Source organism: Motacilla alba, chromosome 3, assembly GCF_015832195.1.
Source record: "Motacilla alba alba isolate MOTALB_02 chromosome 3, Motacilla_alba_V1.0_pri, whole genome shotgun sequence".
Taxonomy (NCBI): domain Eukaryota; kingdom Metazoa; phylum Chordata; class Aves; order Passeriformes; family Motacillidae; genus Motacilla; species Motacilla alba.
The window spans coordinates 58039774-58095939 of NC_052018.1; the positions used below are offsets into that span (position 1 = coordinate 58039774).

At 42.1% G+C, this 56166-nt stretch overlaps 4 protein-coding genes across 7 annotated transcripts; 1 reads left to right on the plus strand and 3 right to left on the minus strand.

The window, feature by feature from the left end:
• Nucleotides 1–3436: 3436 nt before the first annotated feature.
• Nucleotides 3437–14028, minus strand: ZBTB2 (zinc finger and BTB domain containing 2). Of its 2 annotated transcripts, XM_038131315.1 has the most exons (3): nucleotides 13598–14028; nucleotides 9671–9854; nucleotides 3437–7704 (listed from the first exon to the last, which is right to left on the minus strand). In XM_038131315.1, exons 2-3 carry the CDS (start codon nucleotides 9841–9843, stop codon nucleotides 6342–6344), a joined length of 1536 nt encoding a protein of 511 aa, XP_037987243.1. In that variant the 5' UTR covers nucleotides 9844–9854; nucleotides 13598–14028; the 3' UTR covers nucleotides 3437–6341. The 2 variants fall into 2 exon arrangements, with proteins under 2 accessions (XP_037987243.1, XP_037987242.1); XM_038131314.1 differs by lacking the exon at nucleotides 13598–14028 and having other exon boundaries at nucleotides 9671–9874.
• On the minus strand, nucleotides 12440–13024 carry LOC119699112 (translation initiation factor IF-2-like). Its single transcript, XM_038132157.1, has one exon. The coding sequence runs from the start codon at nucleotides 13022–13024 to the stop codon at nucleotides 12440–12442; it is 585 nt and encodes a 194-aa protein (XP_037988085.1).
• Nucleotides 14029–20845: 6817 nt separating the features above from the next.
• RMND1 (required for meiotic nuclear division 1 homolog) lies at nucleotides 20846–41869 on the minus strand. Of its 3 annotated transcripts, XM_038131317.1 has the most exons (13): nucleotides 41808–41869; nucleotides 39309–39435; nucleotides 38610–39124; nucleotides 34377–34485; nucleotides 31419–31494; nucleotides 31032–31071; nucleotides 27885–27985; nucleotides 26558–26664; nucleotides 24451–24515; nucleotides 23482–23558; nucleotides 22256–22376; nucleotides 21434–21550; nucleotides 20846–21195 (listed from the first exon to the last, which is right to left on the minus strand). In XM_038131317.1, exons 3-13 carry the CDS (start codon nucleotides 39108–39110, stop codon nucleotides 21163–21165), a joined length of 1347 nt encoding a protein of 448 aa, XP_037987245.1. In that variant the 5' UTR covers nucleotides 39111–39124; nucleotides 39309–39435; nucleotides 41808–41869; the 3' UTR covers nucleotides 20846–21162. The 3 variants fall into 3 exon arrangements, with proteins under 3 accessions (XP_037987245.1, XP_037987244.1, XP_037987246.1); XM_038131316.1 differs by lacking the exon at nucleotides 20846–21195 and having other exon boundaries at nucleotides 21216–21550; XM_038131318.1 differs by lacking the exons at nucleotides 20846–21195; nucleotides 21434–21550 and having other exon boundaries at nucleotides 22305–22411.
• Nucleotides 41870–41975: 106 nt separating this feature from the next.
• On the plus strand, nucleotides 41976–47888 carry ARMT1 (acidic residue methyltransferase 1). The gene is made up of 5 exons (XM_038131319.1): nucleotides 41976–42076; nucleotides 43426–43531; nucleotides 44069–44310; nucleotides 45766–45931; nucleotides 46932–47888. Exons 1-5 carry the CDS (start codon nucleotides 42027–42029, stop codon nucleotides 47697–47699), a joined length of 1332 nt encoding a protein of 443 aa, XP_037987247.1. The 5' UTR covers nucleotides 41976–42026; the 3' UTR covers nucleotides 47700–47888.
• Nucleotides 47889–56166: the final 8278 nt, after the last annotated feature.

A 56166-nucleotide genomic window follows, 5' to 3' on the forward strand; every position in this document is an offset into this window, starting at 1 on the left:
AGTTTTTGTATACAAATCAGGACTTGTTCTGGGTCCCATTCTGTTATCAGTTTTACAAAGGTGCCTCAAAATGAGATTAAAAAAATTTAATTCTGCGTAAGAATGCAATCATATCAAAGAACAAGATTATTATTATTGAACAATTATTACTCCATATTCTATGTACATGTCTATCTGTGTGCCATCATCTGGAGTGGTGCTGGTTTGGTGATGGGGCATCCCTTCCTTTCCTCAGCAGCTGCCAGTCACATGCTTTGAGTGACTATTTCGCTTCACATCCTTTGAGCACCGCTGTTGGGGTGGAAGGATGTGAGCTTCCACATTTTCCAGACTTTCCCCTTTTATAGGACACTCAGGAGAGGCCCACTCCTGCTGGGTTGGGAAGTTCATGCTGGCAGTGTAACACCAACAGAGAGGCTGTGGCCAGTGTCCATATTCAGGGCTGCCAAAAGCCTGTGCTTTTGTTAATTGTGTTAACTTTTGTTAATTTAAAACTTTTGTTAATTGTGTTAACTTCTCATTATCCAGAGCTGCGTTTGCAGCACAGTTCCAGATCGCTGCTGTATTTGGTGCCAGAGTGGCTCAAGTTAGGAAATGAGAGGGCAGCAGCAGAAACAGAGCCCGGATCCACAGCAGCTCTGGCTTGGCTCCTGCTCGGTGCTGCCCGAGGTGCAGCCCCTGCCGGCCCAGCCTGGCTGGCAGGAGTGCCTGTGGCTGCAGAACAGCGGCACCCGCGCCTGCAGCCTGGCACAAGGGACTGCTTGGAGCGTCTGATCAGCCTGGAAATCTTCACAGTGAGCTGCAAGCCACAGGAAAGGTGTAGACCAGGCCTCCGAGCTGGGAGGCAGGGATACACCAGCTTATCCCAAAAGCCTCTGGCAGCAGATCCAGCAGAAATTGGGCTGCTGAGGCTCTCCTGCTTCCTGGGGTGATGGAGGGGACACCTGCAGTGTGAGGAAAAGGAAGGATGAGCACCCTCACCCTCAGCCAGGCTCATAAGCATGTGCTTCAGTCAGTTCCTGAGTTAAATGAACATGTGAATTGTTGAAGCAACACAATGAAAGATCAAACTAATTTGTCAAAAGTGGATTGAAGCCTGGTTTGACTTTACATAATAAGCTCATGAAATAAATCTTGATTGGCAGTGTACATTGCTCTATACATTGGAGAGACTCAAATAAACAATGGACATATATAAAATAATTCACTGCTGAAACTGGAATTGCACAATACAGTACCAACAAAATAGAAAGTGTTTTAGCTATATGGTCGAGAGATTAAAGATAGAAGGAAACAATGGATTGATCAGGAAGCTCCCTTAGAAAGTGTATGAGCTGCTTCAAAATGAGTCCTGACACCGTCGGCAGATTGGATACAGGCTGTGGATCTGTGCTGAGGCATGCTGGAGTGCTGGGTACCTCCTCCACACTCCTCAGAACAGTACAGTAAGTGAAGATTTGTGTTACCTTTCATTTTGTGGCTCTGCCTCTCTCCTCCCGGAGCAGATTTCATAAGGTTCCAGGAAGGCTTCAGCTTTGGCCAAGGCAATAGGCATGGACTGAATATGAGGAAGTCCTGCTGGCTGCTCCTTTGGCACTGAAACACTGGCACCTCAAGGAATGACAGCTGCTCCAAAGCCATGCTGAGCTCTTGCATCTGGGCACACGCGATCTGTTCAGAAGCGTGGATGCACCAACATCACAGCACCAGGGCTGTATTGCAGAGGAAATGTGTTATGGGGTTTCGGACAAATTTCATCTAAATATGTCCTTCTTTATGGCAGACTTGATAGAAGCCCATACTTAAGGACAGTGAATTTCTCTTATTTCTAGAGATGATCACAGATAATTTGGCAAATACACATTAATGGCGCTGCAAAAGATTTCTTGCTTCTTTCTGTTTTGTTCTACTTGTGGTATGAGTGGGATTTCATTATCCAGTGACAACGGGCATTTTTACAAACAAAAATAAGTGAACAAAACAAGAGCGGTAGAAATGGAAACATTTTGTCTCAGAGTAACAGCTGGACTATTTGAACAGCCAGCCTCCATCACCACCAGTAGTCTGTCGCCTAGATTTCATTAACCAAAGTATGCTGCTGTAATTAACAGTGTAACATTTACAGTGTTGAAGTAGGAATCTAATTGGTTTTAATTTTTTTTTTTAAGTAAACCTATTACTCCTTATCATTCATAACTATGAAGTATCTTAAAACACATGTTGACTTTTGGGAAGCAATAAATAAGAGAATCAATGACAGAACTCCAAAATTAACTTCCCTTAGATGTGTTTACTTTTCAAGATTAAAAGGTGTGGAAATACAATCAAGAAAAATTACTTGAACTTGGTTAAGAATTAATCAGTTTCATCTTTAAGTGCTTGGGACAAGGATATCTAAAGAATTGTATTACTCTCCAAAAAGGCAAAATACCCAAACAAGGTAATACTCCAGTTAAGCAGATTGGGAAAAAAAGCATTGAGAGACTGTGGTGCCAGCAGGTACCATAGCACCTGCTCGAGTATAACCAGGTCTCCTTTAAAAAAAGATGTAAAAGATGTTGCAATGCCAAAGAAATTATTTAAAGTAAACAGAATGAAATCAGTTTCTTTTTTTTTTCCTCTCTTGCAACTGACTTTTTGTGACTGAGGCCGTTATTTTATGGGATTTGGAGCTGAAGAGCCAGTCAGACTTTCTAAACATCCAGACAGCAGCTGAAGGCTCTGCAGTGTAAACAGGAGCACAATTTTAAGTATTCAGTGTTTGTAACACAAGCGTCTTCTGATGAATTCTCTCCCTGCTGAAGCAGAATGATTATCAGACCAGTGATGGAGAAGATACTTGATGGAAAAATATTGACTGCAATGGACTGCAAACTTCACTTTCAGAAGTGATAATCCTCTGTTGGAGCAGAGAGACTTGTAGGTGTTTGGTACTTTTGAAGTCAAGGCAGAGATGTCAAGTGACACGCCTAGGAAATTACTTTTGAAGATACTCCTTTGGAAAAACAGGGAGCTGAAGTTCCAGCCCACGGCCTTGAATAGTGGCAGATTTCAACCAACTTCTCAGCAGTTCCTGCTAAGATGTCTGCTTTTATTTGGTAGAAAATTCTCAACTTCAGCAGGTGAGCAGACTGAATGAGCAATGAGCAACTCAGTCACAAATCTCCAAGCCAAACTGAAAACTAAACCCTGGAGTTATCTCTAACTGTAATAATAATTCAGAGGGTTTAGAAGAAGAAGCTTGAGGAAAACCGCATTTGTGCTGCAATTTCCCAAATTCTTGATGCAGCTGTTAATAACCAGACTATACTGTTTCTAATTTGTTGTAAAGGAACAAAACTGCTCATGTAGTTGAAAGGCAATGACTTAAATATCCCAATGGAGCATCAGACAATAAAAAGGTATTTAAAAGAAACCATTATCATAGCTCAACACATATTAAAACAGTCTCTTTATTGTGGCTTTTTTTTCTCTTTACCTGACAGTGTTATTTCATAAGAATAAATATTAACAGGTGAAAGTATCTCTGCTGAGCCTGCAATTTCACATTCCTTGTAGCTGCAGGACCATCATAACCAGCTCCTTCCACGGCTGCTTCTTTCCCTGCCCTCCCCTGCTCCTTCCTGCTGAGCAGCACAGCAGCCTGCAAGGCCACACTGCCCTCCGGAGGAGCTACCTGCCCAAGTGGGAGCCACCACTTCCCATCTTCTACATCCCGGGTGTTGCCAGCAGCAACGCTGGCTTCAGTAAGGCTCTTCCCAGCTCATCTCTGTCGCTGCACAATCTGTGAATTGTTCAAAACCTTCTGCAGAGCTAAAATAAGGAACGGGTTGGACAGAAAAATAGTTTCTTTTAAGACTGGTTGTTTTTTGCTTGAGTCCATTCGACATGTAACCTAGCAAACATCATGAAGTCCAAACAGTGGAGATGTGAGAGCAGAAATAATGTCTCACAATAAATGCTGTGGCCACGTGCACCCTTACACAACCAGCCATCTGGGGAGTTGAGCTGAACTGCTGTACTTTGCCCCACAGCAGAACTGGAGCACTGGATTAAAAAAAAAAAAAAAAAAGCATCTAAGCAGTAACTAACAGCTGAGGTGGTAGCACCTTTAGCAGCTTCAGTCATTTTGGAAATGAATTTGTGACTATCCCCTAAACCACAGATACCTCAAAAGCTGACGTTACCCTGAACTAGGAAAGGTTTATTCTTTTGTTTTTCTATTCTCAGAGCATTTTGGACTAAGGAAGATGAAATAAAACCCACATTTAAGGAAATTATACTGGTAGATGAAGATCCTGAGGTTTTAAAATGGGCACCACTAAAATAATTCTGTAAGATGTTATTTTTTTACCTCAAAAGACTTCTGTACTTTGAAGTAAATTAATTTTAAACCTATTACTCTAATAAAAGAGAGATAATAAAATCAGTATCACTTACAATAAACTTCACAATAATGATCACATTATAAGAAGGTGGGAAAAAATCGAGTATGTAGAGACTTTTTGTGCTAAATCCACCTCCAGTTTTAGTAAGCTCATTGTTCACCTGTGTGATAGAGGTTTTAGTCTGATAAACAGAATACATTGCTTGGCTTTTAAACTTATTCAGCAAGAGCTCATCCAGGAAGACCGAACATCAACAACCTTTCACCTTCAACTCAATAAATCATATCCCATTTAATTCAGTTTTTATTCAATGAAATGGTGTATAAAAACTTACAAATCTGAGAACTTAACTATACACAAAAAGATGATATTCAGTTTAAACGTATACACAGAGAAGAGCTGTGGTTTGTGACTTGCCCTCTCCCACCCCTCCCCCCAAACACACACTGTCTCCATTTATGATGGGGCACTTTTTCTGTCCACTTAGACCTTCTGTTGGCCCAGTAATTGCTCAGTGGGCTTCACTGCTGCTGTCAGTTTAGGTTTTTAGGCTACCAGCAAAAAATCTGGGCATCTATATAAAATAATAAAAATCAACAACTTGATTTTTAACACAAAGATGCAGTACTACCATCAGCAGTAACTAAAACTACAGAATTCACCCTTTCAGTTTTTGCAGGCTTTGTCTTGGCTTTCAAAATAACAGGACTCTCACAGAGCAGAATTTCCCAGCCAGCACTACAGATTCATTTTAAAACAACCATGATCACCTGTTGCTAGAACACCGCTTTTCCTTCCTCTTAACTCATGCCATTAGAAAAATGAAATCATGGACATTCCTGGCCCGAGTAAGGGAATAAAGCTTTTTTCTCTCCTTTCATCCAGAATGACTCAAAGCTCTATATAGCTAACAACACACGCATGTGCTGCACTAGTGATGGTGCAGTGCTCACCAGTATGCCACTTCTCTAGTTTCCTTGGTAGCTTGGGTGACAACACTTACCTACTGGCTTCTCTTCAACAGGTCAATAAAAATGCACACAGCTCAGGACGTTTCAAATTTGGCTAAAAGCAACCTGTGCAATGACTAGCTTTGTCAAACAACTAAAAGACATTCCAGGCTGAATCTGAGAGCAGACGGCCAGTTACTTAAAAAGGATGTGTGCATTTATTTACCTGTACCAAATATACACACAGACACTTTATATATATATAAATCTTTATACATATACAGTATTTATATATATATATATATAAAGATTGCCATCACATTACTATTACAGCTACTTTAGTCAGATTTTGACTAAGTATCGACTTTGCTTGACTCTGAAACAGATACCCAAAGGCATACTTGAAGGAAAACATACAGCTAAAAGAAAACCAACACCCTCAGCTCTTTTTAACTCAATGTACAGAGATTTCTGCATTCCTTGAGGAAAAGTTCTGAGGGCTTAGGTTATAACCTTAATCAACTTGCATGCGGACTTGTAAAGAGCACGGTGTTTAATCTGCCAGATCTCAAAATGCCTTCTACCAGGGAAACTAAAATACATATATCCTTTGCTTACCAAACTGATACTCTGTTTCTCATTACACTCATCATTGTATCTAAATACACTTTTAAGCAATCTAAATTTTGTTTAAAATCTAATAAATTTGGAATAACTACTACTATCAACATAGTTAGCTGGATTGTTTTTTCACATGTTCCTTTGTATTAAAATCAATTTTGTTGTGGTTTGATGCAAGAGCTTTTTGTTTGTTTTGGTGGGAGAGGCAAAGTCCAATTTCTTAATGTGCCAGTACAGTTCTGGTTGCTGAAGACAAAAGGGTGGGAAGGGGGTTGCTGGAAAAGATGGTAGGGGTAAGTGAGGTAAGAGGTAGGGGGAGGAAAAAATTGATTTAATAAAAAATGAGTAAAGAAACTTTAAAAAATTGATATAGGTTTCACATTCAGTCTAACAACACTGCTTCCTGCTCCTTTTTGATGGAGGCTAACACTGCGTTATCAGTCTCTGTGGCTTCTGTGTCCCCACCACCTAACAGAATGGAGCGATCTTCTTCTAGCGTAAAGACAGAGTTTTGATTTTGGCACGAATGTTTGACTACTTCATTGGGAGTTGAAAAAGTTTTGTCACACAAGTTACATTTGTAGGGCTTGTTGGTCTGTACTAGCATGTTGTCCATTTGACTGCCTTCCTCAAAAGTACAGAGCTCCAGAGTCTGTTTATCCACCATCGTGTACGTGTCCATGCTCTGGTTTAGGCACACGTGTCTGGCAGCCTGGTTAGCCCTACAAAAGCTTTTGTCACAAGTGCTGCACTTGAAGGGCTTGCCCGTGTGTATGTACATGTGCTCCCTCCAGTGGCTTTTCTGAATAAATTTGCGACCACAGATGGAACATTCGTATTTCCGTCTCTTTACCTCCCTCTCTTGATCTGCCTGCTCCAGGTTGTCAATATCTGCGATATCAGAGGGGGGAGGTGTCTCTGACTGCTGCTGCCCATCAATTATTGGGGAGTCTGAGATCTGCTGCAGCTCGCTGTCACTAATCATCCCCGCTTCAGGCACTTCCATGGCATCTTTATCAGCTGTGTTGTTACAGAGAGACAAAGAAATATTACTTTCTCCCTGCTGGCTAGATGTGAAGGGAACTCCCGTGTGGATCTGCAGGTGCTCCCGCAAGCTGCTGCGCAGGTTGAACCGGCGACCACAGAGGTGACAGGCATAGTATTTTGGGAAGCTTCCGTTCCTTTTCATAATGCTTGGCTTGACATGTGCTATTGTGAGAGAGGCAGGCTGTTCATCTGAAGAAGATGCTTCCATATTGCCCTCTTCTCCCGAAGGTGAATTATTACCAGCAGCAGATACCAATTCCGGAGATAGAGAAGACGGCAATGGGTCAGAAGCAGACATATTTGTCCGGGTCACTTGTGGCAGATTTGCACCCAACTGCGAGAGCTGTGAGCCTTCAGAAGCCTGCTCTTGGTTCATTCGGGATGTCTGAGGCCGTGGTTCTCGCCCAAGTTTGTCAGTCGCTGACGTAACCTTAGTGGGATGCCTTATCTGGTGATCTGCAATCTGAATGCCATATAATGAAGATGCTAATGGAAAGACTTGATCCGGGTGAGAAAAAGTTCCCTGACTTGCAAGGCTGGCCTCTTGAATTAGTGGATATGCATGCAGAAACTTTATTCCCTGTTCTAGTCGAACTGGGTCAATGAGTTGTGGTGCCATCTTCCCAGTGTACATCAAATGCAAGAGATAACTGAAGATATCTGGCTGTATGTCGGTCGCTTTCAAACGGACACATTCACTGAAAGGTGAAACAAAATTATAAATAAGACATAAGGAAAATATTTTTTCCCAGTTCTAGGTTATGCAAGCCTTGATAAAAATAGGTTTCTACTTAAATTCAAAAGACAGAATCTGCAGTAAATATTAAGGGAAATGCTTTACTGTGAAAGAGCTAATCTTAGGAGCTACTTGAAAGATGACTTCTTTCCTCAGTGAAGTAACTGGCTTGAAAGAAAAGTTGTCCCACTGGGACCTATACCATTTGAAACTGCTCTTATGTTGTAAATGTGTTGTCACATTTAATATATTTTGTAAACTGCAAAGACATTTTCCCCCTTTTCTTGGCTGAATTCAAACACACCTGTAGCTAAATTACAACCTGCTAGCACCGGACTCTAAATTCACAGTCCAATAAACTTTTCTCAGCATTTAGCCCTGAAAACACCTAATTCATCTGGCACTTGCCTGCTGGGCTTCTATGTCCTACTAGGGTTTACAGCTACAGTTCTGCAAATGTGCGGTATTGCATTGTCCCAAGTGCATTATGATCCAGAAACCATGCAGGACAGGGTGTGAATTTACCCGAGGATCTGATGCTACAGGTGTAACCCCTGGAATCCAGGTTTCTTACACAGCAGAACAGCAGATTTTTTTCCTTGAATAGGGAGGGAGAAACAGCAGCACCAATGGACTGCCTGCTCAGCCTAGCAGTCCCTTGATTAGAGCACTCAAAGGGAGATGCTTTGGCTGTGATGCGCTCTTCAGCCCAACAGGACTGAAACCAACACCACCTTCCAGCTCAGAGAGTGTCCTATGCATCAACCCTTAGGATGCTCTGCACTGAGACAGCTACCACTGCTCCAGCTAAGGCTGTATCTCTGTGCAGAAAGTAAGGTTCAAAGAAGAAAGAAAAAAAACAGGGAACATCGTTGTGAGGTCAGTTAGCTAACAGGAGAGGAACTGGGATTCTAATTATTTTTCATAAGTATTTGTAGCTCCTCTGTTAAAAACAAACATAAATAAACCACAGAAATTCAGAAATGGACATGATTGCATGCTGTGGGCTGAATGTTCTAACTACAGTTAGCTACCAAGCTGAGGAGGAAATTATAGCCAATTCTTCCTTTTCTTAAGGTGCTCCCTTCTTGAGCTCTCTCTGTGACCGCTTCTGAATTCAGATATATGACTCAAAAGCAAACTCGCAATGCTGTCTTTTAAAGATGACTGTGTGCTCTTGAAGGAGCATCAAGACTGTGATAACATCTGCCTGCAGTCCTGTTTCAGAAGTGCAAATGCACTTCTGTCCTAGCAGTTCACTCCTGGCTAAGAACTCTTAGCCAAAGAGTTAAGTGTGAATCATTTAACATAAACTTTTTGAGTTAGTTCAGGTATTTTGGAAAAAGACCAAAAAAATCTTTAAAGTGGTCTCACACTCTGGTGATCTTTTCAATCTCCTCAATGTAAGCCTGTGGTACAGAAACAATCAAAAAATAAACACTGAAAGAAAAGTACCACAATTCCCTTTATTTTCCACCATTACATCATATTCCATTATTTAATTGACAATAAACTGCAGAGAAATTAAACACATATACCTCTTTTGTAAGTTTATTTCTCAAAACCTCCGAGCAAGTACTTATTGGATTGTATGTAACATTGCACAAATGTCAAGAACAGTGTCAAGACAGAGTAGAAGACAGGGAGTGGGGGAAGGAAAGTGCAGGAGAGAAGACAGGATCCTTGAAGTATTCAATTGTAGAAATTAAATTTTCTTTGCTTTTTTAAGGATAGAGAACTTGTGCTAAAGTATAAAATTAGTGTTAATGAATCACAGTTCAACTTTACTAGGTTTGAAAGTGAGGTTCTAGTTTGCAGTTAAGACGCTCTTTATGTCACAACAAGAAGCAAAAAGAACATTTTGTTGCTAGATTTCCTTAGCTTAGTTAACTGAACAACATTTAAATGGTGAACCTTTTTAGAGTTACCTGGTTTGATGAACAAACAACATCTTGAAGTAGTTGGAGAAAGAAGCGAGGACAGATTTGTGTGCCTTGAAGTAGACATCCCCAATGGCAACTGTGCAGTCACACAGGAAACCGAACTCTCTCTGAGCATTTAGCTGCTGCAGCAGAATAAGTCCATGGTTGGCCAAATCCATTTTTTTACACTCTGAAAAGCAAATGACTTGCATGTAAAACTTTACAGTAGATGCACAGATGCAACAGTAGCTGTGTCTTAACAGATATTTTCTCCAATATCCAGATGCCATACTTTAGTAACACATCTTAATCCCAAGTTACTGTATAAAAGATACCTTACACATAGGCAAGGATTTCTCTTTCATGATGGGAAATGTGATTCATAAAGGTGTGAATGATTTGCCAAGGCTTAAAGAGCAAAAGAGAACCAGGACCAAAATGCTATGGAAAGGCATGGTGTGGGTACTTGGATACAGAAATATAAATAGCTAAGGAAGAGGAAGATATATTAACAAGTAGTAAAAACACCTATACAGAGTGGGAAAAAGAAAGTGTTTTGGTTGCCACTTGTCTGCTCAAATAGGAAAACTGATTTTCCTTTCTGATGTCAGTCACTCTCACCCACACAAGTGGGAGTGACACAACCCAATAAAAGACAAGTTAGATACTTTTAACCTGGAATTGCAGCGCCTCTGTATATCTTTTACCTAAAAGTTATGAGTCCATCCAGCTGAATCCAAGCCCAGCATTAAATAACTGAACACTTGTGATGGTTATGCCCACTCCTGGGAAATACCAGATACATACCTGAATTTTTCCAGGCTCAAACAGAGAATTCATTCTAGGTATTGGCAAGCCATCTGGACTATCAATACAGGAGGGGCCAACCTTTTCACCTAATAACTATCGATCTATTTATTGACACCAGCCACAACAGCATTTCTAAGAAGTCTGCATGCCTCATGCCTGCCTAGAAAACCAAGAAATTCAAAGGGTGGGAGGTGCAGTTCTGTTCATGGCTGGCTACTGGCCACCCACCAGGTAGGATAATCAACGGTAAAATGTGGCACTGACCGAGCACCCGAGCACCCCCAGGCCAGGCTTCCACTGCCCCTCACCTTCCTGGGCACCTCCTTGTACCAGATGCTGGAGGCTGCCCACAAAGAACTACCTAAGAGCTTTAAACTTTTTCTAAAGGATTCAAGGGGCAGCCTTGGAAGCAAAAATTGGTAACTTTGGGGGAAAAAAAATACACAGGAAAACACATCAGGACAATTACCCATGGCTGGATGGATGGATGAATATAGGGCTAGTAAGATCAGTCAGTCAAAACAAACTTAATCAAAGCAAACAGAGCTTTGGGCAAAAGTGAAAGTATGAAGCAATGTAAATCTGTACACAAACATATAAAACAGCAAGAGAAGCAACAAAATTCCTGGCCATGTTAATGCCCAGAACAGAAGGAGAACAGAACAGAAAGACAAGGTGAAACTAGAAGAAGATCAAAAAGTTTATAAAAAGTCTTGGGTGTTTTCCCCTCTAAACTGAACAGCAAGTTATCAGAATTTAAGTCAGGTTCAAGCAGCTAGTTTCTTTTATACAGTAAGAGCATGGCTTTTTGGGAAAGAGAACAGAAATGTATTTCACATATGCCAGTATGTTTAGTCACTGGAGAAGCAAGTATTTCTACTTGCTGGACATGGAAGAACTCCCTCATATTTAAAGGAATAACCAGGCTGACCAAATGCATTCCCTTGCATTCACATCAGATCAGAACTCACTGGAGACAAGGATGTAAAGACAAAGAAAGAAATACAGTGTAAGATACAGCTGATTATTTTCCTACAGTTAATAAGAGAAAAATAAGTTAGGTTTCAGCTCTCTTTAGGTACATATTCTCCTCCCTAAACAAATGTTTGGATAATTATGTTTGTACATACAATATGCTAAGATTCTCTCTCTCTCTCCACAAGAGGGAATACTTGGTAGCAGGAACAAAAATCATGTTTGGTGTTATTTAATCCTGCAAGATGTCCCATTGTGGGTGATGTTACAGAAAACACGCTAGATTTTTTTTTCACCTTTAATTTTTATTATTAATGTGTTCTACATATTTTAAATTCAGTCAGTCTGGTTTGCACTTGGACAACAAAACTTGCCAAGCAGAGCAAACCACTGATGTGAAGGCACTCCAAGCCAGACAAGCATTCTTTCTAGTTATTACCGTCCTAAGTGTGTTTAGTTTGGAGCTTCACTCTTACCCCGAACAGAAAGCCCTTCCTTAAAGACCTGGATTGAACTTTTAAAAAAATGATACATGTGCACGACACGGTGTTTTGCATGTATCTGGATGATATCTAAATGCTCTAGCTGAAAGCACTGCAGTAATTACACTCTAAGGAAATGACAGGGCAGATGAAAGGAGCGAGGAAAGCACTTTGCACATTATAGGTATGTGCGTGCTCAGGAATTTTACCCTTAGCTAAATGAAGCGGCGATTAACACCGGCAAGGCCGTATTTCAGTGCTGACCGATCCAACAAGTGTGTGAAATACTTCTTGTGCCCCGAACCCCCGTGGGGATAGCGCCTCCCCGGCCCGGCCCCGCTGCGCCGCGGCTTTGGAAGCTACCGAATGCGTTCAGCGCTGGCTGAGAACCACGCGGGGCCGACCCGTTCGGGCAGGCTGCTTGCTCCGGAGAGCCCGCCGGGAAAAGGGGGCGGCACAAGCCCGGGATAACACCGGCGAAGCACCGGTACCGCCGGGTACGGGCAGCCTACCGGGCTGGCAGGGAGCACCTCGGGCGCGGCGCTTCCCGCTCTGCCCTGGCACCCCGGGCAGCGAACCTCGACAGCACCGAGCCCGCGGCGCTGCTCCCGCTCCGGCGGCACAGGGCACCGGCGCGGCCCCGGCCGCTCACGGACGCGCCGCACCTCCCGGCGCCCTCTCGGCCGTCGCCCTCAGCGCGGGCGGGATCCGTGATGGGCTTTCCGCGCCTCCCGCCCCCCCGGGGCGCTCCCGCCGCGCCCGGGCCGGGGGCGTGTCCGGCCGCGCGCCCGCTCCATGCCCGGCGCACGCTCGGCCCCAGTGCGGGAGCGGACGGCGCCCTCCCATTGGCCGCCGGGGCGGAAGGCCGGGCGGCCCGCGCGCCGCTCTCACTGGCTGCGCCCCGCCCCTCCCTCCTCCCGCTGGCCACGCCCACCACCCCCCCCCCCCCCCCCCCCCCCCCCCCCCCGCGCACGCCACGCGCGCACGGACGGGACGGAGACGGCGCGCGAGACGCAGCGCGAGCGGAGCCGCCAGGGCGCGCGAGACGGGAAGAGCCGCCGCCGCCGCCGCCGCCAGGGCCGGCCCAACCCATCCCAACCCGCCGGGGGGGGGCGGGGGACAGGCGGGGCCGCTCCGCCCCGCCCCGCGCGCGCCGGATCCCGCTGCTGCTGCTGCTGCCCGCCGCTGCCACCCCGCCGCCGAAGGGGGCGGGAGGGAGGCAGCGCGGGCCTCAACCGGCCGAGCCGAGCCCCGCGCCGGGCGGCACCGGCCCCCCCCCACCCCTTCCTCTCTCTCCGCGACCCACCCACTCCCCTCCGGCTCGACCCAGCCCTCCCCGCACCCATCCCCCCCCCCCCCCCGCCCCATACCGTGTCCCGGATGGAGCCGCCTGGCCCGGCCCGGTCCGGCCCGGTCCGGCGGGGGATTCACCGGGCAGTTCCACCTCCCGCCCCGCAAGCCCCTCGGCCCGCTCGGACCCGGCGGGGCCCGGGGAGCCCCTCACACACAATGCGGAGGTAGGGCCGAGCAGGCCCCCGCCGCGCCCCCGCCGCCGCCGCCGCCTCAGCCCGGGCCGCGGCCGGCGCGACGGGGCCGGGCGCACGTGCGGGCGGCGGGGCCGGGCTGCCCCCGCGGGGCGGGCGCGGCGCGGCCGGTGCTCGCTCACCTGGGGGGCGTGGGGGCCGCCGGGTGCCGCCGCGCGGGGGCCGCCGCCGTCTCCGCGCCCGGCAGCAGCAACAACGGAGTCAGCGCGGCGGCGGCGGCGGCGGCTTTTCCTGTCCGGTTACGTTCGGGTCACATGACCGGGAGCGGAGCACAGAGGCTGCGGCGAGGAGCCCCCGCCGTGGGGGAGGGGAGGCGGCGAGCGCTGTGGCGGCAGCGGGAGACACCCAGCCCCCGCCCCTCCCTCCGCGCCCGCCCCACCGCCGGCACCGGGAACGGGAGCGGCCCTCCCGCCTTCCGGGCATCCCCGGGGCCGAGCCGCTGCTCCCGTCCTAGCGAGGCGCGCTGCCCCTTTAAAACTCCCGGGCGGCGGAGGCCGGTGTAGCCCCCCTGCACTCCCCTCCGCCTCCAGCGCTGCGGGATAACGGGGATCGTGGCGGCGTGCGGGGATGGGATGGGATGGGACGGGATGGGGCGGTGCGGTGCGTTGCTGTGCCGTGCCGTGCCGTGCCGCACCCGCCGCCGCCTTCCCGGCGCCCGTCCGGCCTCGCCGTGGCGGCAGAGGCTGCTCGGTGCCGCCGCCGGGGGGCCCCGAGCGGCTCCGGCCGGGCAGTGCTTGGCGGCGGGTGTGGGATGGAGGGATGGATGCCGCCGGGTGTGCCCTCGCGCTCGCTGCCGGGGAGGAGTGACGGGCGCAGGTGCGTCCCGGCGCTTCCCGCGGAGTCGCCGGCGATGTGGGAGACGGGGACGGGCCGGCAGCGGCGGGACGCGGTGTCCCGGGCCTATCGGGCACGAAGTCTGAGAGCCGGTGCCCTCCTCCGCGTCACCCTGGCTGCTCTCCAGGTGTCATTTATAGCAAGTCTCGCTCCGGTGCGTCGGGAAGAGGTGGCGTGGGACCGGTCTCTGTGAAACTGACCTGGGCACGCCGTGGCTGAGCTGTCAGATGGGAGGTTAGAAGTTCAGTTGTCAAAAAGAGTGATTGAGAGTACAAACGTGGAAAGGTTGGGTCTGCTTGCGGTCTGTTGAGCTGGACGCGGGTTATTTGAAGCGGGTATTCTTAACTTGCCTTTTTAAGGGATGATACAGCTGCTGTCTGTAAAAATCACATCTGCAACTTCCCACAGTGGCAGATCTGTGGTTGTGGTGGAGTGCTGAGGGAAGGTGGCTGTAGGAAGGCCTCATTTTATCCAAATCCAAGGCATGCTGTAGAATAATACATGAATGCTTATAAAACTGTGTAAAGAAATACACCAACAGATGTACCTGGAAAAAAATTGTCGATCTTGCAGAAGTTACTAAGTCAGAGCTGTTAGCATGGAGCAGGGATGCCGTCTTCTGCAAGAGGCCTGGAGGCCCTTGGATGTGATTTCTCCAGGCAGGGAATCAGTCCAGGGACAGCCCGCATACATCTGCTAAGCAGAGCAGTGGCATGGACAGAACCATTTTCAGAGAGAAACTTTGTTGTTGAAGACTTGTAGGAAGATGTTTAGCCAGCAATAGGTAAAGGGGGTTTCTTTGCACCCCGTGCCCTGGAGCCCTGCTCCTGCTGTCCTGCAGTGTGCTTTTTGATGTTCATGGGGAACAGCATATGCTGCAATGCCAACTGTCTGAATTAGGACCAGATGATTATTACCCTTTTTAGGGTACTTGTTTAAGCAAGCATTTGGGTGCCTAGCTGTACCTGGGATGTTGTTTCCATGGTAATGAAATAAGATATACTTTGGAAAAAAAGGCCCAAACTTTGAACTTTGCATCTTGACAGCAGGTGTGCTGATGGGGAGGAAGAGTCTTGTATCTTGTCTGGTTTGTAGATCCAGGGATGATTGCAGCCATCCCAGACTGTTGTTACTTCTACAGGATCTAAATTGATAAAGGATTAGACCAGTTTTATGTGAGCCTGTCTGACTAAGCCATCTCCCACTGAAATTAATGGATCTCTTGATAGGCACGGATTGAGTCTTTGCTCATGAATAGTCATCAAATAGCTCATGAATATTAATTTATTTACCCAACTGAAACTGCATTTGAAAAGTGCAGGTTTTTAAAACTAGTGAAGTCTTAAAAAAACCCAACAAACCAACCCCAAAACCCAACAACTTTTAATTTTAATGGAGCTGAAAGCTGTCTGCTGCTGTTCCAGTACTTAGAATAAAGCATCAGAACAGAACCTAATATTTAAGACCCATCTCGAATATCTGAGATCTTAAAAACATGTCCATTGTAGTTCAGCACAACTCTCTGAGTTCTGCTATGTGAGCATGTGGCAGAAAGTTTATAGAGTGTATTTAACCAGTCTACTTTGCAATTTTTTCCCCTGAATGGTTTCCCTTGCATTTCAGTTTTGCAAGCTAAATACAAAGTAAAGAGAGTAGATGGGCATTTGAACTCAAGTCGCCTAGTGTTTGATGATCTGTCTCATTCTCCTGGAATATATTGAAAAAGTGATATAATTTTTAATTTAACTGAGTGGGCTACTTAGGAAAACCAGTGCATTTCTGGCAGATATCTGGCAGGCTTTTTGGCCTCTTTTTCTCTTTTATGCTGCACTTGCTTACTTGTGTGTTGGCATTTGTGTGGGATTCTCCTCTGTGCTGTCTCTGAAACTGGAGAAAAATTAACTTAGCTATGGCTTATTTGTATTATTAACAACTCATAATTCAGTTGTAAATCACCTTTATTTGGACTGAAATACTTGAATCCAGCAATAATGCAGTTTCTAATTCTGTTGGATTCAAGGCCTGTTGGAATCTGTAGAAAGATGGCTGTGTTGAGTGTAATGTTGCCAAACTTCACACCTTCAGTACTGACTGACACCTGAGATGTGTCACCTGTGTCACAGGGAGTGATAAGCATTCACCTGATGAATTTGGGACACTCAACTTATCATGTGAATCTTAAATATTACTCTATCTCTTCTTCAGATTTTTGGGTTTGTTTGTTTCTTAGGTTACAATTCATGCACCTGAAATTATAATAAAAATATATCCATTCAGTGCCATTACTGTGCTTTTAGTTTTTATGTGCTGGCTTTCCTCCTGAGTTTCTAGAGGTACTTGATTAGGATTTCTTTCCCACTTTCATGACTTTTTGAAAGGACTGTTCAGAATGTTTGAGATAGTGCTACACATATCTGAGCACATTCTTAGTTAGGTGTGATGCTGTTGATGACAGGATCAGTCCCTAGATTTTGGGTTTTACTTCAGTCTGCACAAACTTGGATTAGAGGCAGCATTTTGTCTGATAAGATCATTATTTTACATTGTAAATGAGCATGCTGCTGATGATATAAGTGTTAATAGGATGATGGAAGTGTCTGCTAATCTGAGTAAAAAGTCACTTGAGCAGTGGGAGGAACTTGATCCAGTCTCAAGTCCTGTAAATGTGTCTTCTTGGATGAGTTCAGTTGAAATCTGGAGTGGAATAGCAGATTTTTTTATTGCTATAGTCAAAACCTCAACAGCTCTAGTGATGTCAATTAGGCTCAAAGTGCTAAGATTTTTTGAGAGTTTTCAAATTTCTCAGCATCTTTGAAAAATAACAGAGCAGAGTCGCTGTATTGAAGAGCTCCTTGCTCACTGCTCCCTGCAGGACTGCTGACACACTCCCAGAGGAGTAGAAGCCATGGGGATCTGGGAGTTGCATGTTCTGGGCAATGCGTGGGAATTGTTCCCCGAAGGTTTGGGACCCTATTTCACACGGGTACAGCGGTAGTAATCCAAGAGTTTATGTTAATGCTGTAAATCTGTTTTATTAGCACAGCTGCCATTTCTAACACTTCCACTTTGGATTTATGCTGGCAAGAAGGCTTGGTGGCAAGTGTGACAGCTGCAATAGCTTCTTCCTAGGACATTGTACCTCTGAGAGACTCCAAGCTTTTCATCCAGGACTTTGTCCTCCCCCTGTTAGAATTGTGCATATAGTTTGTCCAAGTCTCACCTATGTTTCAGACAGCATTGTAGGAATGTAAAAGTGATCCTTGGGAAAACTGATCTAAGGGCCCATCAGCAGTAGTGGAATGGCTCTGCTTTTTCTTGCCTTGGCTTCCATACTCTTCCTTGCCTTGCTGTTGGGATACATTAGTGATAGATGAGAGGTCATCCCCAAGGAGATCTGAGCTTTCACATTTTTGTCGCCAGTATGTTTGGTGGTCTGACAGGTGAAGGAGATCCATGATGTGGGAGCCGTGTAGGCTGTATGAGGTGAAAAGATGAAGAAATGGGTCTTTGTTGTTCTGTAGGCTAAGCTGGTTTTCTGGTATTGGGACATTAGGAATTGTTTCTACACCTAGTGAACAAAACTAGTTGAGTAGCTGCAGTTTAGACCAGGGGAAATAATTATAACCATCCTTTTGTCAGTACAATGTATGTCATTTAAGGAAATAGTTTAACTGTGTGTATAGCTTTTCTTGTTAGGAGACTCCTCTCTGTCAGAAATTTTAGTGTAACCCAACTAACACAGTTCTTGCAGTGCAGATTAGCCATCTATTTTCTGCCTTTAGCTTAGTCCAAAATGAGCCTTTTACATGGGCCCTGCCCACTTTTAACAAGTAAAATCAAACAAGACAATGTCCTCTTGGCTGGAGCAACATTTTTAGTGGAGCTTGACTATAAAGTTACAGCAATATATGTACTTGCATGTGTTGTTTTCCCGAGAAAAAAAAAGATTCAAACTGCAGTGGTTCCCAAGTGCATTTTTAATGCCCATGCAGGTGAGGTGTTCCAGAGGAAGCAGCTCTCAATGACAGAGCTCCAGGGAGGTGTGTGTATGCATCCAGCAAGCAGAGCTGATGTGAACAGCACAGCAGAGAGCAGAGATTGACTCTGTAGCCATGAGTGCTGTCACCCCAGAAAAACAGGTCTGGAATTGAGTCACAGCTCTCAGCATTCCTTGCTGTTTTACAAATAGCTACTCTTGTGACAACTTCCCAGCAGATGTGCCCAAGAAAATCATGTGTAAGTTATCCTTTACCTTATGTGACAGAAAAAGCACAGATAGAAGCAGTTTGCACAGTTGGGATCCTTATAAAGAATGGTCTAACAAGGCTCCATATGAACAGATTTTTACCGTTTAGTCTTAATTTTTAAAAAAGTTTGAAATGTCAGAGTTCTGGGTATTTTAGGATTCCTTTCTGGTTTTCCTTGCATATTCTATATTTATTGCTATTGCATCTTTTTTTTTTTTCCCTCAAGTGACCCTTACTGGTTAGAGTAGACCCATTTTGATGAAGTCTCAAACTGTGCAAACTGTAGTGATGATGGTTGTTTTCAGTTTCACCAGGAGAGCATGGGGTGGGTGAGGCAGGCAAAAGATGGGTGTGTTCTCACAAATAAGGCAGTTCTGTGTTGCTTCTGGAGCTTGAGTCTCATCCTGCCTGTGCCATAAAACTTGCCCCTGGTCAGGCCATGTGTACATGTGCACAGGCTCCCCAAGGGATCTCTGGCTTGAAGCAGGAACAGGGACTGCAGGCAGGGAGTTTCCCATGTGCTGTGTGGTCGCAGAGGGCTCTACTCCCTGGTATATTGTGCAGTGAAAGCTCAAGTTACGTTCTTGGTGAAGTCAATTCCCAGCTTGGTTCTCTATGTGTAATATAGCAAGAGGATTCTCTATAGAGTTAACTGCTAATACAAAAGCCCCTCATGCTTGGATGCAGTTGCCACTGTGTACCCCATGAAAAAAACAGATACAAACCTTTAAAGGTCTGTTAAAGCTTAACTGACACTTTTGTATTTTCTTTAAACTGTGACTAGCCACTCAGTGGAGTAAGCAGGGTTGGGGGATTGGCAAGAAGCACAGCATGACTTTATGCCTGTGATTTTATGTGCCAAGATAAACTGATTTACAGTTTCAAAAGTAACTGCGCTTCTTTTGTTTTGAGGTGTTGGTTAACTCTCACAGTAATGAGACAGAATACTTCAAATAATCAAGCCTAGATACTTTATGCTTTTAAAGAGCATTTAGGAGTCCTCCAATGACTTTGTTAAAGCCACTTTTCTTACTGATGCAGTTGGTCTGCATATTTACATTTTAGCAATTTAGTTGAAACACTGAAACATTAAATGTGAGATGAATGGGAAGTAATGTCCTTGAGTGTAAGTATTACCTCAAAGTGGGGGAGGGAGGAGCCTGAAAAATATTTGCTGGAAAAATTAGAATTAAAATGCAACCTAATTCTCTGTTACTGGAATTAAGTGGTGCTTGGTAAAGTCAGGCTACTGATGCAGGGCAGTTCCACAGTTACAAGTCTTTGTCACCATGCTGTTCTGACCAGTTCACTTCCCTGATAACATGGCCTGACTGTTCAGACCTTCTCAGCAGTTCAGAGAAGAGGAACTTGAGGTATTCCAGAACCAAGACCTCCAGCTACAATCTGTTCTGATTCCAGTGGAGAAACCCTCCACTTAAGAGCAGCGGCAGCTTCTTGAGAGGTGCCCATGGCATTGTATTGTAAGTTATGGCAAGAGGATGGGTTTGTAGTCAGATGTTTTTGCTAGCTGTGCCTGACTTTATTATTTTCCTCCATTATGTCTGTTTGATGTATTCAACAGGAGTCCAGTATTGCTCTCAGGTGAAGAGAGAGCAGTAAGCTACTGCAACTGTAGTTGCATGTTTGCCAGAATTTAGTCATCATGGCTTGTTAATGATGCTCCAGGAGCGTTTAAAAGAATCTTTAGGTTCTGTTCCTTATTCAATACACCGGACTAAAGTGAATTTGAAACAGGCAATAAAACAGCAGTTGTGTACCAGTTTCTGAAAATACATTTAGAAAAAGAAGTTGCTAAGAAAAAAAAAATCTGTCCATCCTCTCATGAGTAACTCTGTGGAATAGGAACAGATTAAAAATAAAAAAGAAGAAACTTTTACCTTAGAGGGTAATTAAGACTCCCTCCTTGCAACTTACACTGTGTGTGTAGCATGACAATCAGATAGCATGATAAGGTGGACAGAGAATTTCTGTGGACCTTTCTTTAGTTTACCATTTTGCAATAGGTCCTTGAGACTTCTAGGATCAACTAATTCCCCTTCTATATGAATACTAAATGTAAAAAAAGAATGGAAATAGTACTACCTTTCAATAACCGTATTCCCATTCAAGTACACAAACACCACTTTCTGATGGGATGGAACATAACATTAAATATATCTGCCACATATATTAAAATCACGCCAGAACAAATGGTAATGCCATCTCCAAGCTTGGGACAGTGTTGCAGCTCTCCAACAGTGAGCTGGTAAACATGAGAGGAGACATCTATCAGAAATACACAAAGTAGCAATTTATTCAGCATCATTTAAACTGTTAAGGGAGAAAGCAGTAGAGTCTTTCACCAAATACAGTCAGCACAGATGAGATTCATCCATAGGTTAAGCCCTCTCTAACATTATTGGTATAGTGGCTGGGAATAATGTTCACAGAGTGATTTGATTTTTTTTTTAAATTTGAGCAGAAGATTTAGAGATTTATCAAGAGACACAATTTCATTATTCTCCAGAAGCATCTGATCGGAATTTTCCAAGTCTTGTGTTTTCTATTGTTTTGTCTGTTTTCTTCTTCCTGAGTTTGTTCTGTCATCAGAAAACTACCCTTGCAAGTTCAAACAGAACCTGTGGAACAGCAAACACACTGATGTGAATTTTTATTTTATTTAAAAATCTTCAAACCAGTTTATGCTACAAATCAGATAATCTGAAAAGTAACTGTAGCTGCAATTTGAAAGTTGCAAAGAACAAATACTAATCCCCATGTACATCACATTAATACAGTAATCTTAATTCTCAAAGTATGAAGTATAGAAATTGCACTTGTTATTATGTTCTTAATATTGAAAAAAGCCCCACCAACCTCTATGGTGATCAGTATTACTATCATCCACTCCAGGCGCAGTGCGTGCTTTTCATTCAGGTGATTTCGCATTAGGTCTGTCAGCTCCATGCAGTGCTGGAGCTTTTCATTCATTACCTGCAAGCAATTACAAACATCACAAATCTGGACTCCAGAAATGGAATCAGATGACTAAATAGGGAAACATACTCCACAGAACTAGAAAGGGGTTAACACCTCTGCAAAACAGAACAGAAAATTAATAGAACAAAAAATTCTGTAAGACAACATGCTCAAGCAACAGAAGCTTCAGTATAAATGAAGCTTCTGTTATTTCAGTGGGCTCCCCAAAATATTATAAATTTAGATATGCATCTAGAGGTATTGAAGTGTTTCTGGGTGATATCTACTCATGAAAACAGTCATAAGCAAAAGAAGATACAGCTTTCTGGAATGCCTCAGAATTAAATATTTATGATTGCTGCACCACCAGGAGAGGTAGTTTTTGTGCTTCTTATTCTAGTTCAGTAGTAAACATTATGTCACCCTTCAAGAACTGATGTGAATGATGATGTCAGTAAGAAGAATCCATTTCTCAGTTCTTCTATTTAAAGCCTAATTTAGTGGCTCAGGAAATAAACAATTCATTTATGTGAGGCAGGTTAACCTAAAGCAGGTAAAGGTGCGAGTGGGCTAACAATACCTGGAAAAGGGGAAAGTGTATAATACCTTATTATTTATTCCTTTTCTGCAATTAAAGCCCATTCACAGAGCAATCTGTGACCCTGCTGAGCCAAAGACAACTGATCTGAACGTGGAAGATTGTCACAACAAGACACTCACCTTAACTCTGCGATTAATGTTGAGAAACTGGCAGGTCTTGTCATAAAGCTCTTCCAGTTTTTCTCTATCCCAGTAGAAGTCTGGTGTTATTAGCAGGTCTGAGCTCAGATTTATACGGTGTCTAAAAAGAATGGGTACTACTGTAGTTCAGGCTTCCTTTTGGTGAATATAGGAGCAAATATTTACATGCAGTTAAATGAAATAAGAAAAATTTCCTGTAATTCTACATACAATATGAAAAGAATCTCCTTTCATGGTAAAAATACAATTTGAGTTATTAAAATTGGTCACATCTCCTGAAACTTTTCTGGGAATACTCTACTGTGGAACTCTTTTGAACATTAATGACTTTTTCCTTATGCCATTACTGCCTCCTCAACCTTCCTTAATTTTCAATACCTGTAGAGAGGTCCCTGACTATGCTGGCGGCTCACTGAAGCAGGACACAAAATAACAATACAGAACTCCTGAATGTGGCTGGTACTGCATGCTGGATATGTGTGTGCAGCACACCCCTCAGAATCAGGCAATGCATGAAGGCTAAAAGCTAAAATCTCCTGCCTTCAGCGTATTACTAACACAAACCTTTGGATACCTGGAATGTCATTGCTGATTACTGATCAGTCCTTCAAGTACTCCAGTGTTTAAAACAGGAATTGTTTTTTTAATTTTACCTGGGAGATTTTGGTGGGATTTTTTCCTTTTTTTTTTTTTTTTTTTTTTTGAGTGTGTAATGGTCTGTATTATCAAAAGGCCAAATTTCACTTGAGGGAGGAAAAAACATTAAATACAATGACTTACCAGTGGTTTCTGAGTAAGTCAAAGGAAGAACAGAACTCAAAAGACATTTACCAACTCTAGGCTGTAGTTAACAGTTCTACACCTACCCACCTTTCTCCTGGTATCCTTTACATGCTGTGGTATCTACTGTAATTACTAGTTTAAACACGTGTTGCTGGACTCAGGAAAGGAAAAGGGTGTGGTATTTGGTAATTTATGATATACTGCCTGTTTAATGCCTGCAGTTGAAATGTCAGTGGGAGTGGTGAACCCCAGTGGGTCCCCTTACTAATGTAAATACCACACAGACTCCAGTCAAAATAAGGAATTCTCCCACCCTGTCTCACCCTGCTCTATTTAGTGTGTATTCTTCTCTTTGTATATTGCACAATGTAACTTTTACATTCTGTGTAATACAATGTCTTGGGTGTAACCAAAGAAGTTACCTTAGGGCGAAGAGCTCTCCAATTTTCTGCATCACATCTGCATGAGAGAGTTTTACCTTCCTTCGTGACTTTAGAATCTGAAAAGTAGGAAGGTCTTCAAGTAACACGTACATGTAAGTTACATCAAGTAAAATGTACTGGTAGTTAAGAAGTCCAGAGTCTTACATCCTGAAGTATCTTAGCATCTAAATGCGTACTGTACTTACTAACATTTTAGTTTTGTTTGCTTAGTGCCCTGCTTCTCTGGCTTTCTAAGAATATCACCATGCAACTGGTTCATCCAGGCTTCTCAATAAATCACTGAGTATGTCATCAGTAGCTACAGAAATACTGGGGCATTTTCTGTAAGTGATTTCCTGAACAAGAGATGATTTGTTCTTCCTTCCTGCTGTTTTTATTTTAAAGTCATGACAGTGTTCTTCTACCTTGCCACTCCTTAGCCTTTTTACAGACTTTCTCCTTATAACCATCAATGTATTACCATTTATTTCCTTCATATAAAAGTAATAAGCCCAACATTTTCTCTTTTGAACCCTACAAATCTCAATTTTATATACAACATCACAGGGGCTTTGTACTGTAATTATGTCTCTTGAAAAACTTTTAAGTAATTCACTCAAACTCTTCATTATATTCAAGTCCAAGCACATTATTTTCAGCCCAAATTAGCACACACGGTGTTTGGCCAGGTTTTTAAATGCTGCTTGTCCTGTTACACATACATTTCACCAGTAGCAAGAGACAGTGGCACAACATGGGAAACATTTTTACAATGCAGAACTGCACTCCCAGCCCTTTGAAGGCTGATGATTTATTGTCCAACCACTTTGCAGGTGTTCTGAGCTTCTCGACACTGATGGATTTACGATCAAATGTGTTCAACATTCAATTGCTTTTTCCCTATCCTTGGCTACATATGGACTGATGTTTTACAAAACACAGGAGAAAAGGAGGGGAACAAGACCTCACCTCAGGAATTGACTGGATAGATTCCACAAAGTTATCCAGTAATGATTCCCAAATAGCTAGCTTCACTGCAACACAGAAATGACAAAGCAGAAGACTGTGAGAAGTACATATGCTTTCAAGTAATTCTAACTTTAAATCTGCCAACAGACTGTTTCAGGACATGTCGATGCTTACAGACATTATTTGCAGCAAGTTACAGTTTGTACTATACCAGCACTGTTCATGTACCAGTGGGCAGATCTGGGCTGGGCACTGACACAGCTCTGCACACAGAACTAGCTTCACCATGAGCACAGCTTTCTTCTCCAAGTGATCAGTTCAGATCCTGGGGAGTTTTTGCTTCAGCTCCGAAGTTGTGTGTCCAAGTGCTCTACTGGATGTGTGAGCCCTCTGCAAATTACATTCCAAGGAGGCTAGAGATAATGAGCTATACTGGCATCAGGCTGACTTCATGTGGCACCTCAAAAGCCTCCACTGCATTTCTAGTGTCCTGCACACTCTCATTCTCCATTTGTGCAGTATTGATCCACTGTGCTCCAACCACAGAGTTAGCTTGTATGGACACACCACCTGTTCCTGTTGAAGCTCAATCCAAACTTAGCAATCTCCCACTTTGTTTTTAGGTGAGTGTACTGTTACTGAAGATACTAACTTCTGTTCTATGAAAGTTTTGAGTTCAGCACTGCAATTGGCAACACAAATTCTGCTATGCCTCAGCTTGAACCTAGTAAAATGTTTCTGCAAGATGATAATGTAACCTGGGCCTTGTTCAAAGAACAAAAAACTAAAGAACAAAGAACTAAAAGTCCACAGATTCCCAGAAAAGAAAGAAGTAGCAACAGATCAAAAAACAACCCCATTCAATCTGAAAAAAAATTAATCAGGGAAGATTTAATTGTCAAAATGAACTCTTCTTTGGTAGTAATCAATAGTATCATCTGGTTAGGACACTGCCAGTAAACCCACACTGCACACTCATCTTTTGAATACAGAGGCCTAATCCAAGTCACTGACTTAAATGACTTCAAATTTAGCCCCTGAAAAAAACAACAGCCAGTAAGCATTTCATCTGTCACCTGTTATTTGACAGAGGCCGGTTTCTGCCATTCATAAATTTGACTAGGGACTATACTTGCATCCTTTATTTTTACTGAACATAATCTCCTGGGAATAAATCCCTTACTCCCGTTTAGGAGGCACTACTCTTCCATACAGTGCCTTTATGAATAAGAAAACTATAGAGAACAATATGCTTTTTTCTCAACAGCTCTTCCTTCAACAGTCACGAACCATTTACTGACACTGCACTCCTTGATGAAGTGGTATAGCACTTCAAAAATGTGCATTCTGTTTCTCTCCTGTGTAAAGGTGCACTTCCTCAAAATACTACTGGAATTCTGGAATTTACTCTAAAGGCAGTAGAAGCAGACAGACCAGACTTTCCCTAAAGGCCTTTTTGAGGACAGCCTTACCACTGCTGGTTCCTAACTCCCACTCCCTCCATCATTCAAGGTCTGAAGCAATAGACAGGTGTTATTTGCTCAAGTAGCAGGATGACTGGTGAACCTGACTTCTTCACAGTGCCTCCCACTGTCTGCTACCATAGCTAATGAGCCTGCAAACCATTATCTGTGACTCTTGTCCACATATGTGTTATTGATACACCTCCCCAGCTGGGAATAGCTGCCCTGTATCACTTCTTTAGCTTTTTCTGTCAGAGGAAATTATGTCAGTATGAATACTCAAGATTACTGAGAGGTTTCTAATACTGAACTCTATACTCATTGTTATCCTAGGATAGTTCTCAAAGGAGGGGAACAGGATGCTCAGTAGAATGTGTATCTTTTGCAAAGCATGTCTGTTAATGTGCTTTGTTCAGCTTTAAAAAGGTTTCCATTCAATAAAGCAATTCAAATTTACAGAAAACATTGTAAAAGCACTGAAAACAAATCCTCTCAATCTGAAGCACAATCACACTTTACACAGTTTGTCTAAACCAGATACCAAGTTTTTTCCAGCCTGTCACTGTAGAACTCCCGCTTACAATGACATTTCACAAAATCTGTAGCATAGACTACATAGTACAAACAATTAACAATTAACTTACCAGAAAGACAAAGAGCATTTGAAAAGGCAAATTTCTGCAGAACAACTTCATCACTATCCAGCTCAGAATTTAACAAGATTTGTCCTTTATGGAGCTTTGACTGACCTCTGTTAAGACAAGATTGAAGCATCTTCACTGATCGAGCCACCACCATAGGAACATTTAAAGAATAATTGACAGTGCAAGAAAGGCTGGTTGTTGATTTAGATAAGGCATGCCATGTCTCTATGGTGTCATCCCCATCCTTGCATTTTACTCATGTTCAACCTGACAATACTCACAACAAATCATTGAAAATTAGTTCCTCAGTCTACAACAAATATTATGGCCAAATTTTCTAGGTGTAAATGCAAGTGCAGCAAGCTGTGATGGCAACTGTAGCACTGCTATATACACACATCTCTCCTGCTCTTTAGTTCCTCTGTTATCTTTTTGTTCACATTTTCCACTGTCACTCTTACCAACCTTACTCTCTCCCCGCTATGATGTTGCTTTCCCTAAAACCTCTATTGCATAGGGGCAAGGAGCAAAGAAAAGGGGACAAAAGACTTGTTCAATTTTTCACGTCAATCTCACTATGAAACACACAGAAGTAAAATGCAGCATGTCAAGAATCGCAAATTACACAACTAAATAGTACATGCTGTTTTCAAATGGTCAGGAAAAACCAAACACCTGTCTCCTTATCAAGGTACTTTAAACAAGCTGAGCATCATTCATTCAGTTCCTAGTATTCAAAGTGTCCTGTCTAGGGGTTGCTTTTGGGTGCTGTTGGAAAATTACAGGTAATATATATAATAATTTTCATTGTAAAATATTTCTGTAGACATAATTTTTTTCCATGATGAAAAAACATTTTTTAACAAGGAAAGATAACTTGCCAGGTTTATCATTACACAATAATCAAGCTGTAACTTCCCTACTAAATGAAGTATATGCAGAAAATGACATCTTTGTATATGAATCTCAAGGACACAGTGAAAGCTTATAGAGAGCATCCTCTTTCAAATCAAATTCGTCTCAATAATGCTTATTAGTTTTTTTGCTGTGACATACACAGTTTCTGTTTGGGATTGCTGAAGAGTTGTGTGGGCAGGGAGCTTCTTATTTACAAGATCTATCATATAAGCAAATCACAAAGGCCACTACTTGCAAGTTTACCAAGACAGAAACATTTATCCACTCAGATTTATAGTTTTCTTTCTTTATTTTACTCATTTGGAAAAAAAGTAAGGACAAGTATATTTTTACTAGCTGAATTACTTTTGCTTGAATTTGGTTTAGGTGTCTGTTAGCTTTTATATATAGACCACCTGAAGATACTTACTCTCCTATTCTATAGTTCAGCTCTTCATTCTCCCAATGGACCAGTGCAACTTCATATGGCTGAATTTCATGCTGCTCTAGCACTCGCATGATATTCTTCATCTAAGAAGGAGACAATTGCAGCAATAGTTACCATGCAGTAAATTATCACTCTGCAAGAACTTGCACAGGGCAGGCTGATGAATGCAACCTTCATGCTGAAGTTATTTACCTAACAATGAAGAGGTGCACTAAATAATGAAGTTATTATTAACATAGTTTACTTCTGAAACTAGTTGTGGTTTGAGAAGAATTTGTAGCTGTAAACAACTGCAAGGAATCTGGGAAAACTGAAATGCCATTTTATATGTGAACACATGGAACAGGGTAAGGATTAACCACAGCAGCAGTAAGGGCAAACATGGATGTATTCAGTATTATAACAATGAGCTGTACTAGATTTTGGCAGATGCCTGAGTGTGGGAATGAATCTTTAGGAGAAGTACATTAGGTAGTTGCTTCTGATGAAATTACTAGTTTGCTGCTAAATCAGTAGTTTTGTTTTTGATTGCTGCTGAAATCAGTAGTTTTGTTTCAGCTTCAGTTTTGTTTCAGAGGTCAGGTATATTACAGAAACCCTTTACCACTACAAAAATCTGGAATAATTGTTTCAGCTGCCACATTCATCCCTGTAAATAGTAAAATGTGCATTTTTAATTGCAGAGGTAATCTCACTGCTCCTTTATTCTCCAGCACACTAAAACCTGATGTAGGAAGAAAAAGCCCTTTTCTCTCACAAAACTTTCTCCTCTTGACATCTGACTTAGGATCTCTCATCCTTGTTCCTTTTTATGTGCTACAAGGCTCCCCTCAAAAAAATAATCTGCAATTAGAACAAATTCTGAGCTAAAAAAAGCACTCACCTACAAGTTTTTAAAAGGCATTTAGCTATACAACAGCCAATAAAAAACCAAACCACAAAACCACAAAACACTTTTGATGCCTAAATTCTTTAGAGTTCAATCTTCTACTATGTCATACTTAAAAAGCACTCTCTTTTTAAAATAAAAGATCATAGTTCATAATTTAGCACAAAACTGTACCATATAAATTTTTTATAAAGTATATTCTCCAGGTAAAGTACTCTAAAAAATCTGTTGGATTACCTGCAAGAGGGATTTTCTTTGCACTGCTAGCTTTCTTCATTGCTTTCAAGAATTTTGGTGATACTACCTATCTATTGTAACATAGTAACATTTTTCACTGAAAAACCCCCTCCACTGTACAGCTGAAACAGCTCCTTTCATAATCCCGAATTCAATATTAGCATGACTAAGACTTGCCATACAATTCAAGTCTTGTGATAAAAAAGGGTATGAAAACATAGGAAGCATCTGTTCTGTGGCCAGTCACCTCAGCCAAACAGCAGTGTCCAAGGACAGTTCAGCGGTGCAAACCTCACATTGCTTCTAGGCTCAGCCTAATTCAGCCTAATTTTATAGAAGGGACTAGTTGTGACACAGTAAATTAATTAGAAGAGATGTTCTGAAGTCACAAGCTGCAAACTCTTGCTATTACGGGCACTTGCGTCACACAGTTTCCTTTTAAAAAACCTCAGAACTGGTTTTTCTTTTTGCCCTTGCTATTTTGGTAAGGAAGCTGCTGTACAACCTTCCTACTCAGGTATTTGAAATTGCTATTTTGTATTTTAAGTTTCTTTTTTGTGATCAATCTGTATTTGTTACTTCTTCTGTTAAATGTCTGTTAATTTAAAATATTTTTTCTCCTACTAGTAATTCTGGGGTACTTTTGTCCATTCGCAGTGACACTCTACATTCTGTTTTACTGAATTATTTTCAGTTTCTGTTCTACAGACCAGTTTGGGGTTTTTCTCCTTTCATTTCAGTTCATTAAAGCATGTCCATAAAAATACTTCCTGTATTTGAGCAAATCATTTGGCACTTAAAGCTTTGACTGTGAGTTCAATAAACAGAAAGAGGCATTTTCCTCCGCTTTTGCAAATAAAGCCAGCAAAGGACCAACTACTGATGCTAGTATTGACCAGGAAAACAAGGTATCAAATTTTCAATGGTATTTAAGCTTGTACAACAAAAGGAGAATTTTCAGAGTACTCCGGTGGGCTAAGGTGTTCAACTCGAAGATCATCAGGAGTTAAAGCAGCTGGTCTTCACTAATACTTGTGACTCAGTACTGTAGTTACAGCCATAACATCCAAACAGGCAAGGGAGAACTGGTATCTTTTTGTAGGACACCTGATACACTGACACCCCCCAAAACATACAGGAAATCAGGAACATTTCAGTTCTGAAACAGAAGAAGTGAACTTGAATCGAGAAATTGTTCACATCTGGAAACAACTGCTCTGTGTTTTCATTTACCCCAATGAAAATCCTCCTGTGAACTTCTATGCATCTCACTATCATCTATTTAATACACCATTTAATTTCACATAGTCTGTCTACAGATAAAGCAAATGCTTTTTGTATCTAGAATCCAGTTTAACCACAGTAATAAAATACATTTAAAACATTAAGTAACTATAAATGTATTCATTACAATAGATATGCTTCTGGCATACCCTTCTAGGTCAGCAAAGATCACCAAAATATAGTATGTCAGCAACATATTTAATAATTATACCAATCAATAAAAAACTTCCTTCAGGAAAATTGCTGGCTGGTAAAAACACAGAACAATATTAATGAGTTGCTTATATTTTTTTTTTCTTTCCAAGTTGTACAAACATAAGTCTTTAATAATTGACTTAAAATGGAATAGAATGGAATAATCCTTTTCTTCTAACATATTTTCTGTCACATTACTGCTTTTTAAATAATCATTCACAGGTAGATTTTTCTGATCTACTTTTTCAGGATGTAGAACTGCAAGAATATTCTTTTTGTCAGTCTCACTAAATTAAGGTTTCAGATTTTTGTCTTAAGTAGATGAATTTCAAAGGTGATGTATCAGCAGCCCACACACTTGAGGGCAGTAGCAGGCAAGAACCTGCACTTATTGGAGAAGAATCAATCAGTTTTTTTCCTTCACAGAAAGATCAATCTCCCAAACAAACCTCTAGCATGCTGAGCTTTGTGAGACTGACAAAACACCTGCTTATGCAGTTTTAACCAAGTTTCACTTTACTTACACTTTTCTCTTCCACATTCCAAAATACAACAGCCCCTTCCCTGTGAATTCAAGGAAAAACTGAGTGTAATCATACTGTTTTAAATGTATTTTAATGGAATACTCAAATTGTACAGTGGCAATTTTTGTCATTGTGAATCAAGAAACTTAAAACTATCTTCACAGAAATTACATACTAGTTGCTTTTTTACCATACTTCAATGAAAAACCATGAGAAGGTGTTTTTCAACCATTTAAATAATACTGATTTTTTTTTAAATCATTCTCACTGGACAGTTATTCCTTGAGTTTCATGAGGTAATATGATGCAAGATCTAGCAAGCTGCACTACTTCCTTCACACCATTACTATTAATGACATAATGTTTTGAGCATGATTTATAGCTTACCTGAAGAAAAAAATCATGCCAGGATCATCTTCTTTTGCAGATTTCTCAGTACTGACCACCAAAACATTTGCAGCATCTGGTTTAAAATAAGTGAAAAGAATAGAATATTTAGTCAAACTTCTAAACATGACAGCTGATATCTGTAAGCATGTAATTCAACAGTTGCATACTAACACATCAGCCAGTATCACATTTTATTTTTCTGATAGAGATGCTTGCCAGGGACCAACTACAATATCAAACTACACTGCTTCTCTGAACTAGAGAACACATTCTAGACTGACTGGGCCTCTGCTGAGAACTTCACTTCACCAGAATCTTCAGCTAATGAAACACAGTAGCCTTGAAGAACAAAAGACTTGGGAGAAAACTGATGCAGACATTGCAAATAACCAGAACAGAATACAGAAGTGGACGTACAATGTGAGAGAACTGTGGAAGTTTTGCACAGTTGCAGAGAAATTACCAGTCAAATCTGCTTGCCTGGAAGCTCTTAATTTCTACACACTAAAGGATTAATCTGCACTCAAATTGTGCTGACTTTGCTTTGCCAGTCAGAAACTTGAAAGAGTGTACCCCCAAGACAGGAGAGCCTACCACCTGCATTTCTCTGCACATCAGAAGTGTGCTTTTGAAACAAATCTTCCACCCACTCTCCCTTACCACACTTCTGATGTGCACTGCACAACAGTACATAAAATGTGAGGGCTTTTGCATTAAATTAAAATGAAAGAGAAGCTAAAAAAAATGCTCCTGAGGTACTCCAACCACTATATAGGGCATTTGTTACAAAGGATTAGACCAGAGCTAGTCCAAGTAGAATATCTCCAAACTTACAAAATGTGGTTGCTGGGTTCTCAAAACAGGGGTTTGAGTCTTCTACAAATCTTCTCCACTGTGCCACTCACTAATACAGACGGAGTTTTAGAAGTCCTGATGTGGTTTCAAACCAGCATGACTTGTTTTGTTGCAGCACTAGTGGAAGCTACACCAGGAAAGCCCCCTACTTCTATTTAAAGTGACACTTCACAAAGATTTTGCAGGGCCTAACAGCTAAGCCTTAAAAATTGAAATGCCTTTTCAGGAAAATCACAAGTCAAGTGATGGGGTACAAAAGTTATTACTTCTGCTTGTGTACAAATTCTACCTTCTGCTTTACTGCTCAGGCCATAGAGGCCAGGTAGACTGAGGCAGTAAAGAGACATGACCAAGTAACAGATACACTTTTGCTAATATCTGAAGTGGGACCACACGGTTGGTCTAAATGAGCCCTTAAAGACTTCCACTCGCTAGTCCAGTTCAGAAACACATAATCGGATGACTAACTAGAGCAATTTTAGGTGTGAAGTTTGAGATCATCATGGAAGTAACATTTGTCTACATTTTCTCATTTGCCTTTTCAAATACCAGCCATATCTTCATTTATCCACTCCAGCCAAAACACACACAATTGAAGAGAATTTGGTCTACTTTAAGTGGAGGTGCAGGATCTGCCTCTAAAATGTTTTTAAAAATGTCAAAACCCAGAATAATGCTTTGGAAAAACACTACAAAGCAACAAATTCACACTGTAACTGCTGTTTTAGATTTCTATGTGGAAATATTTTTAAAAATTATTTTCCCAAATTCAGTGTTTGGCTTGGTAACCAACCCTACTACATGCACATGCCAACCATCACAACACTTCAGATCTGCTGGCACAATCCAATATCCTTTCATCATTACTTCCTCCAAACCTTTGATAAACAGTACTCATTATGAGTCAAAAACACCATGAAGAAATAAAAGGAATTGGCAAAACTGACACTCCCAGGGTAAAATAACATCAACAGTACTGTTTAATTCATGGTCATGCTGGGGGTTGTACGAAGTTTCTATCCCAAAGCTGTGAAACCAGGGTTAGTTTTAATACAAAGAAACTACAAAGGAACATGGAGCCTATATTCTAGTAGGTATTGTCTTTCATGTTCATTTTTCTGAACAAGACAATCCTTAGTAAGTCTCGTGCTTGAAAGAGACCCACTGGAGTATTACTGCACTTAGATTATTGTTTGAGAGGCAGACAGGCTCCTGATAACCCTCACTGAAATGCTCATGAACTGCCAGTACTTCTCCTAGCTTCATAAAATCTGTTCTTTCAAAGAAAGAAGAAAAGGTATTCCACTACTGACATATGAAAATCACAGCTGTTCCAGGACATAAGGTTCCTTAAGCTATAAAAAGATCCATTTGGGTTTTTTTTTTTGTAGTATACTGCAGCTATTTCGAAGCCATACTTTCCTGAGTCTGCAGAGATATTTTATATAGAAACCAGAATCAATTATTTTGCTGAAGCCTACCTAGGTGTAGCATTCAACAATTGCTAGGATATACTTGGTCCAATAAAGAAATATCAACAGCATTCTCTTTACTAGAACTAAACACTTATGTGTGCATCTTTTTAATTTCACTTAGTCAGCAAGATTCTCTCTTGCATGTCTCCCTCTCCAACTCTGATTTACATTAATAGAAATCTAGGTACAGAAAGAAGATGCAACACTTCAAACTACAGAATTGTTTTAACAGCTGATGTACTGCATTACCTCACAACTGAAAGATTAATTAAAATAAACCATTCAAAAACTAACACTCAGTTAATTCTCTGTATCAGTCAATTTCTAAAGTTATTTCTCATGCATGCATGTAACTTTTCTGTACTTCTAATGTAATTGTAATGTTGGGAAAAATTATCAGAGGGTAAGAGCAAGAGCTCACACTCACACTGCTATTCTGAAAAGTTTTCTTGTGGGGACTTTTAGACAAATAGAATCTTTAAGCAAAGCAATAATTTACAGGCAGTATGATATATTCCAGGATATTATCAGAATAAGAATACATAAAGTTACAGAAATCATTTCCATCACCCATATTTTATTTCCCCAGATATAACATTGCATTTAATATGTTTCAAAAATCTACCTCTAGGCAAACTTGTTATTTCAACATATCCATGTGAAGTCAGGTCATGACACAGATTACCAAGATGATATTCATCTGCTGTTGCAAAGGCTGTGCACTGCATCAGATTCTGTGCCAAAGGAACAGAGATTTGAGTTAGGGCAAGGCTGAAGCAAGATGGTAGTAAGACAACTGTTTGCTTTGAATTTATTAAGAGGGTGACAATTTTCATTTATGCACTGTTCTGTGGTATCATTGCCATGATTTCCACCTGGTGTACATATACTAACAACAGTACTTGCTCCTTGTTAAGTGGGAAAGCAAATCACACACTGAGAACAAGTCAGGTGGCGTGAGTGAAGTCACAACAAAAAATTCTATGACAGAGCCACAAAGACAACCCTTCTTCCCTGAAAGCCAATCAAATAGTTGAACAGTAGAGCTGCACTTGCTGCTGCTCTCTCATACCACGGCTTATGACATGCTTGGCTGACCACTGAAACCAGAGGCAGGACACCCCTGACAGAGTTAAAACACCGTGTTTTAAAGATAAATGGAGTTTAACTACCCCAGTCTGTTTATCAAGCAGAAGCTCCAACCACAAAAATCGTGTTCTGCCATGCACCAAGCTACTGCCAGGGCTGAGCCACTGCAGCACAGAAAGTCACCGACCTTCCGGGCCAGCTGCAGGTGCTGCACATCTACAGCGTCCCTCCCCCGCCCTGAACTGCATCCTGCACTAACAGCGGGTCTCCACTGACACCACAGTGGAACAGCACACGTGGCCAGCTTGGCCCAATATCCCACAATCTTAAACAACTAAAATGTCATATTCAAAGAAGGAAATGGAAAAATGATGCTGACTTGCAAGGAGATGTGAGATTTTCGTGATTAATCAAACAAGTCACAATAAACTGATTTGCAAATTCTACTACTCATTTCTTTGTTCTGATATCATGTATGACCTACAAAATTGTTTTTCAGTACAATGTAGTGGAAAACATCCAGAAAGCAATGTCTCACTGCGGATAAGTCACTTCCCAGCTTTTTGTAACTAATACAAATGGGGATGTAACTAACAACAAATGAACAAAAGAACTATGCTCATCTGCAGGCATTTAGGTCCACAATACACTTCAACCTAAAATCCAAGTTACATTCTTGCAGCACTCATACACTGTCAAATAGCAAGGCTTCAAGAGGGGTTCTGCTCCCTGCAGGGGGCCTGTTACCAATCATTAGAATCACCACTTCACATCTGAACTTTTCTTTTTAATGTCAACATTCTACTATCACATCCAAAGCTTTGCTTACACATCATCTTAATCCAGCAACCACTAGCAGAAAATAAGCTTTCAAAGTAATTATAATATTCAGAGAGCAATTTTGTAGGCATATTCCCATAACTGTGCTAGAAGGTTGAATTAACAGTGGAACAGAACTCTGCTTTCAGTTCCCTTGAAGTATCGAGTTTCATTATCACAATTTCAACTGCATAAATCCATTCTCAATTGCTAAATCACCAGTGCCAATTATACAACTCAATCTGACGATTCTTCCAAAAAGCTCTGGTTACTGTAAGTACACATGCTCTGCCATGAAACTCTCCTGTCGAGAGTTAAGGGAGCAAATTCTATCTTGTAGTTAGCATACAATCTGAAAACCTCTATCCTGCTCTGTGTTTCGCACAGTTTATTACTTGGGCTATTCTTCATTTCAAGGCACTACAGGATTGACTTTCTGTCTTACAGCTGCAATTTTAGTTTCAATGGCTACATTTCTCATTTAGTTACAACCAGAGGTTTTCCACTAAGCTACATGCCTGAAAAAGCATTTTGGATATGAACTACTGCCGGGTTTGGGGATTTTTTTTTAACATTGTACTGTTTCACTTACATATTTACAAAAATCTTGTCTGATAGAGAACATTCAGCCTAGGCATAATTTGTGATTAAGACACCTAAAATACGCGTCCATGGGTGCTGGTGGAGATACAGACAAAAAATCTACTCTAATCAGTGACTCAGTTAATCCTAAAATAGATGTGTTAAATGACTGATCAACCTTAATGCCATGTTTTCTGCTACAAAACCTGCTTTAACCTGCAAACTTCAAAAACGCCAGAATACAGCACCTGTACTGGTGCTAGGAAGGAACTCGAGCTACTCACCCCCTTCTCCTTTCTGCCTACGGCATTATTGAGATTTTATTCAGAGCAGCACACAGGATGGCTGCTCCTAAGGACAGCTAAGTACGTTGACAACTCATTTTCTGTATCATCATGCCCCCAACAACTGTACAGGCTCATGGAATCGTAACTCCCCTTAGTCCATCTCTCCCACTTTTAGCATACAAAAAATTTTAAGAAAAAAACCCTGTAGGATGAACTTTAGTCCTCATATCACCACAGGAATCAATCTTTATCTGAAGTGTAGTAAATACAGTGTCTATGCCTGAATTTCAAACTATTTCTATGCTAGATGGCTGTGGCACTAAGAGTTAGCTCAGAAGCTTTTCCTGCCATCAGATCGTACCAGGTTATCCTAGTAGTGGTACCACTCACTGATGGAATGACTAAACCACTTAACTGCTTCCGAGGAAATCCTCTATCTATCCTGAAAAACTGGTTGTACAACGATTTATCACTGCTGGTGCCCTGCACTCTGCCTGTAAAAACACATGAAGACCAGTGCTGGGGAGTATGGGAAGGACCTCGTTCACCCAGGGCTCTACAAAAGAAAGGTGTCAGCTGTCATGCCCTCCTAGAGAGAAAGCACCACGGAACCTCAGGGTTCTGGAACCGAGAACCTCAGGAATGGGCCTGCAACTGCTGTCTCCAGAGGCAGGAAAAGATGGGAAGGAGATGTCCCTAAGGCGATGGCCTTGGCGCTAGGGCCTGCTACACTAGAGGTAATCTCTGGCCCAGCACTTTGCCATGCAAAAGCCTCCTCAGGAAGTATATTATTATTTCAGTGCATCAGGCGGTATTTTCTCCATTTCTTCACAACGGAAAAAATTAAAAATAGCACTGTATGTTACTTGCACATATATATGAAAATGTCAAACAGAGAAACTGTTTGCATTCCATGCTGTCATTTAAAAGCCTCAAAAATACTGACATTTCACCCAAAACCAAGAAAAATCAAACTCTGAATGTAATGTTATACCATGACTAAAAAGCTGGAAACATTACGTAGTGTTTCAGGACTAATACTTTTCACTTTCCTCTTTCAAAGCAACATGAAAATATTAGTGGGAACTAAATTGTTTATAACTATCTATTTATGTTACACTGTGGCATGCGCTTGCTTATCACACAAAATACTCATCATAAGCTTAGATACAAGAAGGCAAGCACTAAAACTTTTCTCTGCTCACATTCAGTAGATCAAACAGATGTATTTTGCAATGTGGAAACTATTTCTGAAGATACAGTGCTTGTTTTAGTCTCACCTATCATACTATTTCACTAACAACACCCTGGGCCTTGGTTGTTTTAGCCTGATGAGAACAGTAACACATTTGACACTAGGATTCACCATGGGAATCCTATATTCAAGTGTACTTAAGGCCTGGCTTGGCTATCTTAAGGAGATATGGCTACAAATATCACCTTAAGGAGATACGGCTACAAATATGCACAGTTCTTCCTCATCGTACCTAAAACAGTGTGTTGCTGCGTTTCCTCTGTAGACATCAGAGTCTGATAATCAAGGTGCCATTTCTACAGATGGAATGATCTTTCTCAGGTAACACAGGCTACACTTGCACATTCATTTCCCATCTGAAACCTTAACTGAATATGCTTTATACTATTTTCTTTCACTCTTTATTTCTGTTTGAATGAAACCTTAAAACTGGGTAGATCTGGATAAGCAAGGAGATGTAGAGAAAGTTAAATTATTCTGACAGGTAGACTTTGTTTCTCCATAGAAAATGTCATTTGAAAGCACTGGTCAAAACTATTTTTAATGCACTTCAACTTTCCACTTTAGAATAACCACTCATCTTCCCTCCGCTTTTGTTAACACATTGCAAGTAAACTTCTATTTTACCTTCAAAATACCAGACATGCCAATTTCTATCAAGCTTGCTTCTATTTGCAAAGCTCCAACACTAGTGCAAATAATGAAATCCTTCTCACCAAATAGTTATGTTAATTTCATTAAAATGTTCATCTAAACCCAAATCTGAATGGAAATCAAACTGATACACTCTCTTAATGTCACATAGACTGTAAATGTTATACTTCACCTCCATGTCTGAGAGTGGCAGGTTCGTTCTGGATGGCTGCTTGGTCCTCGGTGCCTTTGGTGGCCTCTTAACTGGCTGGTTACTGGGTTTGGGGACAGTTTTACCAGCTGATACAACTGCATAAAATCTTGATGATGTGTTCCTAAGCTTTTTGATCCACTCTGTATTGAGCCTGTAGCTTTCCATCATTGTCACCCCCAAAGGTCTCCAGGATGAGAAAAAACCCTCCCCACTCTGATAATAAACATTTCTTTCCGAAGTGGACAGAAATCCTTGGAGAAAATGCTGATTCCTGACTTGAACACGCTGGCTTGTCAACCAAGGCAACGCAGGTTTCAGTGCATACAAATCCGAGGACTTTGCTGTTCTGTGAGCTGCTCTTTCAACTTCATTATCCAGCTTTAATAGTAGACATCCAGTTTTGTTAAAGCTTTGGCATTGGCATATTGTTGTTAAAGCGTGGAAAGATCTCATCTGAAGGTGCAGAAGTCTCAGTCTCATTTCTTCCCTCTGAGCTGTATTTAAAACAAACAAACAAAATCAACTGTCAACATTTTGGAAAGAAATAATATAATTATCCTCTTATGTAAAAGGTGGTCCATACTACTCTTGCATGTGTTAGACCTCCTCAGCACATGACACTGGTGGAATAAAAAGATTTTTTTGATCCTATGGAAACACTCTAAGATCAAAACACACCTGTGTGCTTGCAACAAGTGGTGAAAAAATTGAGCTGGTTGCTGTGTCAATATGCAAGAGGGAATCTTTTCCTTTGGCTGCTCATTCTGTGCAGCAGAAGTAACTGCACTTTCAGTAACTCCACTGCCTGTGAGGAAGCAAGCACACACGTTAAATAAAGAGGACATCAGACGCTGTGAATCACTGTGATATATAATAAAAACAACAATTAAATTACTACGTGCTTGTATGGGAATGTCACCTGCAGGACACACAGACGCTGCTCATCCTCAACTCCAGCTGCTGTGCCATGAACAGCCGAGCACAGATCCAGCCCTGGCCATCTGTCCTGACCACAGTGAGAATGGAGCTGACTCACAGCCTTGTTCCTGCCAGTGCATCCTGCTGCTACAGGGACCACCAGGCCTGCCTGCAGAGCCACCCTGCAGCCTGAAACACAACAGTGTCCTTATGCTGGAAGCTCAGACTAAGAGCAACCCTTCTATATTTGCACTACAACGTGAGAGCTAATAAAATAAAAATAATATTCACAGACTCAATACCGCAGTGGATGTGTTTCACTTGCTGAAAAAATTCAGTGACAAGTGCCTACCCTCATCTGGTTTTCTTAATCAAGAACATTTCTCTTATGACACAAAATCCATCCTCAGCAAGTTATTAAAAAAAAAGTCATTAAGCTACCTAATTCAAAAACCTGCCCATTTTAGAATATTTTTCAAAACCTGAAGGAGGAACTTTAATATTAAAATACATTTAACGTAATAGTTCAAATAAACATTTTATTTAAAGAGCAAATCATAGTGTGTGCTGTGGAGCAAGCCCTCCATCCTGACAGGAATACTTAGATGAACTGATAGTGGGCTTAACTTCATATCTTTACATGCTCTTCACTTACACATTTTTTCCAATTTGGAAGCCTATTACTGGCATACTTACTGGGATAAACTGTAATTTTCATTTAAAACTTTTTCTGTATTTAAAAAGCAACACTGTCCAGGACAAAGCATATTTACCTTTTTAAAGGCCTGATACCTCCGGGATAAAAAAAGAACTGACAGAAACGCAGTAACTGCAACTCTGAGGTGATGGAGAGCTGGGGCAAGGGGTAAAGTCTCCAGCAGTGTGTGGTAAGTGGCAGAAAGAGATTCAAAATGGTTTTGTTGGTGTTCCTAGCCAACAAAACCTCATCCCGGATCACTAATTCCAGGAATGATTTTTCAACTGTACAGGCTTACAGTAAGTTGCAAGGAAAGAGAGGTCATATAGACTGGATTCCATCGAGGGGCCTGAGCGTCAGACCTGCGGCACCAGAGGCACCAAGCCAGAAGGAGCGGAACACAGCAATCCAGGAAGAAAGCGGGACGAAGGGCGACCACAACAGGGCAGGAGGCGCCACCTCCGAGCAGCAGGCACAGAACTGGGATTTATTTCCCAACGTCTCTTCAGCACACGGCACACTTTAGCCACGCCCGCTGCCTGCCCGGCCGGCAGGCCCGGCTCGCTGCGGCACACACACCGGCAGAAGGCGGGCCCTCTCCGCCGGCGGGCTCGCCGGACCGGACCGGCACAGACCAGCCCGCGAGCTCCGCCCGGCCCACGCAGTCCCGATGCCTCCAGACTGCCCCCGGGGCCCGCCGGCCGCGGGTGCCGGGACACTCCGCCCCTTCCCTGCCCCCGCACTGCCGTCCTTGGCTCCCAGGGAAACGGCGGCCGCCCCGCCCGCGGCAGCGCCCCTGCGGCACGCGCGGGGGGAGGGAGGCAGGGGCGCGAGGGCTCCGCTCCCATTGGCTGCGCGCCGAGGGAGGCGGGCACAACGGGCAGCAAGGCGACCAATCGGAAGGCGAGGCCGCCCCACCCGCAAAAGGCCGCCGGGGCCGCCCCCGCCCCGCGCGACTCACGGGCGCCCCTGGCGGGCGCGGGGGCCAGCGCCGCCGGCGCGCGGGGGGCCGGGCCCCCCCACCCCCGGCCCGCGGCCTCCACCGCCGCGGCGTCAGCCCCGCGCTGCGACACCCGAACACGGGGGGTGGCGGGGCGGCCGCCCGGCAGCCGCCCCGCTCCGGCCGCCGCAGGGGCGTCCTGGGGTGGGGGGAGGCACGGGGCTGGGAGTCGCCCCTCACACCCGCAGACGGGGCTCGCGCTCGCCCCGAAACTGCGCCCTCCTCGCGAGGAACGTCGCGGGGCCCTCCCAGCCGCGGCAGGACCGGAGCTGGCGGGGAGGGCGGGCGAGGCCGCTTCGGCTCGCCCACACCCCTCCCGCGGGCGCTGCGGCAGGCCCCGCCGCCCCGGGACTGTCCCAGGAGGGGCTGCGCCCCGCTCCCCTGCCGCAATGCGGGCTGCGCCGCAGCTCCGGCCGGCGCGCGGGGCCGCCAAGGGCACCCGCTGCGCCGCCAGCCCGGCCCCCCTTCCCCTCCCTTCCCCCGCCCCGCGCGCGCGCCCGCCGCCGCCGCCGCGGCGGGAGGGGCGAGGCGGTTCCCGCCGCCGCCGCGCGCCAGCACTGACCTGGGGGAGGGGGCGCGCCGCTCTCCGCCGCGCGAGCCGCGGCCCCGCCCACCGCCCGCCGGGCCCCGCCAGGGCGCGCGGGCCGACACGCCCCGCCCGTCCGTCGCCGCGCGGCGGGGCGCGGCCCGCGCGCCAATAACGTCCGGCTGCCGCTCGGGCTCGCTTCCGGGAGGGGGCAGGGGGAGGGCGGCGCGCCGGCTCGCGGGGGGGCGGAGCAAGATGGCGGCGGTACCGGCGCTCCCGGTGTCCCTGTCGGGCAGGTTTAAGGGGTCCGTCACGGCCTGGCGCGCTCGTCACCGGCAGCGAGGCGGGGGGCGGGAGGGAGCTGAGGGGCCGCCCGGCGCCCCGCCGCCGGCGAACGGAGGTTTTCGGGCGCCGGGTGGGGCCGGGGGGCGGCTCTTGCCCCGGGGAGGCGGGCGGGGACAGCAGCGCCGGCGGCGCGCGGGGCCCGTAGGCGGCGCTGTGGGCGCGGCGCTGCCGCCGCCGCAGTCACCGGCCTGGCCCGGCCGTGAGGAGGTGTCGGGGGCGGTGCCGTGCTCCATGTGCAATGCTCGGCTCCAGCCCACCGGGTGGAAATGTCACCGTAAAAATCGTCCTGCAGGCCGGTGTGCGCTCTCTGTGCCGCTGGCCGCGTTCCGCTCGTTGTCCTCGTACATCAAAAGCGTTTGGAGAAAATGTAAATCAAGTGTATAAAGGAGAGTGTGTTTCTTGTTGATGAGATACGTGATAAAATTTGAGCAGATATCTGTGCTTTTGGTTTTACATTTCACTGGTTTTGCATCTGGGTATCTTGGCAATAGAGGTCGCGTTTTAGCCTAGAATTAACTTCAGTTTTTCGCTGTTTTATCAGGGCCAGTCATTTAGCTTTTTCTTCCTTGTAAAGGCTGCTGTTTATAAACTGCTGCAAAAGTAGGCACAAAAACCTGACCAGTTTGAATTTTTTTGTTTTGGTTTGGTTTTTTTTTTTTCTGTCCACTGCTTTAAGGGCTACTTTTAATACTGTTGTGTTATAACCCCAGCTGGCAGCAAAGCACCACATAGCTCAGCGGGGTGGGGAGAAGTGAATGAGAAGGGTAAAAATGAGGAAACTTGTTTGTTGGGAGCAGTTTAATAATTGAAATGAGAACGAATCGTAATGAAAAGAGCAAAGAGAAACAGAACCCAAGAAAACCAAGTAATGCAAATTAAAGCAATTGCTCACCATGAACTTACTGATGCCTAGGCAGTGGCTCCCTGGCCAACTTTTCCTCCTGGTTTCCACCACTGAGCATGACACCGTATGGTCTGGAATAGCCTCTGGGTCAGTTAGGGTCAGCTATCCTGGCTCTGTCCCCTTCCAACACCCTGTGCACCCTCAGCCTCCTCGCTGCTGGGGTGGGGTGAGGCAGAAAAGGCCTTGACTCTGTGCAAACCCTGCTCAGCAATAAGGAAAACATCCCTGTGTTGTCAGCACTGTCTCCAGCACAAATCTAAAACACAACCCCCCTACCAGCTACTGTGAAGAAAATTAACCCTACCCCAGTCCAAAGCAGCAAAAAGACCTTGCCTTTGTTTTTAAAAATTAAAGCCATTTCATTCTTTGCTGACAATAATAAAATACTGATCCTCTCTTTTTTAGATCCTTTGCATATTTTACGATTAAAGACAGACTTCCCCAGATCCTCACAAGAGTTATTGATACTTTGCATCGGCATAAAAATGAATTTTTTGAAGAACATGGTGAGGTAAGAGTAAGGTCCCTGTTTTCCCTGATGTTTATTCCCCTCTAGCCCTTGAGAGCCTTTCCCTGCCTTCTGGTTTCTGCTGGTGAGGCTTGTTTGTCTCAATCCTTTTGTCTGATTTTTTTAAAAAGTAATTTCTTTCTAGTAGCTATTTTTGATTAGTTCTGTAACACACCTTTCTGTCTAACCTTTTCCTTCTAATCTGTCACTTATGCAACTGCATCACTTACTTGGGTTTTTGTGTTGATGCAGTGTTTGATAGACAGTAACACCTTCTGAGCATGATTATGTTTCAACACTCTCTTCACCTCTAATAAGCAAAAAATCCAATCTGAAAAGAAGCCCCATATGGAATTCATTCTAGGACCTTGGATCTGAAATGAGCTTTATTCACCAAAATATATTTTGTTGAATCAAGCTGTGATTTGTCAGGGACTCTCGCATGGCAATTAAAACTTTGCACATTCCATGAACAGTTGAGCTGTGTCTCTACAGGAATAAAGGTACAGGCTAGGAACTTTTGTTCTCCACTTTTTTCAGAAGGGTGTTGAAGCAGAGAAGAGAGCTATATCTTTTCTCTCCAAACTGCGCAATGAGCTGCAGACAGACAAGCCAGTGACCCCTTTGGAAGATGAGTTGCCTGATGCTGCGCTGTGGAACCAATACCTGGACTACCAACGAAATTTACCAAATGGAAATGGAGAACCAAGTTGGTTTCAGTCCCCTTGGCTGTACGTAGAGTGTTACATGTATCGAAGAATTCATGCAGCATTAGCACAGAAGTAAGTATTTACTGGCTTGGTATATTACTTCACAAAACATTGCTCTTTCCCATTTTTATTTTGGGAAGAAGAAAGACAGCTGAGGTGTAAGATAAAAGAAGATCCTAAGCTTTTACCTTATTGCTTTTTCCTCAGCTTGCACATCAGATATAAAATTAATACCTTTACTTCTTATATTTAGCAGAATCTGAAGCTCGCTTGATGCTTCAGTTTTGGTAGTTGGTCTTCACGAAAACTCTTGAGCTTGACTGTATAGTTTGATTTTGCAGACTAATGTAAATTGAGATATGAAAACCATGTAGCATTTCTACAAGGTTTGTTGGTCTAGAATTTTCTCTTAAGCGTTAAACACAGAATATGAGAGCCACAAATCTGTTGGGAATTCTAACTTGTTTTGCTGCTTGCAGTCTGAAGTTACCATTTCAGAACTGTTTCTTACAGCAGTAGACCCATCCTAAGCAGCCCCTGTTGTTCATTCTACACCAGCTTCTTGGTTACAGCAGTGCTTGCAGCCCATGGGTTGCATCAAACTTTGGGAGCTGATACTGGTTAAAAATAACTGGGCAGGAAAAGCTTGTTGTGCTGGTACCATGGAGATGTGCCAGTACAACGTCATGGGGTAGGAATGAACAGTTTAAGATCCAGTTGCTGCCAAAAAAATTTGAAAGCTCCCCGAGTACCGGATTTACCCTTAGTGTTGTGAAGATGCAAACACACTAATGGGACTCAGTTTCCACTGGTGTGTTGTGTAATCTGAACTCTTGAACCAAAAGCTTCAAATATGAGGTCGATCCGCTGGATTGCACTTAAAAAGCTGAGCAGATACTTTTTATTTTTAACTTCTAAGTTTCTTGATCTTCATTGTTTAGTTGCTCTTAAGCATATCCTTGGAAGGAAGTTCAATCATAATCATAAAGGTCATAATGCAAATATGTCTCATAATAGATTGGCCTATAATTTTTATATATTACAACATTTTCATTTGTCGTGGTAATTTTCCAAAATCCTAGTAAAGTCTTTCATAGGAATAACTTCCTAACTGGTAGACAATTTGGTATGGGAAGTACACTCCAGCACACAGAAGCACATTTAAAATCAGGCCAGCTTTTCTTGACTTTAGTTCACTTGTATGTTAGAGTATTAAGTCTCTTGTCTGAAGATTTGAGTTCAAAATGCTCACTGTCTGTGCAGTTCCCAGAGTTGTTATGATTGAATACTTGTTCACTTTCAGAATATGTTGCTCTATAAAGATGCCTTGCGTAGTGTCTGTTTTAGAAAAATGCAATATTAGGCTGTTATGGAAATATGTGAAAATCTAGTATGACAAATTAGAAGTGGAAAATCTAATTCAGGCCTGTAGTACAGTCTAAAGAAGCTGACCTTTGAGCTTCCTTTGCATGTGCTGTAATGAAGAATGTGGGAAGTATGCTAACATATTTCTTCTTCTCTTTTTAGCCCCCCTATTGACAACTTTGATGTATTTAAGGAAGGAAAGGCTCAAAATTTCTTTGAATCCCAAGAAGCTATTATTGCCCTATGCACTTATTTTCAGGAACTTCTTAAGAACATCAAGGATCTAGATGAAAAGCAACTCCAGGAGGAACTTTTTAAGCTATTGCAGGTAAACTAATAGTGCTTAACACAAGAATTGAAAATATCTCTCCTATGACACAAAAAAGAATTTGAGGTTGTAAAGAGTCTGAACTTCATATGAGAATGAAAATATAGATCTTTTGTTTGTAAAAAGTGTGATGAAGTCCTGACAGCCCTACTGTATTGCTGCTATTCTGAAAATATTTATATTTTGGGTACTTGTTTTAAATATGATGCTTTTTTATTAACTGCTGGTCTTCATTGTGTATATGAAAACCCAGCAATTCTTCCTTCAAATTCAGTATCTCTCAAACATTTTAAGTCAAATTCCAGATGACCTTTTTGGTATTTACCTATTATTTCTTAAAACAGTTAATTTTAGTTGCCACTTTAAATATTTTTAGACTTCTTTGGAGAAAAAAATAGAAGTCAGTCTGGATCAGGAGTGGTTTAAAAGCTTTTTAACAGCATTATTCTTGGAATATAGTGCCTTTGGGTAGAAACCCCAAAGTATCTTAGGATTACAAATAAGTCCAATAGCTAGCAACAGTGTATGCCAAGTACTTGATAAATCTTCACAAAGGGCTCATTAGTGAGTACTTAAAATACATATATCTAAAATACTTGTTTGGCTGCATGCAATAAAAAAATAAATCTGCTTTTTTGGTTCCTTTTTCTGTGTTACCACTGGTATTTTTTGGAATTGCAGTACAGAGAATATTTCTATTTTGAGCTTTGTGATCAATGTGTTTACATTGATCTAAATCTTCCATCTTTGTCACTTCTGACTCCTGTGTAAATACAGAGCTTTGTTTGGTTTCTCCCACAAAATCTTGTCTATGTTGAGATACCTGTACAAGAAGTTGAGTTTTATTAAAGCTTGGAAGAATATGTGGAGTTAGAACTTTTATTACCTAAAACAAAAACAAGGGAACAAAATCTTCAGTGTATGTGGAGTTGAAAATGTAACTACAGTGAGACTTAGTAAATTTTTCATTTTTCTTCCTTGTTTTTCTTTTTCCTTCTAGGTGTCATTGTGGGGCAATAAGTGTGACCTTTCTTTTTCAGCTGGTGAAGACAGTTCTCAGAAATCTAGTCCTTTGCAATCCCTGGAAAACATGGTACCCTACATCTTAGTGAATGATATGGAAAAAGTTTGGTCACTACTTGTAAATGCCAAAAAAAATAGAACAGAAAGAAGTAATGTTAGAGTTGACATAATCCTGGATAATGCTGGATTTGAACTTGTAAGTGATCTTGTGTTGGCTGATTTCTTGTTGTCGTCAAAGCTAGCTGATGAAGTCTATTTTCATGGAAAAAGTATTCCATGGTATGTATCAGATACCACAAAGCATGATTTTAACTGGACTATTAAACAGCTGGGGTCAGCTAATCATATGTGGATGTCTAGATGTGGGATAAACTGGGAGGGCAATTTGAAAAAGGGAGTTTGGGTTTTCCGTGACCACATGTTTTGGACTTTACCACATGATTTTTCCAGTATGAGTGAAGTTGCTCCTGACTTGTATGCTGAGGTACAAAAGTCAAACTTGCTTCTCTTCAAAGGTGATCTAAACTATAGAAAATTGACAGGAGATAGAAAATGGGAATACAGTGTCCCGTTTCATCAAGCCTTGAATAAGTTTAATCCTGCGCCTCTCTGTAGTTTGAGAACACTGAAATCTGACACTCAGGTTGGCCTGAAACCTGGACAAGGTGAGCAAATTCAGGCTTCTGAATCTGATTGGATGGTAAGTGGAAAATACGGGGTCGTTCAGTTTGATGCTGGTCTCTAGTTAAATGATTTGTAATATTCTGAAAGAGACATTAAGTCCGACTTTAATTATTTTCTCTGTTCCATGCTTGGCTTCAGTAAAGATTCTTTTTTTGTTTGCCCTTTTTCCTCCAAAGTTTTTTGTTGTTTTTGTCCCGTGAAAGACTTTAATGTTGTGCAAATATTTATAAACGGTTTTCCTATGCGTAAATGAATCTGCATTTCAATACATTCTGTTTTCCTGTTGTCCAATGTCAGCATATTGTTAAGATGACTATTTAGTTGTCCATAATACTTTTTCTTCATCAGTGAGTATGAGTTTAATGAGTGAAAGCTTTACAAGTGAAAAATTTGCTTCAGAAACAATTTCCCCAGTGCCACATTAGCATGAATTTACTTATTTTGGAATAATTCGTGCTCCATGTCATTTCATGCATTGCATGAAAGTTAGTATTTTAGAGAATTCAGAAGCTAATTACAGAAGGATTCTTTTGATGTTTTGAGGATAGTTTGTGTTACATTAAGGGATAAGTTATTGGGTAGCAGCTTGTAAAAATTAATGTAGAATTGAAATTTTAATTTCAATCTTAAAGCACAAGTGAATGTTGCTAGCCAGTTTGCCTGTGGGGGAGTTGTCCCATCTGGGAGGAAGATGAGTAGGAGAAAGGACAATCTCATTTTAAGAATATTGAAGATACTGTTTATTTACAAAGCTCTACCAAAAAAGAAGCACACAGAAAAGCCTCTCCAGACAAAAAATTAATGAAACCCAAGCAGTTGCATTAAGTGGACTTTAGATTTAATGCAAACTTGATCTGCAGGTGGCCTGTCAGCAGTGTATGTATGAGGCTCAAGCACTGCTGCTTCCTTCTGTTGTGGTAATTCTCTTTATTTTTCAAATATATTTGTTTGGGGGTTTTTGTTTGGTTGGTTGTTTTTTAAGAAGGATGCCTCAGTTTTTAGGGAGGATATACAACCCCATTTGCACTGAGAAGTAGGTAGAGAGGCATATGACATACAGGTTCCTTTTAACTGGAGTTGTTAGGTGCCCATTTCTGCACTTCTACCCTGGTCTCAAAAGCTGCTGCTCGTTATGTTCATACAACAAAGATCTATACAGTGGATAAATATGTTCCAAATGCTGATGACTTTGATTATTTGTGTTCATTTTCTTCTTCTTAAATATGAAAGGGTATTTTAAGGTTCCAAGGTCAAGTATTCAAAAACAAAGATGCAAGGAATTTCATGAGGCAGTTGTAGGGAGGTTTATAATTTTGAGACCTGGGTTTACTGCTCTTATCTCCTTTGTATCTTTGGCTTAGTACTCCTACAGGGTGAATTAATCCTCATCCTTAGGCACCTGATTGAACTGCAGAAATTAAAAATCTAGTCAAGAAGGCTGAAGGTCAGACTGCTGAAGGTTTCTGACTGGAGAGAGCTCAACAGCGCTCCGGCTTTAGTGCTTTGATCAAATATGTAAATGACAAGATGAATCTCTGCTCTGGAGCCTCAGTGTCTCATCTTTGAAAATGCTGATAACTTGTTTGAAGTGCATTTTGAACAACTTTGGGTCATGAACAGAGAGATGGAAGTTGTGGAATATGTGGAATGAGAACATCATACCTTGCTCAGAGAGCAATTGGGGATGGAATCTGCTTTGCCTGTGCTCAAATTGTTTGTAAGGTGCTGACTTAATTTTCTGGAGAGGTTTAAAAGAATATAATGAACAAGAAGAGAAAGTCACTGCCGAGGCGACCCTTGACAAATAGATTTGCCTCTTACACAATCCTTACACATGCTGAGAAACTTGATTCAGCTTTTACTGGTTGTTACTGTGTCCCTGTGCCCAGGTTGCTTTCAGGCTGTTACTTCTGGGAACTCACAATGCAGATTGGGGAAAATTAATAATATTAATTAATGACAAATACAGTCCTACAAAATCCAAAATCAATTAGGAGATGCAGTCGTGTTTGCTCAGTATTACTGAATCATGAAAATTACTACAAGACATGTAATTCTTAGCTTAGCATGTGAAAGCTAATGTATGACATGATGTCATGCTGAAAAAAATCGCTCTATTCTCCAGTTGATTAAAAATGCACTTTCCATCTTTTACCCCTCACAAAGAGAAGTTTATGTGGTAATGCAGTGTGACTATGTGGCTGTGTAAGGAATGCACAGCCATAACTTCCAAATGTTTGACTTCTATAGCTGTAATTGCAAAGTGCGATCTCTAGGCAGAACTGAATATGCAGCATACTTTTATGTTTGTTGGTTGGCTATATTTTTGTAAAATTTTGATTGATTGTATGAAAAAAAGAAAAAATAACATCAGTGTTGCTGTAATGCAGCATTACAGTCTCTCATGACACAACAAAGTTGTGAAGACATATTCCAGTGAGGCACAGTGCTCTTCTGACGGGTTTGCTACAGTTTACTTAAAAATAGGAAACTCTTTTTTAGTTATCCAGTGCTAATTACTTGTTGTAATACAGCTTCATGAAATGCCAACATGAACCTATTGCATTTAGGTGGAATTTAAAAACATAACTTGAAGCGTGTGTTAGAACACTAGCATGTGCTGTAATATAACTTTTTTTTTTACTTGAGTGTATAAGAAAGTTCCTTCTATACATCTGTGTTACAACTGATTGCAACTGAGTTTTTTACTTTTTATTTTTGTCTTTTAACTTTTGACCAACTGTATTTCTAAGTCAGTTTTTGATGACTTTGATTGTTGAGGAAACAGGAGGAAAGTAATGTCACAGGCACAATGAAAGGCAGTACACACATCTGTCTGAATACCTGGTAAGTTATCCTGTAAGATATCTACAATAATTTCTTATGTATATAAGGTTTCTTAAAATAAATTGTTTGATGTGGAAAATAAGTTGACTGTATGAGTAGAAGCTTGTAAGAATATTGAAATAAATTATATAATTTTGTGCAAGTCAGACATTGTTATACTATTTCAGTGGCTGGGGAAGCCAACTTAAAGTAATTCAGGTCTTAGTTCCTGAATTTTTTTCCTATGAAATGGATTTTACGCATAAACCTGTAAAGCATATTTATTCAATGAGGTTTTGAAAGATACAGATGCAAGAGATAGATATCATAAAACGTTCGTCTGTAACAAGACAGGGCAATAATAAGGAATTTTCTAATTTTTATGCTACTTGTACTCCTGTTAAAATTTCAAAACTTTAAAAATTATTGAGGATCTCTTAAATGTATCTGGTTCTTACTTACCAAGGTTGGTGCAGCTGATGATGTCATTTCCAGAATCACTTCTAGAACTGAGAGGTGCTTCATGTGTTCTCAGCAAAAATGGAAAAATTTTGGTGTTACTGTAACTAAAATATTTCCAAAACACTTTGGTTTACACACCTTGTTGATGTCCCATAAACCCTAACTGTTGTTGTTGAAACGGTTTCTTTAAAGTTCATAGTGTTATTTGCATTCACGGTTACAACTTTTTCCATGTGAACGTTTATCTCCTGTGCTGTCAAACAGCATAGGAAAAAAGTTTACTATGTTGCATGAAAATTACTCTATGAAATGGTTTTAATCTAAAAAGAAACCTTTAATTGTGTCTAAAATAAAAATTCCAAAATGGAATCTTGTACAGAACTGTTGGGTTTTTTTTTCACTGAAGTTTGTTTGCTTACCAGCTTTCTGTTTACCCAAAATTACAGAACAAAAGCTTGTAATTATTTTTATTTAAAGCAAAATGTAAGTTGAAATTCACCTAACACTTATCTAAGGATTTTAAAATAAAACTGAGAATGTGCTGGTTAAAGTGGTCCTTTTCTTTCTTTTTCATATGCTAGTGGCAGAACACATGTGAGGGAAAACATCCTTTAACATGGACTGTTTATGTTTTCTTGTTTGTTTCTGTTTTGGTTTTTTTTTACCCTAAAAAAAGGTTTTGAAAACTTCTGTACATTTTTGTTCTTACTGATATACTTCTGTTTCTAACAGCCTGAAAATAAAAAGTCTATTTACATGTATTTTTACATGAATTAAGAATTAGTTTATGGATTAATCCACATTCTGCCTCAGCTTTGCAGCTGTGAATTCTGCAGACATGTTGTGAGAAAGGGTTTTTATTTACCGTGCTTTTTTGAGGTTTAGCTCATCTGGCTTTGTTTCCACTGTGAAAGAAATATAAAATGTCCTCTTATGATAATTTAGCGTGAATAAACATATTCAGTACTTGTGTGCTGCTTCTGTTGTATCACTTTTCCAAAAGTGACATAATCATAATATTTCAAACTCCCTGTGAAGAAAAATTTTCATCTCTGTAGAAATTTATTTTACCTGGGATTCTGCTTATTTCCAAGTCTAATGAAGTAACAGATTAAAAGCTGAGGTAAGATACATCAAGATATATACTATGGGCTTTTGATTTTGCTTTCTTAATGTTAACAAACTGATTGCTCTCACACTACCATGGTAAGGCTGATGCCTTCCTAGTGATTCTGATGAAGGGCCTGATGATGCATTTCATGCAGTAGCATTTGGAATAGGTTTCATATATCTCCTACTTCCCAAAACATACCATTAATTGTCATAGGTGAGGAAGTGCACTGACTTCTGGTCCAAGATGGTTTATATACACACATAATTGTTCATTTTAGTCTAGGAACTGTGTAAAAGGCAGAACCATTCAGGAAAAAGGGTTAGGGTCCAGGAGTGCTCCCTCAAGCTAGCTGAAGGGCCTTTCCACCTCCCTTTCCTTCTGTCCTGTGACTCTTGTGTTGTCTGCATAGTGGTCCTATTTCCACTCAAGGACTTTGTGTGCCCCTGGGCTAAGGTTAGGGAATTAGGAGACAGGTAAATTCCTGCAGCCTGAGAAGGCCTACAGCTTGCAGTGAGGGCTTGAGTATCCTTATATGAACAAAGAGCATCCGCATTTTCCATGGTTGGTTGTAGTCTTGTTTTCAGGGAATCCTGAGTTAGAGCTACACTTGAGTGCTTTTGTCATGTATTGGATGCACAGCTTTGACTGCATCCATGATTGGCCCTTGGAAGTTTTGCTGCTGCTTTGCTGGATTGTGATGGAAGCATTAGCAGGAACGACTTGCTTGAAGCAAATCAGGGAGTTTTCATACATATGTGGAAACCTAAGATCCACATACAGAGCATTTGCAAAATAGCTGCATGGGTTGAGTTTAGATTCAAGGACCCTGTGTCTGGTTTAAGTTCCTCAAACTGAAAACAACCTAATACATCAGCACCAGTGGCTTTCCCTTACACAGATCGCCACTTCTTTCCCAAGGCTGATTAGTTCCCCCATATGTGTATTGCATTTTCACCACCCTCTTTGTCTAGGGTTGTAAAACCGGGTTATTTCCTTCAGGAGATTGCTGATCCCACCACATGTGCTTATCAAAGGGATATCTGCACGTGACTTTTGGCTTTGAAATTATTTTAACACATCCATTCTCATTTAGGCACCTGCAGAATATCAGCTGGTACATTTTTGAATGTACTGGGTGCTGGAATTGGGGTTTCATAATACCCATCAATTTTAGCATCTTTTCTCAACACTGAGCATTTTCATGGGAGGGAAAGTTAGTAGTAATTTTTAAATTATTTTTTCTTTCAAAAATTGTTGTGGCTTTATTAGGTCCTTACACTCAAGAGATTTGTATCATCATTTGCTCAGGCTGAGAACATCCTTTCCATGTATTTTATGAAACACAACATGAAGAATTTGATTAATGAAAATGACTCCTTGAAATTATTTAGAATTAAAAATCCCAAATTAACCCTTCCTAAATTATTTCCTGTCCCTGTTAAGGAAAAAGAAACATGAAATTCTTTTGAGAACTCAACTTTTAAATCCTAACAAACAAGGGCAAAGCATTTTAAAGTGTGAGCATTTTGTAATAAGGTAGTTTTTTCTCAGTAAAATGGCTTGAAGAGTGGCTGTTGCACCTACTCTTTTACAGTGTTACATGACATTTCTACTTTTCTTCATCCTTTTTTTTTTGGTCTTTTTTCTTATTACTCTTGTTACAGTTCATCAGAATAAAGTGTGTTTTTCTAAGGGCAAATAACTTCATAGATGTGTGGTAAGATACAGCTGTATAAGCGCTCCATCCCCACCACCAAAGGTGTAGAAGCAGCTAAATTGTAACTCCTGAACCAGCCGTGGCACTGCAGGACTAGAGATGGGGAAGTGTGCTCGAGCACATGCTCAGGAAAGTTCGGACAAAGTTTCACAAGCGTTTACTCCTGCATCTGCACGCCACTCCAGCAGCAGGACGGATTAGGCTGTAGTCGAATGCTGGACAAATCCAAGGTGATATTTTTGTTCAAATTTGCAGTGGATAGTAAAACATGTGCCAGATTTCCTCTGGGTTTATGTAAGACTGCCCAGTACAAATTTTAACCCGTCAAAAATACTTCATAGATTGCAATTGCAGAATGAGGCTACCCTGGAGCAGCCTGATCCATGCCAGCAAAATATCCCCCTCTGCTTGGGGGCTTCTGTGACCTTGGCAACAGCAGTGAAACAGTAGCAGGCACACAGGGACAAGGACAGGAAAAATTAGTACTATCCCTAGCTTCTTCATTTTCTTCTCTGGAAAACATGAGTAAGTCAGCATTCCTGAGAAAGGTGAAGTACTTTTTGACTTTTGAGTACAGAAATGGTGCATGATGGCACTGTCCCCAGAGGCTGATTAAAGCTCACCAGGTCTTCAGAGAAAATAATGCGCAGCTCCCATGCACCCACAGGTCTAACTTTCTTTTACTGCAATCTTCAGTTCCTCTCTTCCCATTTTTAACCACTTTATTTGGATGAAAGGTGAGAAGGAAGAGGAGGAGGTGCTTTTTTAGCTGGAGGCAGTTCAGCAGCCATCAAGGAAGGCTGCTTTTGCGGGGGCGCTCCTTTGGCAGGTTCTGGGGAGAGAAGGAAACCCTGTCTGGGTAACAGGAGACCCTGCTCAGGTGCCATCTGCTCCGCTCGCCTCTTCTGACTTGTTTTTTTTTTTTTTTTTTTTTTTTTTTTTTTGAGAGAAAACGTGAGCAAATATTATCAGGTAAATGTTTATTTGAAGTGAAAACAAACAAAACCAACAAACCCCGGCGTTTCTGTGAGCTTCCCCTTGTGAAGACTGCTGACTTGCAGCCACCGAGCTCGGTCCCCCTTCCCTAACCAGGGCCCCCCTTCGTCCTTCCCCCGGGACGCGTTGCCAGGGGCACGGCTGTGCCCAGGAGCGGCTCCGGGGCTGGCGGGGGCAGCAGCGCGGCGGAACCGCGGTAACCGGGGGACGGGGCGAGGCGGAAAGGGCCGAGGGGCTTGGTCTGGTTAGGGCTTGGGGTTTTTTTGGCAGTTCCCCTATTAGGGAATAAAGCCCCGACTTTGGAAATATGCCCCCCTTCCTACCCCCCTTTCTGTCGGTGTTACTGTAGCGGCGGACACGGGCTGGCTGTACCCCCCCTTTGCAAGTCATCTTTGCAACATTCAATTTAATCTCGCCTTTCAATACCCCACACCCCGAAACCCCCTCCCCACCCAAAAAAAAAAAAACCCAAACAAAATAAAAACCAACCAGCCAAAATCCCAAAAGAAACAAAAAACCCCAGCCCCAAAGCAAACAAAAACCCCCAGCCCTAAAGCAGAACTGCTGCAGGTGCAGAGCTGTACCCGGTGGTCCGTGCGTGGTGCGATTGGAGCCCCATGAACTTCAGCTGATCATTAGAGCTTATCTTTACAAGTTCAAGGCCAGAAAGATTTTTCTTACTAAGTGCTGCAGAAGGGAGTAGCTTTCACAGAGCAGGAATTTATAGTTATCTAAGAATTTCTTCTTTGCATCTCTTCCTCCTTTGAAAGGGATTTGCTGGCTTTGATGTGAATTTAAGGGAGACACTAGAGGATATTGCTTGGAGGGATCAAACCCTTGTGCTAAAGATATAATAGGAACCTTGTAACAGTTTTGTGTTCCAAAGGATAAACAATTTATTTGTGTGAGCAGTTCATTTAGTTGAACATCAATTTTGTAATGAAGCTATATTGTTCTGAGACAAAAAAAAATACAGAATTCTGGTAGTTTGTGGCGGCAAAAACAACTGTCATTATATTAAATACAACTGTTATGACTCAATTACAAACTTTTTGCTAGCACTGCTTAGTGACAGAGTTGACAGCAACCTGCTCCACATTTTAACCAACCAGCAGTCAAATAGTTTGTGAGTTTTGGACTCAAAAACAAACTAGAAATTACATGTTTATAAAATGTAAGTTACAACTGCTAAATCATACTACAGCACTAATCAATTTTAGTTGTGTATATGCCAATATACTCAAGTATTTCTAAAATATTTTCATTTTGTTGACTGCAGTAAAGTATAGTAGGTGTTGTAGGAAAATTGCAGCTGTTGGCAGTGCATGATGGTCTGTTTTTTAAATCTACCATTTAAGTCGTTCTGTTGCAGAAGTTATTTAACTCTATTTAGCACGGATAAAGTAAAAACAG

Bases quoted from the DNA above. Each gene is read 5' to 3' on its own strand.
- ZBTB2 (XM_038131315.1), bottom strand. From the start codon at position 9,843: ATGGATTTGGCCAACCATGGACTTATTCTGCTGCAGCAGCTAAATGCT. The intron at 7,705-9,670 runs GTAACTCTAAAA...TTCACCTTTCAG, and splicing joins TTGTTTGTTCATCAAACCAG to TGAATGTGTCCGTTTGAAAG.
- LOC119699112 (XM_038132157.1), bottom strand. From the start codon at position 13,024: ATGGGTTGGGCCGGCCCTGGCGGCGGCGGCGGCGGCGGCTCTTCCCGT.
- RMND1 (XM_038131316.1), bottom strand. From the start codon at position 39,110: ATGAGACTGAGACTTCTGCACCTTCAGATGAGATCTTTCCACGCTTTA. The intron at 34,486-38,609 runs GTGAAGTATAAC...CCTTTGGCACAG, and splicing joins TGCCACTCTCAGACATGGAG to AATCTGATGCAGTGCACAGC. The intron at 26,665-27,884 runs GTAAGTATCTTC...TTGTCTTAACAG, and splicing joins CTGAACTATAGAATAGGAGA to AGGTCAGTCAAAGCTCCATA.
- ARMT1 (XM_038131319.1), top strand. From the start codon at position 42,027: ATGGCGGCGGTACCGGCGCTCCCGGTGTCCCTGTCGGGCAGGTTTAAG. The intron at 43,532-44,068 runs GTAAGAGTAAGG...CACTTTTTTCAG, and splicing joins TTTTTGAAGAACATGGTGAG to AAGGGTGTTGAAGCAGAGAA. The intron at 45,932-46,931 runs GTAAACTAATAG...TTTTCCTTCTAG, and splicing joins AACTTTTTAAGCTATTGCAG to GTGTCATTGTGGGGCAATAA.